Source organism: Nicotiana sylvestris, chromosome 3 (assembly GCF_000393655.2).
Source record: "Nicotiana sylvestris chromosome 3, ASM39365v2, whole genome shotgun sequence".
Taxonomy (NCBI): Eukaryota; Viridiplantae; Streptophyta; class Magnoliopsida; order Solanales; family Solanaceae; genus Nicotiana; species Nicotiana sylvestris.
In genome coordinates, this window is record NC_091059.1 from 118,161,965 (window position 1) to 118,234,053 (window position 72,089).

Below are 72,089 nucleotides of genomic sequence, written 5' to 3' on the forward strand. Positions count from 1 at the left end.
TAAGAATTAGTAGTGTAGTTTTCTTGATATTTCTACATTACTCTTTACTTAACTAACAACACCATAAAATTTAAATAATGGCCCACTTTATGCCATTGTTTCCTATCTTGACAATCTTAATCACAACCATACTTTAATGAAAATTTAGAAAAATTAACCTTGTTACAACACTTATACAGTCTTCAATAAAAGATATTTAATTTACAGTCATTCTATCAACATATACTACTTATTTGATCCAGAAAATAAAACTGAGTTTTTAATTAAAGAACTCATATGAATAAAGATAGTATTACAATTCAATCTTCATTTTATCCGTCATACTGAATCTCTTTCCAACATAGAATTTAAAAGGATATGTACCTGGAAATGGAGGTAGAAGAAGTAAGTTTCAGCAGTTGCAGCAGTAACTAAATCAGCAAAATACCAGTATTCCCACAGATTTAAACAATAATAAGACCCAAAGAACCCAGATGCACAGTGACAGCACTCTTTAGGAAATTTCAGAATTTTTAACTGAACAATGTTATTGAACAAATCCGAACAGACTTACTGAAAAGAAATAATATCAGATTTCAGTTTTCTTTCAGTTTCCTAAAATCTGCCTTAAGCTCTATCTCTCTGTCTGAAAACTGCCCCTAAAACTCTGTTTGCTTCCCCAATTTCACACTCTCTTTTTCTCTTAAAACTCCTTTTTTTGAAAATCCTCTAAGGTCTCTTAAAGTCTGCCCAAAATCTCTTTTTAATCTCTTCAAGTCTGCCCCTTTTAAGCTGTCCAGCTCCTATATTTATACAGGGCTGGTTGCACCTTTGTCATGGTGGCTGGACCCTTTATCCCTTTTAAAAATTAGAAAGTTTCCATTAAAAACTACTTTTTAATACTTTATGTGATCCTAACATGATTTTCAGCAGCCCCATTATCCCTTGTTTCCCATTAGTATCTTAAACTATAGCCACTAACATTACATTATAATACACTAGCATTAACACCCTGTTTTTACTGTTTCATTCCCAGAAATGCCCCTGACCTACTGTAATTACTGAAAAATCAGAACCTACTGCAAAACAGATTCTAAAATCTGTATAAACTTAACTATCTTTCTGATTTACAGCTATAACCAATCCTATTAACCTCCTAACACAATTGTATTTGACCAACTTTTGTAAACTTGAATTCAAACTGGACATTACAGCAATATTACACTGAATTCAGAACTAACATCATAACAACATATTACTGAAATTATCATAACAATTCAGACTGGATTTAATATTGAACCAAAATCAAACACACACAGGATCATTGTCAATACTGACAATGCCCTAAAACTTTAATGTTCAGACAATAACATATATACAACACTTATTTTGACAGATTCATATAAACCAGGATGATTTAGCTGACGAGTATTAGTTAAAAATGATTATCTACAATATCTGTCCATAATTGGTCTAAAACAATAGAAGCAGACTGTTTTTTATTAGCATTATCATAAGTGAGAATTCATAATATAACTAATCGACGAACTTAATCGAGTCGATTACTTACATTATGAACAATCACAACCAACTGAAACAGTTTCATATTTGACCATATAGACGGGCATGAGACAAAGGTGACAGAATTAATCAAATAAAATCATGAAAAATTAACAAGCTATTAAGACAAACAACAACACACGTAGAATACACAAAATAATAGAAAAAATACCTTTGAATCTTCAATTCTAATCCGACTCGAACTCAGCTTGGATTTGGATTTTTGTTTGAAATCAAACAGACCTTAGTCGAAGTGTTTTCCACTGAAAATACTTCGACTAAGGTCGATTGAACCTCAATCTTTACTTAATCTGAACAGAATCCGAAAGTTTGGTATTTTTAGGGTTCTTAAAAATTCGATTTGGGATTTAACCATTTCTGGTCAGATTCGAGAAGAACCAAACATGACACAAGGGTGAGGGTAGCCTAGGGGTCATTTGGTGTCAGCTTAAAACAAATCTGAGCTTGTTCTTGTTTGGTCCGAATCTTCAAAAGAAGATTCGAGAAGCTCGGAACTGATTCGAGCCAAACAAACAACAGATCCATACTCAGGATGACTAGGGGAAGCTATGGTGTTAACTAGGTGCTGATTGGTTTAGATCAGGTTTTCAGGCCAACCTTCGATTTAAGATTCGAAGGGTTGGGGCCTGATTCGAAGGAAACTAAGGTCGGATTCGTGTAGGGGATGTTCAGGAGGTCCTAGGGTGTTAAGTTGGTGACCGGCGGCGTTGATGCCGCCGGGTTTCAGGCGGTGGAATCCTAGGGCGGCTAGGGTTAGGAGTGGGGGTTTGGGGGACGATGATGAACAGTGTAGGAGGGGGGGGTGTTCAGTTAGGGGCCGGGGTAAGGCTTGGGATTTATATAGGGGTGGGGTGGATTGGTATCGTCCGTTGGATCAAGTAGAATGGATGGCTAGGATCAATCCACTTAACCAAACGACATCGTTTGGTTTAAGTTGGGGAAAGGGGTCAACCCGGGGGTGAAATGGATCGGGTCTGGGTGAGTTTTTGAGGCCGTAGGATCAGGATGGATGAACGGTTCAGATTTGATTGCCCTAAACGTCGTCGTTTCTTTTGTGCAGGGGCTGAACTGGACCGTTTGATTGAAATGAATCAACGACCCAGATTAAAAATCCAGAAGCGACGTCGTTTGGTATGGTCTGAATTGGACCGGACAGGGGATGTTGGATTGGGCTGTTGGGGTAATTGGGCCTGGATTTAAATCCAGGTCCGATTTTTTATTCCTTTTTCAACTAATTCATTTTTCTAATTTAAATTTTCAATTTTAATTATAAAACAATTTTAACTTCACAAGAATATATTAATTACTCTATAACAACTATTTAACACATAGTCAAAACATTAATCATACAGTAACATATTTAAAAATAGAACGAATGCATATTTTTTGTGATTTTATTTAAATTATCTTTCAAATGCATAATTAAATCCTATATGCATGCAACATGTATTTTATTTTAATTTTCATTTTATTATGACAAAGTAAACATTTACGGACATAACACAAATATTTAACACCACGCAAATTCAAGAATTACACAGTAAAAGAAATTTATTTTATTTTTTGATTTATTTTGGAGTAGTTTTCGTAAGGCAAAAATCACGTGCTCACAGCTGCCCCTCTTTGTGCGGAAACTCGAAGAGTTTTCGTGCAAAGATAAAGTGAGCGGATACGAGCGATTTTTGCCCGTTCGAATACTCCGTGGGAAGCATTTTTAGAAAGATTTGACCGAACCTCTGCTTCAAAGGTTTCCTACATATCCTTGGCTATAAAGGAATCAGGTCAATGTAGTTCGGGAAGTTTTGGGTAGCTGGGACTACCGTGGGACTGTGATGTTACTGCTGCTTCGTGCTGTTTTTTACTGCTTGCTGACCTCCTTATTACACCTTACTTCCAAGGTAATACAAAAATTAAACTAGATTATGGTACAGGAATTATAAAAATCTTATCTAGATCATGCCCTTGCGTTTCTTGTTGTCTTGATATCTTGGTGAATCTTGGGCATTTGGCTTATTCCGTATTCCTTTTGGAACTCTTGTTGTTTCTTGCTGGGGATTCTGTTGGACTCCTCTGCTTTATTGATTCTAAGTGTGCTCCTTTTCCATATGAGCGGGCTTTTGATTTCAACATTTCAATTTCATTCCCTCGTTCTTCAGGTGGGCGCCTTGACTGTTTCTTTTCTTTCTTCATCCTTATTCTCCAGGTGGACGCCTGACTTCTTCAATTTTTCATCCTCATTCTCCAGGTGGACGCCTGATTTCTTCAATTTCTTTATCCTCATTCTCCAGGTGGACGCCTGACTTCTTTAATTCTTCATCCTCATTCTCCAGGTGGACGCCTGACTTCTTTAATTCTCATCCTCATTCTCCAGGTGGACGCCTGATTTCTTCAATTTCTTCATCCTCATTCTCCAGGTGGACGCCTGATTTCTTTAATTCTTCATCCTCATTATCCAGGTGGACGCCTGACTTCTTCTTTTCTTTATCCTCATTCTCCAGGTGGACGCCTGACTTCTTTAATTTCTTTATCCTCATTCTCCAGGTGGACGCCTGACTTCTTTAATTTCTTTATCCTCATTCTCCAGGTGGACGCCTGACTTCTTCAATTCTTCATCCTCATTCTCCAGGTGGACGCCTGACTTCTTTAATTCTTCATCCTCATTCTCCAGGTGGACGCCTGACTTCTTTAATTCTCATCCTCATTCTCCAGGTGGACGCCTGATTTCTTCAATTTCTTCATCCTCATTCTCCAGGTGGACGCCTGATTTCTTTAATTCTTCATCCTCATTCTCCAGGTGGACGCCTGACTTCTTCTTTCTCTATCCTCATTCTCCAGGTGGACGCCTGACTTCTTCTTTCTTTATCCTCATTCTCCAGGTGGACGCCTGACTTCTTTAATTTCTTCATCCTCATTCTCCAGGTGGACGCCTGACTTCTTCAATTCTTCATCCTCATTCTCCAGGTGGATGCCTGACTTCTTTAATTACTTTATCCTCATTCTCCAGGTGGACGCCTGACTTTTTTAATTCTCTGTCATCATTCTCCAGGTGGACGCCTGACTTCTTCTTTCTTCGTCCTCATTTTCCAGGTGGACGCCTGACTTCTTTAATTCTCTGTCCTCATTCTCCAGGTGGACGCCTGACTTCTCCTTTTTTCATCCTCATTCTCCAGGTGGACGCCTGACTTCTCCTTTTCTCATCCTCATTCTCCAGGTAGACGCCTGACTTCTTTAATTTCTTCATCCTCATTCTCCAGGTGGACGCCTGACTTCTTTTAATTTCTTCATCCTCATTCTCCAGGTGGACGCCTGACTTCTTTAGTTTCTTCATCCTCATTCTCCAGGTGGACGCCTGACTTCTTTAATTTCTTTACCAGGTATTTCCTGTCACAAATATTGTATTTGCCCCTGTTTTAAATCAAAGAAAACTTCGTTAGTTTAAAGCAGGGTGGTTGACTGGGGTAATCTTGCCGATGGTGATGCTTCTCTTCGTTTCTCTTTATTGCCTTAGAATGGTTGAAAAGACTGTTTTGTCTTTGTCATTGATCCTTGACTATAGGATTCCCCTCTGTATGTTTTCCTTCGAACCCTTTTAACTGTAATCATATGTCCCTTCTGACTTTGCTGATCCACTTTTGATTTCACCTTTCTTACACCCATATCCTTTATCTTCCACTTTTTGTGGCCGTATTTTGCATCATGTAACCTTGAATCTTGGTAGTATACCTTGACATTCCTTCTTATTTGTTTGGAATAAAACTTATTTCAAAGCTTTTAGAAAAGTAAGATTATTAGTGACGAAACACGTTGATTTCGACAATTATAGAATAAAAAGAAAATTCCAATTTTGGATGACTGTTGGAGCAAGAATGAAAACTTATCTGATTGGAGTTACTGGAACCAATGATCAGGGTATGCATTTCGGATTAATCAACCCAGTCTTTTAATCAATCTCCTCTCAATTGTCTTATTTTCGTTTTTCCCCAAAATTTCCATAATCCAACTTCATTTTTCATTTCACAGGCCTGCTGGGCTTGTAACGTCTCAAAGAGTTTTCACCGATAAACCTTCCTCATTTGTTCATTTCTCACTTTCTTTTCGCCTTATGGTGCCTACAAAGGTTTTCACCAATAAGACTCTCTCATTTTTACTTTTCTCTCAACTTCTGCCGCTTATGGTGCCCGTTTGGGTTTTCACCTATAAGACTCTCTCGTTTTTACTTTCTTTTCTTGTTTGTACCAGAATGTTATGAACCATCTTCATTTGCTTGACTTAGCCTTTTTCTAAGATTGGTCGAAAGGTCTTTCTGGTATGGGGTTAGAAATGGAAAAACTTAAACAATTTTGGTATGTGTTTAAAATTACAACTCTTGGAATCTTTTCTTATTCCCAATACAATTCTTGCCCCAGTTCCTTGATTGGGGTCGCTTGATGTTTCTTTTTGTGCACATTTTATGCATATTGTGCACCCTATGACCGAGCCGTGAAGCGCCTACGTATCCTTCTTTGAGGAATCAGGTCAAACGTAGTTTACCTCATAATAGTGATTTTTTTTTTTAATTTTAAAATTACTTGATTTTCATTGATTCCAAGAGAGGGTAAGAAAGAAACAAGTATGGCTCAAAGGGGAAGCAAATGGTATAGTGTTTGGATAGCAGAATAAATTGCCTTTGTCATTCCAATCTTGAAATAATGCTAAATACAAACACTCAGAAAGTTATGCATAATATCTCTTTACTGCGTCAGAATTGATTGCCATATCTATGCATTTGCCTTCAATGTCTGTTAAGCATAGTGCACCATTTGATAATACTCTGGTCACAATGAATGGTCCTTGCCAATTCGGGGCAAATTTGCCCTTTGCTTCAACTTGATGTGGAAGAATACGTTTCAGCACATGCTGTCCTACTTCAAATTTCCGAGGACGTACCTTTTTGTTGTATGCTCTTTCTATTCTTCTTTGATATAATTGACCATGGCATACTGCGGTCAATCGTTTTTCATCAATCAAGTTTAACTGTTCTAGACGGGTTTTGACCCATTCATCATCATCAATCTTTGCTTCGGCGATGATCCGAAGGGAAGGAATCTCAACTTCTGCAGGAATTACTGCTTCAGTGCCATATACCAACAAATAAGGAGTTGCTCCTACTGAAGTGCGAACAGTAGTGCGATATCCTAATAACGCAAATGGTAGTTTTTCATGCCATTGTCTTGATCCTTCTACCATTTTCCGAAGTATCTTCTTTATGTTTTTGTTGGCTGCTTCTACTGCTCCATTCGCCTTGGGCCGATATGGGGTAGAGTTGCGATGTGTAATCTTAAACTGTTGACATACTTCCTTCATTAAGTTGCTGTTAAGATTAGCACCGTTATCTGTGATGATCACCTTCGGGATTCCGAATCGACATATGATATTTGAGTGGACAAAATCGACCACAGCTTTCTTGGTCACTGATTTGAATGTCTTGGCCTCAACCCATTTGGTAAAATAATCAATAGCTACCAGAATGAACCTGTGCCCATTGGATGCTGCCGGCTCAATTGGTCCAATCACATCCATGCCCCAGGCAACGAAGGGCCATGGTGCCGACATTGTGTGCAACTCGGATGGTGGAGAATGAATCAAATCTCCGTGTATTTGGCATTGATGACACTTGCGCACAAAACTGATACAATCTCGCTCCATGGTAAGCCAATAGTAACCAGCTCGGAGGATTTTCTTTGCCAACACATATCCACTCATGTGGGGTCCGCAAACTCCTGAATGTACTTCAGACATGACAGCTGTAGCTTGTCTGGCATCTATGCATCTTAATAATCCAAGATCTGGTGTTCTTTTATACAAAACTCCTCCGCTTAAGAAGAATCCATTTGCTAATCGCCTAATGGTCCTCTTTTGATCTCCTGTGGCTTGTGCGGGATATATCCCCATTCTGATATACTCCTTGATGTCGTGGAACCATGGTTCACCATCAAATTCTTCTTCAACCATATTGCAATAAGCGTGTTGATCGTGGACTTGAATATGTATCGGATCTACATAAGCTTTATCCGGATGGTGCAACATTGATGCCAGGGTAGCCAATGCATCGGCCACCTCATTATGGATTCTTGGAATATGTTGGAATTCCACTGATTGAAACCGCTGACAAAGATCATGTAGACATTGTCGGTATGGTATGAGCTTCAAGTCTCGGGTTTCCCATTCTCCTTGAATTTGATGTACCAAAAGATCCGAATCTCCCATGACTAAGATTTCTCGGATACCCATGTCTGCAGCTAGCCTTAACCCCAAAATGCAAGCTTCATATTCAGCCATATTATTGGTGCAATAAAATCGCAATTGAGCCGTAACAGGATAGTGATGCCCTGTTTCAGAAATGATTACAGCTCCTATTCCGACTCCTTTCATGTTGGCGGCTCCATCAAAGAAAAGTTTCCAGCCAGGTTTTTCAATTTGTTCCACCTCGTCGATATGCATTGTTTCTTCATCAGGAAAATAAGTCTTCAACGGCTCATATTCCTCATCGACCGGGTTTTCGGCTAAATGATCGGCCAGTGCTTGAGCCTTCATTGCAGTTCGAGTCACATAGATGATGTCGAATTCCGTGAGCAATATCTGCCACTTTGCAAGTCTTCCCGTTGGCATAGGCTTTTGAAAAATGTATTTCAATGGATCCAACCGAGAAATGAGGTAAGTAGTGTAGGATGACAAATAGTGTTTCAATTTTTGAGCTACCCATGTTAGGGCGCAACATGTCTTTTCCAGATGAGTATACTTAACCTCATAAGCTGTGAACTTCTTGCTAAGGTAGTAGATGGCCTGTTCTTTTCTGCCAGTGAGGTCATGTTGCCCCAATACACAACCAAATGAATTTTCCAAAACCGTTAAGTAAAGAATCAAAGGTCTTCCTGGCTCTGGCGGGACCAACACGGGTGGGTTTGACAAGTACCCTTTTATTTTGTCGAACGCTTCTTGACACTCATCGGTCCATTTGACCGCAGCATCCTTTTTTAACAATTTGAAAATTGGCTCACAGGTTGTCGTGAGCTGAGCAATAAACCTGCTGATATAATTTAACCTCCCCAACAAACTCATTACTTCAGTTTTGTTTTTTGGAGGTGGCAGTTCTTGGATGGCTTTGATCTTTGACGGATCTAGCTCGATGCCTCGTCGACTGACTATGAATCCCAGCAACTTTCCGGATGGAACTCCAAATGCGCATTTGGCAGGGTTAAGCTTGAGGTTGTACCTGCGAAGTCTTAAGAAGAACTTCCTCAAATCCCCAACGTGGTCGGCCTGATGCTTTGATTTTATGATCACATCGTCCACGTATACCTCAATTTCCTTGTGTATCATATCATGAAACACTGTGGTCATTGCTCTCATATAGGTTGCCCCGGCGTTCTTTAAACCGAATGGCATTACCCGATAGCAATAAGTTCCCCATGGTGTGATGAATGCCGTCTTTTCTGCATCTTCTTCATCCATTAGAATTTGATGATACCCGGCATAACAATCCACGAAAGACCCTATATCATGCTTGGCGCAATTGTCGATCAAAATATGGATATTGGGTAATGGGAAATTATCCTTTGGACTTGCTTTGTTGAGATTGCGATAGTCGACGCATACTCTAATTTTGCCGTCTTTCTTTGGCACAGGAACGACATTAGCCAACCAAACAGGATATCTAGTGACTCGAATGACCTTTGCTTCCAATTGTTTGGTGATTTCTTCCTTAATTCTCATACTCATATCAGGCTTGAATTTTCTCAGCCTCTGTTTGACAGGAAGCACCGTTGTATCGGTGGGCAATTTGTGGACCACTAAATCAGTGCTGAAGCCCGGTATGTCGTCATACGACCATGCAAAAACATCTTTGAATTCTATGAGTGCTTTAATTAACTCTTCTCGGATCTTTGGTTCGAGATGGACACTTATTTTAGTTTCCCGGATATTACTCGTGTCCCCTATATTGATGTCCTCGGTATCACTCAAGTTAGGTTTGATTTTTTCCTCAAAGTGAATTAACTCTTTACTAATCTCTTCAAAAACCTCATCTTCATCATATTCTGATTCATAATCACAATATATTTCTTGAATTAATATTTCGGAACCAGATTGATTTTTAAGACTGGGCTGAGGATTCCTCATGCATGCCATATCACTAGAGCCAGCGTAAAAGGAACTGTACAGAAAAGAAGAAAAAGAAAAGAAAGCTATTAGGAATGATAATAAAAAGGAAACTGCTTTTATTGGATGATGAAAGATAACAAGGTTTTGCACACTTCAAACCAACTGTAAGATAAACTTTGGGATTACAACCTTGAAATAACCCAAACAAACTGAAAGAAAATCAAAATAAACTACCAAGACTCCTTTCGAATTGGGAGAGGAGTGGCTTTCCAATTATTGAGCTTTGTTTCTGGCCCAACGAATTGAACTTCTGCGTTGCTACACCCTTCTCCGCTTTCCAACATATTCACATCACTAAACAATTTCTCGAACCTTTCAATTAATTCCTTCTCAGGATTGACCCGGGATTTAGGAATTGTTATCGGGCGATTTTTAGCGCCGGTCTTGACAAAAGACTTTGACAGATGTGGTACTGGTTTTGGAAGAACCCATGCTTGATGTTTCAACTTCCTGGCCCTTATTACGTCGTTGGCGGTGGGTATGAACCCTAAACCGAATGTTCCCCAGTTCTCGGGGAGAGATACTGGTTGTACAATTCCTTGCAGAGATAAACCCAGACCTTTGCCGGGTATAAAGCCATTCTTTAACATTTCATAAGCTATCATGATTGATGCAGAGGATATCCTTGGATTCGGAAGGTATTTCCCTTCTGGAATTTTCTCTATCGACACTGTGTTTGTCACTTGGTATACCCATGGTCCCTGGTCATTTTCTGTTCCCTCGACCGGTACAATAGTACTGCTGTGAGCATTTAAACTTTCTTCTCCATACACGACTACTTCTTGATGATCCCATTCAAACTTGACAGCCTGATGTAGTGTTGACGGGACTGCTTTAGCAGCATGGATCCATGGTCGACCCAATAACAAGTTGTAAGAAACAGATATGTCCAACACTTGGAATTCCATTGTGAATTCAACTGGCCCTATAGTTAGTTCCAACACTATGTCGCCAAATGAATCTCTGCTTCCACCGTCAAATCCTCGTACGCAGATACTATTCTTCTGGATCCTCTCCTCTTTAATTTTTAATTTGTTTAAAGTGGAGAGAGGGCATATGTTTGCACTGGACCCATTGTCAACCAATACCCGGGTTACTACGGAGTTTTCACATTTCACGGTGAGGTAAAGAGCTCTGTTGTGCTCGGTACCTTCCACAGGTAATTCATCATCAGCAAATGTAATTCTGTTTGTCTTCAAAGATTCTGTTGGCTATTTTGCCCAAATGATTTACAGAGATCTTTTCAGGAACATGAGCTTCATTCAGGATTTTCATCAACGCCAGACGGTGTTCCTCTGAATGGATCAGTAATGACAACAATGAAATTTGAGCGGGGGTCTTCTTTAATTGATCCACAACAGAATAATCATGGAGTTTCATTTTTCTTAAAAACTCCTCCGCCTCTTCTTCCGTCACAGCTCTCTTTGTTGGCATTGGATTGTTTTTAGTTTTTCTCAGCTCTTCGGGAGTAAAACATCTTCCCGAACGTGTCAAGCCTTGCACCTCACACACTTCTTCCTTGATTTCTTTGCCCTTGTACATTACAGTCACCCGTTCATAGTTCCATGGGATGGCTTTGTTGTTGATGACCGGCAGCTGGATTACAGGTGCAACAATAACCCGATCTGTACGGGCTCCTTCCACGAATACAATGGGTTTGTTAGCAACCCCTGGTACTATCACTTTCGGCCTTTCTTGTTTTGCGGCAACTTTGCTCGATGATCCCTCATCGACTATCATAGATGGTTCATCACCATTTTTGTTCTGCTTAGACACCGGCTTCTCCTCCATTAACTGCTTATCTGGCTTGGTTTCATGAGACTTGATCATCATGACAGTTTGTGACGGCTTCTTTGTCTTCCCATCAGCTTGTATGATTTCTATCATATTAGCCTCTTGATGGGCTGGCATTGGATTTCTATTGATATTTGGAGCTTCGGGGGTTTGAACCTCGATTTTATTAGTATCAATCAGCTCTTGTATTGCATTTTTCAAATGCCAACATTTCTCCGTATCATGGCCTGGTGCACCGGAGCAATATTCACAGCTAATGGTGTAATCCAGATTCTTTGGTGGAGGATTGGGTAATTTGGATTGTATTGGTCTCAGCATGTCTAACTGTCTCAGCCTGTGGAACAGACTAGTGTAAGACTCTCCCAATGGAGTGTAAGTTTTCTTTTTCTGTTCCCTTTCTCCCCTGAATGCTGGCCTAGGCCTGAAACTTGGTCCGGGATATGCTCGTGGGTAAGTATTTGATGTGACAGGAGCACGCCAATTGGTGTGAACAGGCGGCTGATTGTATGCTTGAGCATGGTTAATGGAAAAATGAGGCTCTGAAGGGTGATAGTAGTTTTGGGATGAATCATGGTGGTAAGCTGATGGGCGAGGTCGTTGTTGATTATAGTAAAGCGGTGAACCTCTAGGTCCCGGCCAAATTCCTGAATCAACTACGGCTGCTTCCTCCCTCTTCTTTCTTCCGATTCCTCCTACCCCGCCTTGAATAGCTTGAGTAGTTGCCTTAATTGCTGAATAGCTCATGATTTTATTTGTCTTGAGGCCTTCTTCCACCATACCTCCCATCTTCACTACTTCGTTGAATGATTTCCCAACCGCTGAAACCAAGTGGGCATAGTAAGTTGGTTCCAAGGCTTGGAGGAAGTAGTCTACCATTTCGCTCTCCTTCATAGGAGGATCCACTCTTGCTGCCTGTTCTCTCCACCGAAAACCATACTCTCTGAAACTTTCATTGTGTTTCTTCTCAAATTTGGTCAAAGATAATCGATCTGGGATGATTTCCAGATTGTATTGGAAATGGTATGCGAATGCCTGTGCCAGGTCATCCCAGGTGTACCATCTTCCATGGTCCTGGCGTGTATACCACTCCAAAGCTGATCCGCTTAGACTTTGACTGAAGTATGCCATTAATAATTCATCCTTTCCCCCAGCTCCTCGCATCTTGCTACAGAAACCCCTTAAGTGGGCTACTGGGTCGCCGTGCCCGCTGTATAGGTCAAATTTGGGCATCTTGAAGCCAACTGGCAATTGTACATTAGGGAATAAGCATAAATCTTTGTATGCTACACTGACTTGCCCACCTAATCCCCGCATGTCTCGGAACGATTGTTCTAGACTTTTGACCTTCCTGAACATCTCTTCTTGTTCAACATTTTTGGCTGGCTTGTCAATTTCGGTTGGGAGATCAAACCGAGGAGCAGCTGAATTGATTTCAGAGGCTTTGAAGGTAGGCTCTGGGGGGTAATATTGGTTGTCCTGGGCCTGGAATGTAGGCTCACTAGGAGATTTGTGAAATGTAGCAGGGGGAGGTGCTACGAAAACAGGAGTCATAGGTGGAGGAAAGTACGGAACTGGTTTTGGAGGTGGAGACTGTGGTGTCTGAGAGGTGGTGCCTCGGTAGTGCTGATAAATGGGGAAACTTGGGGATAATTCGGTGGTGATATTATCCTGAGTTTGGGTCATTGATGGAGCAGGGTTATTTGGGTAAGATGGGGGTAACTGTCCTGTAGACCAAGCTTGGTACATCTCAGCCATTTGCTGCTTGAGCTTAAACATCTCTTCTTTCATTTTCCCGACATCCATCTCTTCTATCTCCATACCTGTGTCAACATCTGGGATAGACATACTTTCGGGTATCGGTCCTTTTGATCTTGTGTGATAGTGATAATATGCCAGTATACTCTTTAGAGAAACTAACTGCTTGAATTCTGGAAATGGACAAACTTGTTAGTTGTGAGAGTTTAACACATATATAATCGCACGTTGAGATGCAATGCTTTTAGACAAATAATCCCTTTCTATTATGCATTTGCTCGGCTGCTTGTGTCGTCCCAGCCTTCTTGAAATTGTTATTCATTTTTATTTATTATATATATCTTTTATCGTGGTGGTCGAATCTGAGAGATTGCCTACGTATCATGCTCTTACATGAATCAGACCTTGCGTAGTTCGGACCAAATGCAATCATTTTTATTCATTACACAAAGATGGAATTACATTTGAAAACTTTAAGAAAATGGCTTGAAAACACACACACTTAAATAAAAGATACAATTCATAACATCTCACAACATGCCCCACTTTCCATTTTTGTTGTCAAATATTGGATTATCTGCTCAATGTGGTGCTTGACCCGGATGGCCTCCCAGCGTACGATACATCCTCTCCAACTCCATTGCTAGATGACGAGCAAAAGTGGGCGCATGCTCAGTAAATCTTTCATAATCCATTCCTTGGCAGTTTACATAACTTTGAGATGTGAAAACTGCCAGGTCGTGGATTTGTGCCCTGAAACCTTGGAGACGTTGGTCTTGGTCTTGCAATTGCTGCTGACGAGTGGTGGCTATATCTCTGACACGGTTCTCACGATCTAGAGCTGATTCTAACAAAGCTCGGAGTCTGGCCTGCTCTAATCTTGCTTGCGCTCTTTCCCTGTCGAGGTCTGCTTGTTGGTGTTCTCTGTTGCATCTTCTTGCCTCTTCTAGTTGTGCACGAAGCTGGTCTTCTGATCGCATCCAATAGTCTTTTTCCTTATTGAATTGTGCCTTGTCTTTTTCGGATTGCCTATCTTGGCGTTCCTTGTTAGATCTGGCTTCTTCGTTTAATTGTTGGATCTTTTCTTTTGCTTTGCTCAATGCCCTTTCATTTTCCGCAAGAATGAAATCATAATCTTGCATTCTTTCAAAGAGATTGGCGATGGTTTTTTGATCCTTCCAGCTCCTCTTTGGCGTTTCAGAAACTCTTTTCATTTTTTGGAATCGAGCATGAAGATTTTCATTCTCACAAGCTAGACTCTTTTTCTCGCCTTCGGCTTCTTGTTCTTGCAAATCTTTCTCCAAACTGAGGCTTCTTAGATTTTCTTTTAGGGCATGGATAGTTGCTTTGTACCCTTTTTCTTTTTCTCCCCAGATCAACCGCTCTTGGATTTTATCATTGAAGTTTTGAACATGGGGTCTTTTTGTTGGCCTTTTCAGCTCAGGTTCTGGTACATCATCCACGCGAGACCGTTTTTCGAACCACCTTGCATATCCAGGATTCATCTCACCCTTTGTAGTGTCTGGGACTTGAGTATCACTTTTCAAGTATCGACATCCATTCCACATCTGCTGAAGTAGAGCTTCGGGAATAGTGGCTTCTGGGTGTAATTCGATTACTTGCATACTCAAATCTTCATCATCAGGAACTATTTGATATCTCCCTAGTTGCCTTAAGACTCTTAGTGGTGCATACGGCTGAATGCTTCTTAATCCCAATAGTAGTAGATAACTATTTGAGGTTGACATATGTATTACTTCCCTCATCGGGAACCATCCCAGAGTCCATTCAATTTGATTTGCCGTTAAAGCCTTTAGATGAGATACCCATGCTTCTATCCCTTCTGGAGCTTGATAATTTTTTGTTCTTTCCTCATAGCTCTCGATGCAATTATCATTTTTTGACCCATATTGTATGATCTTGGGCTGTTGTTGGAGATGCTCCATTACCCACATTTGCAACAAAATTTTGCATCCTTCGAAGACCGTTGCTCCTGATTTACATAAAGTCAGAGCCCGATAAATATCTGATAGAATGATGGGGACAAGGGTGTGATTTTCTTTGGTGGTAAGGATTTGCACAACTTTTGCGGTGCGAATATCAATTGTTCGCTCTTTATTTGGGAAGACCATGACTCCTAGAAAAGCCACCATGAAAGCAAATCGACGGTGAATCTGCCAAGTGTCTTTGTTTTGCTTATTAGTAAGGCCTTTTTCATGAATTTCAAACCCATCTGACTTTCCGAACCTTGAATACAAAAAGTTGAAGGAACAACATCCATTGATGACATTGCTTTTCCTGATTTGACTGCTGATGTTCAAAAGACCGAAGAATCGATGTACCGAAGGAGCCTTTGTGAATATCAAGCTTTGATTTCTTAAACTTCCTTCAAAACCAGTATATCCAGCTATCTCCTCTAATGTAGGAGTAAGCTCGAAGTCAGAGAAACGAAAAACATTGTGAACAGGATCCCAGAAAGTTACTAACGCCGCAATCAGATCATCACGGGGTTTAACTTTCATAATGTCCGTGAGATTTCCCAAATGCTTGACGACCCATTTTTGACCGTCTTCGCCTAAATCATACCACCACATTTGAAGCTGACATAGAAATTCTTCCGTACTTGTGGATGAGGGGCTTTGTGTGATGCTCATTTTGTATCTGAAATTTAATTTTGATAAAGTCAAAATTCATTTTTTTAAAATTTATACTAAAAAAAGTAATTTTCGAAATTTTTTTATTATTATTATTTATTAAATACCTTTATTTCAAGATTTAAAACCTTTTCTCTTTTTTTTTTCGAAATTTAAAACAACCCATTTTATTCCTTTCTTCTTACCATGATTTTATTTAAGCTGGTCAACAAGCATGCTCGAGGCAAATGAATGCACAAGTAACAAGTAGGATGCATCATGATGGTCTTTTTATTTTGGGTTCACCTGTCCTAGACAGACCCAACCCCTGTGTTGAGTCTCCAAGGCCAAATGCATATGATGCAAATATTCGTTCCTACTAGGGATCCGGTACATGGCTGAGTTATTCTAAGTGTAAAACCTTAGGTTGATTGTTCTAAACCTGGCTTACCCAAACGGACAGTTTGAGCCGAAGCGGGGGCAACGTACCGGGAGCACGAAAGTCTGCCCGGCCTAGTTACTTGTCCCAACTCCGTCTTATTTGGTACGACTCTAACAGAAAGGTGGGTCACGCGCACGTGTACACCATAAATTCAGAAGACTCAGAAAGAAGGGGGTTTCGTAGCAGTTGTATATATTCACAATTCAAATAATATTAAAGCGGTAAAAAACAACATTTAGCATATTAGCATATAAACAGTTGAAAATCATATAGTAAATAAAGCCAATTAACACAGATATTTTAAGCTCGAATTCTTTAAACCCTGAACCAATGGTTCTGGGTTACAATAGGACTTTTATTCCCCAGCAGAGTCGCCAGAGCTGTCGCACCTTCTTTTTGCCGCGCCCGCGGGGCGCGTGGGGAGTTTTCTCCAATTAAAGGACAGTCGAAACGGGATTTATTTAATTATTTCAGAGTCGCCACCTGGGAATTTTAAGGCGTCCTAAGTCACCAATTTCAATCCCTGAATCGAGGAGAATATGACTCTGCTTATTATTCTGCGAACCAGAAATCCTGAGTAAGGAATTCTGTTAATCCGGAAGAAGGTGTTAGGCATTTCCGAATTCCGTGGTTCTAGCACGGTCTCTTAACTGTTTTTATTATTGGCTTAATTATCTTGATTTTTATTAAATATATTGATGTTACATGATTTTTGCTACAGCTTATACTTACTGTGTTTGAGGATCCTTCTTTGAATCGAATTACGCGTACGTATATTCGTATTTTAAAAAATGGCGGACTTGTGTCACGCGTACGTGTACACAATAACTTTTGATAATATATTTATTAAGCAATCATTTTTCAAAATTGTGTCGAATCAAGAATATTTTTTTTTCTTGAATAGTGAACCGTACATCTTGGGTTTTTATGAAATTGATTTAACGCCTTTGGAAAAATCCTTTTATTAAATATTCGTTCGAAATTGCGCGTACGCATAATCCGAATTTTTACTTTTAAAAATATAATCAAGGTACGCGAACGTATCCCTAATTGCACAAAATATTTGTAATGGTTTAGGGATTTTCCACAAATTGTTTATATTCATGTATTTCTTTTATGTGAAAATCATGAGAAACTCCTATTTAGAGGCCTATAAATTCTTTGAAAAGAATTCGCAATCTATTAAAGGTTGTTCGTCGATTATGATTTCCGAATATAAGTTATATTCATTCCAACTATTCAAATTCAAAGAACATAATAAAAATATAATTTTTTTTTAACAAATATGTCATATATATATATGCCAAAGAATAAATTGCATATGAAACTGAAAATAAATGATTCATAAAGGAAGGAAATATTTTCCGAGAATTTTTATTATTTACTTAATGCAAATTCTATTTCTAATTATCATTGATGTAAAGTGTGGCAATTTATGCTTGTACATCTCTTCTCATTCTCATATACTCGCTTTTAATCTAATAGGCCTAATTATTTGGTCACTTTGTTTTATGAAGGCAAATAGGCATCGAGTTTATAGGAAAGGAGTTATTATACAAGTTACTTCAATAAAATTACCTTACATACAACCTAACTGTATTTCGTAAACATTCATAATGTTTTAATATCGTAACAAGCTATATCATATCACCTTTCACCAACGCTTATACACACATCTATTATCTTTATAAACATATACCATCAAGACCATCTAAACCTTATTTAACAATAAGAATTAGTAGTGTAGTTTTCTTGATATTTCTACATTACTCTTTACTTAACTAACAACACCATAAAATTTAAATAATGGCCCACTTTATGCCATTGTTTCCTATCTTGACAATCTTAATCACAACCATACTTTAATGAAAATTTAGAAAAATTAACCTTGTTACAACACTTATACAGTCTTCAATAAAAGATATTTAATTTACAATCATTCTATTAACATATACTACTTATTTGATCCAGAAAATAAAACTGAGTTTTTAATTAAAGAACTCATATGAATAAAGATAGTATTACAATTCAATCTTCATTTTATCCGTCATACTGAATCTCTTTCCAACATAGAATTTAAAAGGATATGTACCTGGAAATGGAGGTAGAAGAAGTAAGTTTCAGCAGTTGCAGCAGTAACTAAATCAGCAAAATACCAGTATTCCCACAGATTTAAACAATAATAAGACCCAAAGAACCCAGATGCACAGTGACAGCACTCTTTAGGAAATTTCAGAATTTTTAACTGAACAATGTTATTGAACAAATCCGAACAGACTTACTGAAAAGAAATAATATCAGATTTCAGTTTTCTTTCAGTTTCCTAAAATCTGCCTTAAGCTCTATCTCTCTGTCTGAAAACTGCCCCTAAAAATCTGTTTGCTTCCCCAATTTCACACTCTCTTTTTCTCTTAAAACTCCTTTTTTTGAAAATCCTCTAAGGTCTCTTAAAGTCTGCCCAAAATCTCTTTTTAATCTCTTCAAGTCTGCCCCTTTGCTGTCCAGCTCCTATATTTATACAGGGCTGGTTGCACCTTTGTCATGGTGGCCGGACCCTTTATCCCTTTAAAAATTAGAAAGTTTCCATTAAAAACTACTTTTTAATACTTTATGTGATCCTAACATGATTTTCAGCAGCCCCATTATCCCTTGTTTCCCATTAGTATCTTAAACTATAGCCACTAACATTACATTATAATACACTAGCATTAACACCCTGTTTTTACTGTTTCATTCCCAGAAATGCCCCTGACCTACTGTAATTATTGAAAAATCAGAACCTACTGCAAAACAGATTCTAAAATCTGTATAAACTTAACTATCTTTCTGATTTACAGCTATAACCAATCCTATTAACCTCCTAACACAATTGTATTTGACCAACTTTTGTAAACTTGAATTCAAACTGGACATTACAGCAATATTACACTGAATTCAGAACTAACATCATAACAACATATTACTGAAATTATCATAACAATTCAGACTGGATTTAATATTGAACCAAAATCAAACACACACAGGATCATTGTCAATACTGACAATGCCCTGAAACTTTAATGTTCAGACAATAACATATATACAATACTTATTTTGACAGATTCATATAAACCAGGATGATTTAGCTGACGAGTATTAGTTAAAAATGATTATCTACAATATCTGTCAACAAATTGGTCTAAAACAATAGAAGCAGACTGTTTTTTATTAGCATTATCATAAGTGAGAATTCATAATATAACTAATCGACGAACTTAATCGAGTCGATTACTTACATTATGAACAATCACAACCAACTGAAACAGTTTCATATTTGACCATATAGACGGGCATGAGACAAAGGTGACAGAATTAATCAAATAAAATCATGAAAAATTAACAAGCTATTAAGACAAACAACAACACACGTAGAATACACAAAATAATAGAAAAAATACCTTTGAATCTTCAATTTTAATCCGACTCGAACTCAGCTTGGATTTGGATTTTTGTTTGAAATCAAACAGACCTTAGTCGAAGTATTTTCCACTGAAAATACTTCGACTAAGGTCGATTGAACCTCAATCTTTACTTAATCTGAACAGAATCCGAAAGTTTGGTATTTTTAGGGTTCTTAAAAATTCGATTTGGGATTTAACCATTTCTGGTCAGATTCGAGAAGAACCAAACATGACACAAGGGTGAGGGTAGCCTAGGGGTCATTTGGTGTCAGCTTAAAACAAATCTGAGCTTGTTCTTGTTTGGTCCGAATCTTCAAAAGAAGATTCGAGAAGCTCGGAACTGATTCGAGCCAAACAAACAACAGATCCATACTCAGGATGACTAGGGGAAGCTATGGTGTTAACTAGGTGCTGATTGGTTTAGATCAGGTTTTCAGGCCAACCTTCGATTTAAGATTCGAAGGGTTGGGGCCTGATTCGAAGGAAACTAAGGTCGGATTCGTGTAGGGGATGTTCAGGAGGTCCTAGGGTGTTAAGTTGGTGACCGGCGGCGTTGATGCCGCCGGGTTTCAGGCGGTGGAATCCTAGGGCGGCTAGGGTTAGGAGTGGGGGTTTGGGGGACGATGATGAACAGTGTAGGAGGGGGTGTTCAGTTAGGGGCCGGGGTAAGGCTTGGGATTTATATAGGGGTGGGGTGGATTGGTATCGTCCGTTGGATCAAGTAGAATGGATGGCTAGGATCAATCCACTTAACCAAACGACATCGTTTGGTTTAAGTTGGGGAAAGGGGTCAACCCGGGGGTGAAATGGATCGGGTCTGGGTGAGTTTTTGAGGCCGTAGGATCAGGATGGATGAACGGTTCAGATTTGATTGCCCTAAACGTCGTCGTTTCTTTTGTGCAGGGGCTGAACTGGACCGTTTGATTGAAATGAATCAACGGCCCAGATTAAAAATCCAGAAGCGATGTCGTTTGGTCTGGTCTGAATTGGACCGGACAGGGGATGTTGGATTGGGCTGTTGGGGTAATTGGGCCTGGATTTAAATCCAGGTCCGATTTTTTATTCCTTTTTCAACTAATTCATTTTTCTAATTTAAATTTTCAATTTTAATTATAAAACAATTTTAACTTCACAAGAATATATTAATTACTCTATAACAACTATTTAACACATAGTCAAAACATTAATCATACAGTAACATATTTAAAAATAGAACGAATGCATATTTTTTGTGATTTTATTTAAATTATCTTTTAAATGCATAATTAAATCCTATATGCATGCAATATGTATTTTATTTTATTTTTTCATTTTATTATGACAAAACAAACATTTACGGACATAACACAAATATTTAACACCACACAAATTCAAAAATTACACAGTAAAAAAAAATTATTATATTTTTTGATTTATTTTTGGAGTAGTTTTCGTTAAGGCAAAAATCACGTGCTCACAGCATGTTACCAGAGTCCAGAATGAGTTTGCCGATGCATTGGCTACCCAATCATCCATGATACAACATCCAGATAAGAACTTTATTGATCCCATTCCAGTAAAGATCCAAGATCAGCTAGCTTATTGTGTTCATGTTGAGGAAGAAGCAGATGGAAAACCTTGGTTTCATGACATCAAGGAATACTTGGCGAAAGGAGAATACCCAGAGCTTGCAAATGCTACTCAAAAGCGCACACTTCGGAGGTTATCTAATAATTTCTTCCACAGCGGAGGAATCCTGTATAGGAGGACTCCTGATTTGGGATTGCTAAGGTGTGTCGACATAAAGGAAGCATCCAAGCTACTAGAGGAAATTCATGCTGGGACCTGTGGTCCATATATGAACGGTTTTGTCTTAGCAAAGAAGATACTCCGAGCTGGTTACTTTTGGATGACTATGGAGATGGACTGCATCCAGTATGTCCGGAAATGCCACCGCTGCCAGATACATGCAGACGTGATAAAGGTACCTCCAAATAAGCTTAATGCAACAAGCTCGCCGTGGTCGTTCACCGCATGGAGGATGGATGTTATCGGAGCAATCGAACCTGCTGCATCAAACAGGCACAGGTTTATCCTAGTTGCAATTGATTATTTCACCAAATGGGTTGAAGTAGCATCTTACAGAGTAGTGACCAAGAAAGTCGTGGCAGACTTCGTCCGCGACCGTATCGTGTGTCGGTTCGGAATTTCAGAGTCAATCATTACTGATAATGGCTCCAACCTCAATAGTGATTTGATAAAATCCATGTATGAAACCTTCAAGATCAAACACAAAAATTCTACAGCTTACAAACCTCAGATGAACGCAGCTATAAAGGCTGCCAACAAGAATATCAAGAAGATACTAAGGAAAATGATAGAGAAGCATAAGAAGTGGCACGAGAAGCTCTCATTTGCTTTATTGGGATACCGCCCTACAGTCCGCACGTCAACCAGGGCAAACCCCTATATGCTGGTTTACGGTACAGAGGCTGTTATTCCCACCAAGTTAGAAATTCCTTCCCTAAGGATCATACAGGAAGCTGAACTCGACAATGCATAATGGGTGAAGAGTCATTATGAGAAACTTGCTCTTATAGATGGAAAGAGAATGAATGCAGTTTGTCATGCTCAGCTTTATCAGAACAGAATGTCCAGAGCCTTCAACAAAAGAGTCAAGCCAAGACAATTCACACCAGGGCAACTGGTGCTAAAGAAAATCTTTCCACATCAAGATGAAGCCAAAGGGAATTTTCTCTCCCAACTGGCAGGGTCCGTACATGGTTCATCGAGTTCTGACAGGAGGAGACCTCATACTTGTAGAAATGGACGGAGAAGTCTGGCCAAAGCCAATTAATTCAGACGCAGTCAAGCGATACTATGTGTAACATCTATGATTTCCTTATGTAATTTGAACTACGCCTGACCTGATTCCCGTTTAAGAGGGGATACGTAGGCATCCCTATGGGTTCGGTCACAATTCAATAAAATTTTCATTTCCCCCGCTATTGGAAACTGGGGCAGAATTTTGAGGAGGACCCTCAAAATTCCAAAGTTGATTTCAGCCATTTATCATCAACAGCCGTCAGAAGCAGCAGCCCAGTAAACTGGGGCAGAATTTTGAGGAGGACCCTCAAAATTTTGGAGCAAGAAAAGTTACAATGTCTTGAACCACGTCGCAGTCATCAGTTCATATAAAGAAAACTATTCTTAATTACACATTTATATTATGCTTTTACTAAATCATGCATTTCTATTATCAAAATTGCTTTGTTTAGCAACGCTACCCCAATGATACGAACAGTATCACCAGATCTGAAACGAGCAGGTCAAGCAGAGCCAGCGGGGATACGAACTAACTTTCCCCCTTTTACAAAACTCACGCTTTTTCTTTGGATGCAGACACTTGAGTTGCAAAATCATCAAATATACTATACACTCATGAGACTCACATTGCTCAGAAATACAACTCTCAGAACGGTTGCACTTACTCACAGCTGCTATCCGCACGCAGTATCCCCATCAGTCGCAGTATCATAATCTGCTATCAGCTAAGAAAATTCTATTATCATTTGCCCTTTTACTTCTTGCATAAGGCTACCATTCTACCTTCTAAGACTAAGCTTTGTCTCCATCTACATTTCTGCATTGCATAAGGCTACCATTCTGTCTTCCAAGTCTAAGCTCTGTCTCCATCTACATTTCTTGCATTGCATAAGGCTACCATTCTGCCTTCCGAGACTAAGCTCTGTCTCCATCTGCATTTTCTGCATTGCATAAGGCTACCATTCTGCCTTTCGAGACTAAGCTCTGTCTCCATCTACATTTCCTGCACTGCATAAGGCTACCATTCTGCCTTCCGAGGTTAAGCTCTACCTCCATTGCATAAGGCTACCATTCTGCCTTCCGAGACTAAGCTCTGTCTCCATCTGCATTTCTTGCATTGCATTAGGCTACCATTCTGCCTTCCGAGGTTAAGATCTACCTCCATCTGCATTTCCTGCATTGCATAAGGCTACCATTCTGCCTTTCGAGACTAAGCCCTATCTCCATCTGCATTTTCTGCATTGCATAAGCCTACCATTCTGCCTTCCGAGACTAAACTCTGTCTCCATCTACATTTTCTGCATTGCATAAGGCTACCATTCTGCCTTCCGAGACTAAGCTCTGTCTCCATCTGTATTTCCTGCACTGCATAAGGCTACCATTCTGCCTTTCGAGGTTAAGCTCTACCTCCATTGCATAAGGCTACCATTCTGCCTTCCGAGACTAAGCCCTGTCTCCATCTGCATTTCCTACATTGCATAAGGCTACCATTCTGCCTTCCGAGGTTAAGCTCTACCTCCATCTGCATGGCTGAAATATCGCCGCTTTATCTACATCTACATCTGCATAGCTGAAATATTGCCACTTTATTTACGTCTTGCATCGGCTGAAATATCACCACTTTATTTACGACTTGCATCGGCTGAAATATTGCCACTTTATTTTCACCTTACATCGGCTGAAATATCGCCACATCATTTAAATCCTGCATCGGCTGAAAGATCGCCACCTTATTGTATTTCATGGGCTGAAAGATCGCCACCTTCTGCATCTCATGGGCTGAAAGACCGCCAAATTTTCCAAAGGCATCATTGTTCAGAGGCACCATTTTCATAGCCCGAGAACACCATGCCATGGCTTGAGCCCCCTTTTCATCTTTTGCATATCATTATTCAAAGGCATCATGGTTCAGAGGCATCATTCTCATAGCCCGAGAACATCATTTTATAGCCTACAAATCCCTTATTATACGCTGCATGGCCCAAGATGTCATGGTCTGAGGACGTCATCCTAAGCGTCCAAATACAACATTCATGGTCCGATGGGAAATTGCATCATGTTTAGTTTTTCGCACAATATACACATGTATTGCTTATTTGCAGGTAAACCGGCTAGCAACAGCTGTCTCAGCAGGAGCGATCCCGCTCCAGTTCCCACGGCCCTACTAGACTTTGACCATCCATCCCAACCCGAATATCTCGTCCGTTCTTGAAAAAATCTCCATCGGCATATTCTGCCGACGAATCCTGAACTACATATGGCCTGATTCCTGTAAGACCAGGGATATGTAGGCAGCTCAGAAACTAGAGCACGGTCACCTCTTCAAACCATTTCGTTCGGTCAAATTGGCCATCATATCTTTACCCGACAACTCTTTCATCCTTCCCGGGTAAAGAGGGGCAGCTGTTGATACCCAATTTTTCCTATATATTTTATATATTCAAATACTTTCAAAATAGCATATATATGCATATATAAGTATACCCAAGTATTTTAGTATTTTCCTAATTTTTAAAGATTTTTAAATCAATTTATTGCCCTATTTTAACAGTACAAAAACCAATAATTGTTCCTCAAATTGTCATTTTGGTGGTTAATGTATTTTATTCTCATATTTATACCAAAATATAGCTAATGTAATTTTTTGCACATTTTTACAAATTTATTTATTATTTTTAAGTCTAAATTGCATATAATTGCAATTTTAGCCTGTTTTAAGATTTAATTGCATTTTATACTTATGAAATTGGTTCCAGTATTTTTATTCAATATTTATATATTATTAATTAAGTTAGTACCTTTAATTTATTTTCAGAAATCATTTTACTATTTTTCAAAAAATAAAAGGGAGAAAATGGTTATTTAAATGCTAGCCCTATTTCATTTCAATTATAGCCTGAATCAACCCCCCAATTAACCCAATTTCAAATCCCAAATTGACCGGCCCAATTTCAATTTAACCCGCCCCTGACCCAACTAATCTAACCCGCCCGACCTCCCCTTTTGATCCAGGCCATTGATCATTTTGATCAACGGCCACAATCATTCCTTTCCTTTTTTAATTCACATACACCCAACCCTAAAATCATTTTCCCCTAACCCGCTACCTCTGAAATCCTCTCCTCTCTCAGACTCTCTCGAGCATTCCTTAACCCTAGCCCCTCTCACCGTCTTCAAACCTTGAAACCACCGGAATCCATGGCCTCTCAGGCCATGGGAGTCTTAAAATCACCTCCCTTTGCTCTTATACTTGAAGATTCGAGGTCTGACCTCAAAGGTTTTCACTCAGATCTCCGCCGATTCAAGGTTCTACGGCCATCACCGGCCTTGCTCCGGCTTACAATGGTGTTTCGAGCCTGGTTCTGACTTCTTCGACTCAGATCAGACCTTTTCCCAAGCCTTTCTCATTTCTAGGTCTCATCTGAAACCCTAACTCTTTGAGGTTTTCTCCGATTGTTTTAGATCTGTTATGTACTACTTGAGTTTTCAAACGATTTTCCCAACTTTTCTTTCAAAAATTACATTCAAAATCACTTCTTTCCCATTTAGGGTTTTCTGAAAATGCTTAAAGTGTTTCTCTGACTTTTTCTTTTCCTTTTCCTTTGTGTATGTGTGTCTCTACTGTGTTCTTATGTTCTTCTTTTACCACACATGTTCTTCTACTGTGTTTCTACACTATGTGCCTGTATGTTTTTCACTATGCTCTGCTATTTTCTTCCACTATGATCTGATATGCTTCGCTTATTGCTTCCTTCTACCATGTTCTTAAGTGTTCTTACTATTTCCCTACTCACTACAAATGAATACACCACAAGATCGAACTGCACTCATAGTTTTACCTTGTTTAAGTTTTTCTAAAAATTTGCTTAAGCATGTTTTGCTTCTACTGTTTCTTCTACTATCAGTTGTTCTTTCATTATGCCTCAAATTAGTCTCTTCACTCTGTTTGCTTGGACTTTTTTACTTGTTCGCATGTTTTCTCATGAGTTTCTGAAAGAAACCTCTGAGCATGCTTCGACTACTTGCCTCCTCATCTCTGTATCTGATTCAAGGTGGAAACCCTAGAATTTGAGGATTCCGCCGAGGTTTGATTATGTGAACTAGCGTTTTTATTTTTTAGAACTCTTAACTCTTTCAGACTGATTTTTGAATCTCTGAACTGAGTTTGGACGCCTTTGTTTTCATACAATGTTGAACCTTTTTGCTAAACTCTTCTATACTGGATTCTTTCTATTGATTTTGCAAGGGCATGACAAATTTCTTTCATGTTTAAACATGTCTGTATGCTTTTTATATATGTTGATTCAAAGAGGTTTTCAAACTAGTGATTGATTCAGAATCCCTTTTTAATAGCTCTAATCGATTGCTACTGATTTTCCTTAAGCAAAAACCATTTCCACCTTTCTGACTTGGTTCATTCATACCAAAGCTGTGATCTCTGATTTCCTGGCTGTTAACTGATTCCCTTGCCTTATTTGCACAAACCGTGTACTGTTAAGACCCTGTCCTTAAATAACCTTTATGTATTTGCCTCTAATTTACTACTTTGCACAAAGTATTTGACTACTTTCTTTCCTTAATTAGTTTTACCCGTTTGAATCTGAATCCCTTAATTAAGGGAAACCTTGTGTAATTGATTGACAATCAGTCTTCAAACTATTTTCTTACCTTATTTTTGCTTGCTTTCTACACTATAAAAGGCACGACCCCTTTTCACCATTACATACTTCAGACTTCACAAGCTCACAACCTCTTCTAAATTCATACTTAGAGTGTTCTTGCTTCTTGTCTGCACTTTGGCTTTTACAAGACTACTGCTTTCTTCTTTACTTATCCCTTTGAAACTGGTATGTCCTGACTTAATTTTCAGCATCACCCCAATGTGTTTACTTACAGTCTTTGTATCCATGTCTACTTTATTGTTTTCTGTAAAGTTTAGCATCTAACTTAATATGCCTATGTGCTAGTGCTTGCCTCTTTCTGTGAACACTTGCTCCCTATCCCATTACCCCTATGTGTTTGTAAGTCGAGACTTAGGGCATGGCAATAAGGATTGTTTTCTATGAACTGAGTTTTGAACCCCTGAGGTCTTAACCTCTAAGTAGGCTGGAGGGTGTGCTAGTATGTCTCATTGCTGGGTATGCCCCTTTGCTTGCTCTTCCTGCAAATTCCCCACTCCCCTATACCCTTATGTGCACTAGTTTTAAGTTACTTCCTTCTCCTTTCCCCCTCTCAGAACTCTGCACTTGCACTCACTCTTAGCTTCTAAGTTCTGCCCCCCTCATGTGAGCCTTGCCTTGGGACCTTGAGTTCCCTCGGAACTTGGACACTTGAGGGCTGGCCCTTACACACTGCACAATGACTTAATCCTGCAATGTATTTGGATGTGAGCACTTCCCGGAGTCCATATGAGGCTCTTAAGGAACTCTAACACATCCAAATGAGAGAAAGGCTTTGGGTCCTGATCTTGGGAGTTGGTTTACTTCATACTTCAGAAAGGAAGTCTGAATCAGGCTCTCCTTGGTTGTAATTTTCAATTTTCTGATGTATTTTCTCTATTTTATTTTTGGATTGTAATAACTTTGTAATAAACTTTTGGGGTGATTAGTGAAAAGGGAGGGGTAACCATGGATGCAAAGGGTAGACGTCCTGCTCATAGGGTTTTCTACACTTCTGCATTTATATAGATACCCTGCCTATAGTTTCTGCACTTCTGCATTCATGTAGATGTCCTGCTCATAGGGTTTTCTGCACTTCTGCATTTATATAGATACCTTGCCTATAGTTTCTGCACTTCTGCATTCATGTAGATATCCTGCTCATAGAAATTTCTGATTTTTGCATTCACATAGATAACTTGCCTACAAGCTTATTAATTTCTGCATTCACATAGATAACTTGTCTATAGGATTTTTTGCATTTCTACATTCATGAAGATAACTTGTCTTTATGAATTTCTGCATTCATGTAGATAAATTGACTATAAGAACTTCTGCATTCGCATTTAGATACCATGACTATAAGAATCTCTGCATTCGTATATAGCTACCATGTCTATAGGATGCACATGCATGTAGATAATATGCCTATAAGTCCTTTCTAGTTCTTGCATACTCGCCTCTCATTAGGCAAACATATTATAGGTTTTAACAACCAGTGAAATTAGATATCGCGTTCGTAATAAAATGCAGCACCTAGATAACATGTTTTAAGTTAACAAACACATAGAAAGCATGCCTATAGGGGTTCTAATCAAATCTGAATCGCTTCACTCGTTTGTAAGTTTAAACTATCAGTAGTAACGCATTATCGATTGCAGAACTTGTATTATTCTATTAAAACTGGTAACCTATCTGTAATCCGTTTACCTCTTCATTTCTGAAATTAGTAGATAGCATGCCTATAGGTCTTCGTCTAACACTTAGGCGAGCCATAAGGTAAACTTGTTAGATTTTTATTAACTACAACCAGCAGGCAGGCCTGATTCGGATTTCTTATCTGAAATATGTAATAAATCAGTCTGCCTCAACTTTTTAAGTTTTAATCAGACCCTAAGCAGTACGTGCAAGACATGCTAAACTATGTGCTTTTCTTTCATTTTAAGGAGGTCTGTTGAGCCTTATTTGTTTATGTGTTTTCTCCCCAAACTTGCTACATGTGTTTTTTTGTTTGTCGCCTTAGAATTTTGTCTTTGAAACCACAAATAAGCCAACTTTCCCGCCCTTTTAGGATTAGTAGTCCCAAGTACCTCCAGGGCTGATAGGATTGGGGCGGGTAATAGCATGCAATAAGTATACAAGACTATTCCGCGCTTTAATACCTTAACGGGGTGGGAAAGGGTAGATATGGACATGATGACCACACGATAACATCTTGTGTAGCCCCTCATTGAGGAGTGATTACCGGATGTCGTGTGGGGTGATCCATATTATTTGTATACCTTGGACTCCCTTTCCTTTAGTTGTTTATTTCATTGTTTACTTTCAAATTTCAAACTATTCTCTCAAAATTCGGCTTTTCTTTTGTTTTCTTTTAATTTCACCTATTTGTAACCCTTATGTGCAAATCCCATCTTATTTGAAGTCTTACTTGCCTTCATGTTATTTGTACTTAAAGTCACAACCATAGCCTGGCCGGGAACCACACTAGTGGATCCTGAGGGGTACCTAACACCTTCCTCTAGGGATAATTTCAAGCCCTTACCCAATCTTTAGTTTCCTAAATCAAATTCTTCTTAGTGTCCTGATGCACTCAAATCATTAGGTGACGACTCTTTAATCCAAACCCAATTCCCAAAAGGGAACGAGTTGTCCTCCCAAATGTCATGAACCCGCTTCCGCGAGGAAAAAGGGGGTGCGACAACAACTCGAGCCAATGCTCTAAGGTTTCGATTCTCACTTATACTTTCACAATTCGTTATACAACCTTAGCCAACGCTCCTCAATGTTCATAGATCACAACTCTTTCCACAACTTTACACAACAAATAGAGGTCTTCATCAAGGCATGAATAACAAAACGAGATCATGAAAATCACAAGATAAGACTTACGGTCATTCTTGACACCAATGCATAGATACTCGTCACCATGCCTATACGTCGTACTCAACAAGAAACAAATAGCAAATAGGACACAACTCCTAATCTCTCAAGCTAAGGTTAGACCAAACACTTACCTCAATGCCTCGAACACAACTCAAGCTTAAATTATAGCTTTACCCCTCGATTCCTCCGCTAAATTGCTCGTATCTAGTCACAAAATACTTAATTACATCAATAAATGCTAAACGAGTCAATTTGAATGCATGAAAATGAGTTTTCCAAAGTTTTACCCAAAAAATCAAAAATCGCCTCCGGGACCACATGGTCAAAACCCGAGGTTCGAACCAAAACCCGATTACCCATTCCCCCACAAACCCAAATATGTAATTTGCTTTGAAATCAAACCGCAAATCGAGGTCCAAATCCCCAATTTTTTGAAAAACCTAGGTTCTACCCAAATCACCCAATTTCCCCCATGAAAATCATTGATTTGAAGTTGAAATCATGTTAAAAGATGTTAATGATTGAAGAAAACTAGTTAAAAATGACTTACAATTGATTTGGAGAAGAAAGGTTGTTTGAAAAATCGCCTCTTATGTTTTTGGGGTTTTGAAAAATAAAAAATGGCTGAAAATCCCGTCTATTTATACCCCTCTTAGACCCCCTATGCGGACCGCACAAAATGGATCGCGGCCGCACAGGCCTTCCTGAAGTGCTGCGGTCCAGTACCCTGTACGGACCGCACGAAATGGTCTGCGGTCGCACAGGTCTCCACCGCGCTTCGCACGCAACCGACCGCGGACCGCAGTGCAGCGCCCTATGCGAACCGCATAAAGCCTACCACGGCCGCACAACCTTCACCGCGCACCGCACAAGGTCAACCGCAGACCGTACTGGTGGGGTTCAGAGACCTGCAATTTTTCTGGTTTTAAGCCTAAAACACCCTGAAGCCTACCCGAAACTCACCCGAGCCCTCAGAACTCCAAACCAAGCACACGTACTAACTCTACAACATCATACGAACTTATCTGTGTGATCAAATCGCCAAAATAACCTCAATAACAATGAATAAAACCTCAAAATCAAGAACTTTTATCAAACTTCATCAAGTATCAAATTTAGCAATTTAGGTCCGAATCACGTCAAATGACGTCCGTTTTCAACCAAACTTTGCAGAAATGACTTAAACCATATATAAGACCTGTACCAGACGCCAGAACCAAAATACGGGTTTGATACCATCATGTTCTAATCAAATTTCATTTATAATTTCTTTAAACAATTTTCTTTGAAAATTCATTTCTCGGTCTCGGGACTTCGGAATTCGATTCCAGGCATACACCTAAGTCCCATATTTTACTACGGACCCTCCGGGACTGTCGAATCACGGGTCCGGGTCCATTTACCCAAAATGTTGGCCGAAGTCAAATTAGCTCATTCTATAATCAAAACTTATCGTTTTTCACAAATTATCATATTTAAGCTTTCCGGCTACGCGCCCGGACTGCGCATGCAAATCGAGGTCACTCTAAATGAGGTTTTCAAGGCCTCGGAACACGGAGTTTCGTTTTAAAACAAGTGATGACCTTTTGGGAAAAGGTCATCACAACGAGCATCTTCATCACCAAGACTATCAAATTTCACTAGCATCTCAATCCTATCAAGCTTGTTGTTGATTTCTTCCAGCTCCCTGTCGTACTTGTCTATGAGCTCATCCAGTTTCAGCTCAAAAGCCTCTATAATGTCTTGTTTAATTTCGTCAACTATTTGCCTTATTACAACATCCATTTTTCCCCATTTTGTATTTTATCTGCTAAAATATATGTGTTTGAGTGAATAAACTCACAAGGCATAGCGTGCTTATATAGGTGAAAAAAATTTCTACATGGTATATGAAAAGGCAAAGAGGAATTTTAAACGTTGTCTAGTGAAAAACGTGCATGAATGTGATAGGAATGTAATTATTACACTAACACATACCCCCAACGAAATATAATTACTACTTTAATTGTGTTTGTTACGTTTACTCCTGTATACTATGCAATTAATGCTGAAACATGCTGAAGTTTATTTAATTCATTTCGTAAACTACAACCCAATGTGCTGAAGTTATTTAGTTCATTTCTAAAACTTCAGCTCTTAATAAGCTGAAGTTTTTGTCATTCGATTCATTAATCTTTTCATACAAATTTTTCAAAAAAAAACTTCAGCCAATATGCTGAAGTTATTTAATTTATTTCTAAAAACTTCAGCACTTAATAAGCTGAAGTTTTCTGTGCAGGATTCATTAATTTTGTCATGTATCTTTTTTCAAAAAACTTCAGCAGAAGATGCTTAAGTGATTTAGTTCATTTGTAAGAACTTCAGGACAAACAACCTAAAAGTTTTACTCCTGCACTATGTAATTTTCTCCTGTATGCTGAAGTTAAATTTAGTTTATGCTCAAGTCTTGTCCTACATTAATCACCTTCTTCATGAGCTTTTTTTCGAAAACTTCACTATAAACAAGCTAAAAATGTTCTAGTATATTTGCTCAACTTCAGCTTCAATATGCTTAGATTTTTTATGAACTTCAAAATTAAATTCTTCTGTTCACTTTCCTAATACTTGCCACTAAACATGCTTCTGCAGGATGAGTTCGATTTGCGTTGTTATTACTTTCAATGGGAGGTGGACTCTTGATTTCAAATACTTGGATCATGATACAAAAGTTGTTCTACTTAATAAGCAAATATCATTCAATACTTTCCTGAAGAAAATTAGTGAAGTTACAACTATTGGTTCAAGAAGATATTCACTAAAAGTATGGTTTGATATCAAACTAAATACAAGCAAAGGAATGCTTGTAACTTCAGATGAAGAACTCAGTACCTGTATACATTTGCTTACAACTGATTCAGCCTATAAGAATTGCCATTTCGTCATCGAAAAAATACAATATTCAGAATCTGTACCATTCAAACAATCTCTTGCATATGCAATAGATTCAGAACCTTTTGCTGATTATTAACATGAAGTAGGACAACCAATAATACAAGTAGACAACGAGCAACAACCTTCTAACATTACAGTTGCTTCAGAATATATAATGCTGCAATAATTACCCACTCCTCCAATAAATTCATACTAGTTTGTCGATGACCAAGAAGAAGAAGGACAAATATAATGCAAATTAACAACCAATAAACAATCCAACAAAGTTTTCTGTTATCTTCTGCAATGATAAGCAACAACAATGATAACCATCAGCTTGAAGTTTAAATGTTCCTATTTGAAAAACTTCACACCTTATGATTTGTTTTTTTGTGTTTCACTGTACAGATTTGCTTACATGTTCTTTGCTCTTACAGCATCAATAGCTGGTTGGTCCTACTGTAGACCCGTTATTGCAGTAGATGCAATGTTTTTCAAGTCAAAATATCGTGGTGTTCTATTTGTTGCTGTATCAAAGGATACAAACAATCAAATCTTTGTCACGACCCTAACCCCGAACTCGGTCGTGATCGCACCTCTCGTGAAGATAAGGCCAGCAAGACCAAAATAGAACACCTCATTTAAACAGTTAAATACCATAAATAGTTCTAAAACATGATATAATAACCATAATTTGCGGAAATAACGATAACAGCAGTAGAAACATCCCGACACAGCCCAAACCGGGGTGTCACAAGTCATGAGAAACTAATAAATCCGGATACCAGTCTACTAGATACGAAATCCGATACAGAAGTTCAAGAACATGAAAACAGTATGATAAGGGAGACATGGGGGCTGCGGACGCCAACAACTACCTCGTGGTCTCTGAAAACACTACCTGGACTGGGAAGATCAACACTCAGGAGCGGACTCTGCGATGCTTGAATCTGCACACACGGTGCAGGGAGTAATGTGACGTACTCCGACCCAGTGAGTAATGAATAAAAATAATGGCTGAAAGCAAGAAAACACGTAAAGGCATAAAACAATTCTATATCAAGTAGTACAATCACTTAAAGCAATAAATCCATGAAGAAGTCAAATGAAATTCCTTTAAACCATGTAAAATAGGTAATTTAGCAGGTAAATAACAAATAGAAATCCGCCCCTTGGGCACAGTAACAATCACTTAGAACAGTATCAGCCCCTAGGGCTCACTCTTAGTACAATATCAGCCCCTCGGGCTCACTCTCAGTACAGTATTAGCCCATCGGGCTGACTCTCAAATTATGATGGGTACCCGCGCTCACTGTGGGGGTGCAGACTCCGGAGGGGCCCCTTACGGCCCAAACGATATATCAAGCCACCTCGTGGCGTATAAAAATATCTCAGGCCCTCGGCCTCATATCACTCAGCATATCCTCACATATGGCCCTCGGCCTCACTCAGTCCAAAAATCATCACAAGTCCCTTGGGCATTAGTAAAACAGTGGTTCTCAGCCCAAAACATCATTTGGAAATATCATTTAAGTCTCAAAAGTGAGTAAAAGTGGCTGAGTTATAAAACAGTAGGAAACAACAGGATTGAGTTCAAGTAATAATCAATACAGTGTGGAAATAGTGATAAAAATCCCCGGAGGGTTCAAATAGTTGGCATGAAGCCCAAATATGGCAATCAGCCCAAAACATGATGATAACAAAGAAGTTTCAGTCAAATACGCGGTAAAATCATCAATCGGGATGGACCAAGTCACAATTCTCAATAGTAAACCACTCCATGCCCATCATCAGCGCGTGTCTCACCTCAATATAGCATTACGATGTGTAATCCGGGGTTTCATACCCTCAGGACATCATTTACAATCATTACTCACCTCGAGCCAGCTATAACACTAGCTCGCGACGCCTTTTCCCCTCGAATCAGCCTCCACACGCATCGAATCTATCCAAAATCAGAACGAATACGTCACAATATGCTAAAGGAACAAAGCCCAAGCGAAAACATTCGAAAAATATCAAAAATCCCGAAGTTAGCAAAACCTGAGCCCCGAGCCCACTTCTCGAAACTCAAAACTTTTCACATCATTAGATTCCTTGTCTCCCCACGAGTTCATACATATCAAAAACACAATAATCGGAGTTCAATTGACCCCTCAAATCCTTAATTTAAACCCTCTTAAACTCAAGCCCTAAACCTCCATTTTTAGTCCTTTAATCGCTTAAATTTCAGTCCCAATCCATGAAATATTACCATAGAAGTGTGTTTTAGGTCCAAAATCCTTACCTTATCAAAGTTCTCTTGAAATCTCTCTTCAGAATCGCCCAAAAAACACTAAGTCCGAAGTTGAAATAAATAAACCCTTCAAACATCGCGAAGAAGAAACATATATACCTTCTGACCAGACATAACCGCATCTGCGGTCCAATAGCCGCTTCTGCGGTCATTTCTCCGCATCTACGGAATTTCACTTAAGGATCTACACCGCATTTGCGGTCCACTCGCCGCATCTACGGTGTCGCAGGTGCGGTCCCTTTTCCGCATTTGCGATACCAGGCCTCCCTCAGCCTTCCGCTTCTGCGATCTACGAGACCGCACCTGCGGTCCCCAAACCGCAGGTGCGAAAACACCAAAAGCAACAGAAAATCTGCAATCACTCAAGTTCCAAAACTTCCCGTTAGCCATCCGAAATCACCTCAAGGCCCTTGGGACCTCAACCAAAAGCACCGACATGACCCAATACCTTATTCGAACTTGTTCCAATTATCAAAACACCTCAAACAACATCAAATTACCCAAAACTCATCGAATTCAAGCCTAAGTTTTGAGAAATCTTCCGAAATACGTTTTTGATCCAAAACCCGACCAAACCACGTCCGAATGGCCTAAAATTTTGCACACACAATCCAAATGACATAACGAAGCTACTACAACTCTCGAAATTCCATCCCGACCCTTATATCAAAATCTCACCTATAAACCGGAAATCGCCAAAATATCAATTTTACCAATTCAAGCCTAATTCTACTCCGAACCTCCAAAACCAATTCCGATCATGCTCCTAAGCCATAAATAACCTCCCGAAGCTAACCAAACCGTCGGAACTCACATCCAAACTCTCTAACACATAAGTCAACATCCGGTTGATTTTTCTAACTTAAGCCTTCTTAAAAGAGACTAAGTGTCTCATTTCTTACCAAATCCACTTCGAATGCAAACTACTCAACTCGATCACTTAAAATACGGATAACGAAGCATAATGAAGCAGAAATGGGGAAAACGGAGAGGTAACTCATGAGACGACTGGCCGGGTCATCACATCCTCCCCAACTTAAACAAACGCTCGTCCTCGAACGAGTGAAGAAACATACCTGAAGCCTCGAATAGGTGAGGATATCTGCTCCGCATATCCCGCTCGGTCTCCCAGGTAGCCTCCTCCACGGGCCGACCTTTCCTCTGCACTTTCACTGAAACTATATCCTTTGACCTCAACTTCCGAACTTGACGACCCAAAATAGTTGCTGGCTCCACATCATAGGTCAAATCATCATCCAACTGAACCGTGCTAAAGTCTAAAACATGACACGGGTCCCCAATGTACTTCCGGAGCATAGAAACATGAAATACCAGATGCACGCTATACAAGCTGGGTGGCAAGGCAAGCTCATAATCCCCAATCCTCCGAAGCACCTCAAAAGGCCCAATGAACCGCGGACTTAACTTTCCTTTCTTCTCAAATCTCATGACACCCTTAATGGCGAAACCTTCAGCAAAACCTTCTCACCAACCATGTAGGACACACCTCGAACCTTCCGGTCCGCATAACTCTTCTGTCGTGATTGCGCTGTACGAAGCCTCTCCTGAATTACCTTCACCTTCTCTAAGGCATTCTGAACCAAATCTGTCCCCAATAGCCTAGCCTCGCCGGGCTCAAACCAACCAACTAGAGATCTACACCGCCTCCCATAAAGCCTCATATAGAGCCATCTGAATACTCGACTGGTAGCTGTTGTTGTAAGCAAACTCTGCAAGCGGTAGGAACTTATCCCATGAACCTCCGAAATCAATAACACAAGCACACAACATGTCCTCCAATATCTGAATAGTACGCTCGGACTGCCCGTCCGTCTGAGGATGAAAAACTATGCTCAACTCCACCTGAGTACCCAACTCTCGCTGAACAGACTTCCAAAACTAGGAAGTAAACTGAGTACCCCGATCTGAAATGATGGAAACTGGAACACCATGCAGCCGAACAATCTCTCGAATGTATAACTCTGCTAACCGCTCTGAAAAATAGGTAGTACACACAGGAATGAAGTGCGCGGACTTGGTCAGCCGATCCACAATCACCCAAATAGCATTGAACCTCTTCAAAGTCCATGGAAGTCCAACAACAAAGTCCATAGTGATCCTTTCCCACTTCCACTCAGGAATAACCATCTGCTGAAGCAAGCCACCTGGTCTCTGATGCTCATATTTCACCTGCTGACAATTGAGACACCGAGCTACAAATCCCACGATATCTTTCTTCATTCTCCTCCACCAATAGTGCTGCCTCAAATCATGATACATCTTTGCGGCACCCGGATAAATGGAATACCGCGAGCTATGGGCCTCGTCCAGAATCAACTCCTTAAGCCCATCCACATTGGGCACACAAATCCGGCCATGCATCCTCAACACCCTATCATCATCGATGGTCACATCTCTAGCATCATCATGTTGCACTCTATCCTTAAGGACAAACAAATGAGGATCATCATATTGGCGCTCTCTGATGCGATCATATAAGGAAGACCGAGAAACCACACATGCCAACACCCGACTAGGCACCGAGATATCCAACCTCACAAACCGATTGGCCAAGGCCTGAACATCAACTGCAATAGGTCTCTCCTCAACTGGAATATATGCCAAACTCCCCATACTCACTGCCTTTCAGCTCAAAGCATCGGCCACCACATTGGCCTTTCCCGGATGGTACAATATAATGATATCATAATCCTTAAGCAACTCCAACCATCTCCGTTGCCTCAAATTAAGATCCTTTTGCTTGAACAACTGCTGAAGACTGCGATGATTGGTGAATACCTCACAAGATACACCATACAAATAATGCCTCCAAATCTTCAATGCATGAACTATGGCAGCCAACTCCAAATCATGAACGGGTAGTTCTTCTCATGGGGCTTTAACTGACGAGAAGCATACGCAATAAATCTACCCTCCTGTATCAATACACAACCAACCACAACTCTCGAAGCATCATAATACACGGTATATGAACTTGAAGCTGATGGCAAAACCAATACTAGAGTTGTGGTCAAAGCTGTCTTGAGCTTCTAAAAGCTCTCCTCATACTCGTCTGACCATACAAATGAAACACCCTTCTGAGTCAACTTGGTCAAGGGCGATGCGATAGATGAGAATCCCTGAACAAACCGACGATAATAGCCTGCCAGCCCAAGAAAGCTACGAATCTCTGTGGCTGAGGACGGTCTGGGCCAACTCTGAACGGCCTCTATCTTTTTCGGATCAACCTGAATACCCTTGTTGGACACCACATGCTCCAAGAAAGCCACTGAACTGAGCCAAAACTCACACTTGGAGAATTTTGCATAAAGCTTCTCCTCCCGCAATCTCTGCAACACAACTCTCAAATGCTCCGCGTGCTCCTCCTGACTATGCGAGTACACCAGAATATCATCAATAAATACAATAACAAACGAATCTAGATAAGGCCGAAATACACTGTTCATCAAATGCATGAATGCTACTGGGGCATTGGTTAGCCCGAAAGACATCACAAGGAACTCATAATGACCATATCTAGTCCTGAAAGCAGTCTTAAGAATATCTGAATCCCTGATCTTCAACTGGTGATAACCCGAACAGAGATCAATCTTGGAGAACACTCTTGTTCCCTGAAGCTGATCAAATAAATCATTAATGCGAGACAAAGGATACTTGTTCTTAATTGTTACTTTGTTCAATTGCCTATAATCAATGCACATTCTCATGGTGCCATCCTTTATTCTTCACAAACAGAACGAGCGCACCCCAAGGTGACACACTTGGCCGAATGAACCCCTTATCTAGGAGTTCCTGAAGTTGTTTTTTCAATTCCTTCAACTCCGATGGTGCCATATGATATGGCAGAATAGAAATGGGACTGAGTGCCCGGTACCAGGTTAATACCAAAATCAATATCCCTGTCCAGTGGCATGCCCGGCAGGTCTGTAGGAAACACATCGGGAAAATCCCTCACAACTGGAAAGAATCAATACTGGGAGTCTCAGCTCCAACATCCCTCACAATCGCTAGATATGAAAGGCAACCCTTCCCAACCATACGTTGGGCCATCAAGAAAGAGTTCACTCTACTAGGAACATGATCAGTCACGCCACACCACTCGATCCGCGGTACACCCAACATAGCCAAAGTGACTGTCTTAGCATGACAGTCTAGAATAGCACGACACTGATATAACCAATGCATGCCCAAAATGACATTAAAATCCACCAAGCTCAATATCAATAGATCTACTCGGGTCTCCAACCCCCTAATAGTCACCACACATGACCAGTACACACGGTTTACAACAACAGTATCGCCCACCGAGGTAGATACATGAACAGGTAAAGCAAGAAACTCATAGGGCGTACCCAAATAACGAGCAAAATATGATGACACATAAGAAAATGTGGAATCTGGATCAAATAACACAGAGGCATCTCTGTGGCAAACTAAAACAATACCTGTAATGACAACGTCTGAAGTATGGCGTCTGGCCTACCTGGAAGTGCATAGAAATGGGCTTGACCGCCCCCAGATCGACCTCCCCCTCTGGGACGACCCCTGGCTGCCTGACCTCCACCCCTAGTTGGCTGGGCGGGTGGTGAAGTAACTAGAGAAGAAGTCGAGGGCTGACCCTTCTACTGGGACGAACTAGCAACACGACGAGGACACTACCTCCACAAATGCCCAAACTCTCCACCTCAAAACAACTCCCAGGTGCTGGAGAAGGGGACTAAAGGGAACCCCTCGCACCAAAGTGACTAGCTGATTCACTCGGCATAGAAGAACCCTGAGCTGACGGAGCATGGGATGAACTCTGAGCTGGATGGGCACTAAGTGATGACTGGCCCTGTTGAGTACCATGATAACCATGACCCGAAGATGCCCCATGATAACCTGGGCGAGCTGGCTGAGCAGACTTGAATGAACGGCCTCTACCATGCTGAAACTGGCCCCTCAAAGGAGCACCACTATAACTGCCCGATCATCGAGGCCTCTTGGTCTCCCTCTCCTCTCGATCCTGACGGCGAACCGTCTTAATCTCGTGAGCGATATCAACCACCTCCTCTAACGCAGCACCCAACACTCTCTCTATGGTCATAAGAATACAGAGGTGATAGTTAAGGCCATCAACAAATCTCCTGATCCTCTCACAATCTGTCGGAACCATACAAACGGCATGACGAGCCAACTCAGAAAACCTCGACTCATACTGTAACACAGTCATATCCCCCTATCGCAACCCCTCAAACAATTTATGCAGCTTCTCTCTGCGAGACTGCTGCACATACTTCTCCAGGAAGAGAACGGAGAACTCATGCCAAGTGAGGGGCGTTGCTTCCACAAGACTACGCCTCTCATATGCCTCCTACCAAGTGAAGGCAGCCCCAGAAAAATAAAAAGGTAGTAAATGCCACACCACTAGACTCAAGAATCCCTATTGTGCGGAGCATCCGCTGACACTTATCTAGAAAACCCTGGGCATCCTCGCCCTCAGCACCACTGAATGACGGAGGCTGGAGTCTACCAAACCTCTCAAGACGACGTTGCTCATCATCTGGCATAACTAGCACAACAAACGCTTGAGCTGGTGCAACCGGCTGGGCTGGAGGTGCCCCCGGTGTCTGAAGTTCCTGCACTACCTGCTCAGGGGTGCGAGCAGCGGGGGTCTGATTGCCTCCCCTGGCCTGTGAAGTAGCTACTGCTGTAGTGGCTGAAACTGCCTGAGTCAGGCCAGTGCAAACTAATAAGGTATGTGCCAAGGCCTCCTGAAGACCCGAAATCACAATGGGCACAACTGGTGCCTGAACTGGTGCTGCTAGAGCATCCATAACTTGAGCCTGATCCGGAGCTAGGGCAGCTGGTAGATCTACAGGTGCTGCCCTCGCTACTCTGTCTCTGCCACGACCACGACTGCATCCACGGCCTATGGTGGTCTCAGCTGGTGGCACTGGTTGTCGTCCATCTTATCCGATAGCTCGCGTCCTCACCATCTGTGAGAGAATGGAATATCAGAAGTTTAGTACTCGGACCAACAAGTTTGCACGACAAGAATTTCAAGAATATGAAGTTTTTCCTAAAGGTTCTGCAGCCTCTCGAGGATAAATACAGATGTCTCCGTACCGATCCGCGAGACTCTAGTACACCTGATCATGACTCGTGAGACCTATGTAACCTAGGCACTGATACCAACGTGTCCGACCCTAACCCCGAAACCCGATCGTGATGACGCCTCTCGTGAAGACAAGGCCAGTCAGACCAAAATAAAACACCTCATTTAAACAGTTAAATACCATAAATAGTTTTAAAACATGATATAATAACCATAATTTGCAGAAATAACGATAACAGTAGTAGAAATCATCCCGACACAACCCAAACCGGGGTGTCACAAGTCATAAGCAACTAATATATCCAGATACCAGTCTACTAGATACGAAATCCGATACAGAAGTTCAAGAACATGACAACAGTATGATAAGGGAGGCACGGGATTTGCGGACGCCAACAACTACCTCGTGGTCTCCGAAAATACTGCCTGGACTGGGAAGATCAACACTCAGGAGCGGGCTCTATGATGCCTGAATCTGCACATACTGTGCAGGGAGTAATGTGAGTACTTCGACCTAGTGAGTAATAAATATAATTAATGGCTGAAAGCAAGAAAACACCTAAAGGCACAAAGCAATTCTATATCAAGAAGTAAAATTACTTAAAGCAATAAATCCATGAAGAAGTCAAATGAAATTCCATTAAACCAAGTAAAACAGGTAATTTAGCAGGTAAATAACAAGTAGAAATCCGCCCATCGGGCACAGTAACAATCACTCAGAATAATATTAGCCCCTCGGGCTCACTCTTAGTATAATATTAGCCCCTCGGGCTCACTCTCAGCACAGTATCAGCCCCTCGGGCTCACTCTCAAATCATGATGGGTACCCACGCTCACTATGGGGGTGCAGACTCCGAAGGGGCCCCTTACGCCCCAAGCGCTATATCAAGCCACCTCGTGGCGTATAAAAATATTTCAGGCCCTCAGCCTCATATCACTCAGCATATCCTCACATATGGCCCTCGGCCTAACTCAGTCCAAAAATCATCACAAGCCCCTCGGGCATTAGTAAAACAGTGGTTCTCAGCCCAAAACATCATTTAGAAATATCATTTAAGTCTCAAAACTAAGTAAAAGTGGCTGAGTTATAAAACAGTAGGAAACAACAGGACTGGGTTCAAGTAATAATCAATACAGTGAGGAAATAGTGATAAAAATCCCCGGAGGGTTCAAATAGTTGGCACGAAGCCCAAATATGGCAATCAGCCCAAAACATGATGATAACAAAGAAGTTTCAGTCAAATACGCATTAAAATCATCAATCGGGACGGACCAAGTCACACTCCCCAATAGTAAACGATTCCACGCTCATCATCAATGCGTGTCGCACCTCAATATAGCATTATGATGTGCAATCCGGGGTTTCATACCCTCAGGACATCATTTACAATCATTACTCACCTCGAGCTGGCTACAACTCTAGCTCGCGACACCTTTTCCCCTCGAATCGGCCTCCACGCACGTCGAATCTATCCAAAATCACAACGAATACGTCATAATATGCTAAGAGAACAAAACCCAAATGAAAACATTCGAAAAATATCAAAAATCCCAAAGTTAGCAAAACCCGAGCACCGGGCCCACTTCTCGAAACTCAAAACTTTTCATATCATTAGATTCCTCGTCTCCCTACGAGTTCATACATATCAAAAACCCAAGAATCGGAGTTCAACTGACCCCTCAATTCCTTAATTTAAGGCCTCTTAAACGCAAGCCCTAAACCTCCATTTTTAGTCCTTTAATTTCTTAAATTTTAGTCCCAATCCATGAAATATTACCATAGAAATGTGTTTTAGGTCCAAAATCCTTGCCTTATCGAAGTTCTCTGGAAATCTCTCTTCACAATCGCCCAAAAACTCTAAGTCCGAAGTTGAAATGAATAAACCCTTCAAAAATCGCGAAAAAGAAACATATATACCTTCTGCCCAGACATAACCGCATCTGCGGTCCAATAGCCGCTTCTGCGGTCATTTCTCCGCATCTACGGAATTTTACTTACGGATCCACACCGCATCTGCGGTCCACTTGCCGCATCTGCGGCTTCGCAGGTGCGGTCCCTTTTCTGCATCTGCGATACCAGGCCTCCCTTAGCCTTCCGCTTCTGCGACCCAAACAACGTATCAGCGAGACCGCACCTGCGGTCCCCAAATCGCAAGTGCGAAAACACCAAAAGCAGCAGAAAATCTGCAATCACTCAAGTTCCAAAACTTCCCGTTAGCCATCCGAAATCACCCCAAGGCCCCCGGGACCTCAACCAAAAGCACCGACATGACCCAATACTTTATTCGAACTTGTTCCAATCATCAAAACACCTCAAACAACATCAAATTACCCAAAACTCATCGAATTCAAGCCTAATATTTGAGAAATCTTCCGAAATATATTTTCGATCAAAAACCCGACCAAACCACGTCTGAATGGCCTGAAATTTTGCACACACATCCCAAATAACATAACGAAGCTACTGCAACTCTCGAAATTCCATTCCGACCCTTATTTCAAAATGTCACCTATCAACCGGATATCGCCAAAATATGAATTTCGCCAATTCAAGCCTAATTCTACTCCGAACCTCCAAAACTAATTCCGACTCACGCTCCTAAGCCATAAATCACCTCCCGAAGCTAACCGAACCGTCGGAACTCACATCCGAACTCTCTAACACATAAGTCAATATCCGGTTGATTTTTCCAACTTAAGTCTTCTTAAAAGAGACTAAGTGTCTCATTTCTTACTAAATCCACTCTGAACGCAAACTACTCAACTCGATCATATAAAACACGGATAACAAAGCATAATGAAGCAGAAATGGGAAAAACAGAGCGGTAACTCATGAGACAACTGGCCGGGTCGTCACAATCTTTCCTCTATCTTTTAGTTTAGCAAATTCAGAAAACAATGAGGCATACATTTGGTTATTCAGGGAAATGAGAAAAGCAATTCAAGTCCGTCATGAACTGGTTTTCTTGTCAGATAGAAACCAATTGATCGAAAATGGGATTAGAAAAGTTTATCCTGAAGCTCACCATGGTATCTGCCTCTATCACTTTGAGAAAAATTTAAAGCAAAGACATGCAAAAGCCATGATAATAAATCTTTTTCAAAGTGCTGCAAGGTCATACAAACGTGAAGATTTTAATCAGTTAATGTCCCAACTCAAAAGTGTTGACAAGAAAACATAAAATTACATAATGGAAGAGCCTCCAGAGAGATGGGCTCGATCATGGTTCCCACAGCGATGTTATGATATGCTAATAACAAACATGGTAGAATCAATAAATTCCGTTTTACTAAAAGGGAGAGATATGGCTATTTTAAGAATGTTAGATTTCATCCAAGAAAAGTTGGGAGAGTGGTTTTACGAATGGAGAAAAAAGGCAAATGAAACTTTTCATAGAGTATCAATATGGGCAGAAGAAGAGATGACTAAGTAGATGGACTTGACTTGCAAAATGTTTGTGAGTATATTTATTAACTTCAGCTTTTTATATCTGTTGTAGTGATTTACTGCTTACATTTTAAAAACTTTATACTTTTTCTTTTTGAAGCAACAATACAATAATGTAGTTTATCTTAATTTTTTATTCCTTGTTAGGTGTTCAACCTTGATTCAATGTTGTTTAGAATAAATAGTGAAGGAATCGAATTCATTGTGGACTTAAAGAAGAGAACGTGTGACTGCTTGGAATTCCAACTTGATGAATTGCCTTGTCCACATGCAATTGCTGCTATTAATAAGAGATATTTGCAGAAATTTGATTACTGTTCAAATTGGTATTCAAAGGAAACATGGTTGAAAATATATGAAGAACATGTGAATACCGTGGGAGATCAAAAATCATGTGATATACCACAAAATGTAGAATCTGAGATCACAAAACCTCCCGATGTAGAGATTTTACAAGGAAGAAGACAAAAGAAGAGGCATATCCCTGCGACTAAATCAGTACAATTGAAGTCTACCAAATACAGTTGATGTAAACAAGTTGGGCATAACAGAACACACTGAAAAATACTCCAACCTTCAATAATCCTTGGTCTGAATTTAGACTTTCATTATTGTATGACATATTTGAAATGTGATTTTTTTCATAGGAATAAAAAAATAAGCTCTTGGACTATTTTATATACTGCTAAAGTACAAATCACTCATTTTTGTTGTGCAGACTTACAGGTTTGGTTGCATTTTGAAAAAGTACGCAATGACTTCAGCGAGAAAAAACTTCAGGTTACAGTATGTGAAATACATATCCTTAACAAACACACACACGCATACGCGTACAACATACAAAAGAAATGCATGTACAAACAAAAGCTTCAGCATCTCAAGGCTGAAGTTATAGAAAATGAACTTAATAACTTCAGCATATTCTCTAATGAATATGCTGAAGTAAACAAAAAAGCACATCATAAAAATATAAAAAAGGATTACAAAAACTAAACATAAATATCAACTAATTGTATTAACTCAGAACTGACTAGAAGTACAAATCAAATACCAACAATAACAAGGATAATGCAACAGAAAGCTAATAAGAAAGATGATGAGAATTACATTGATACAGAAAGAGATGAGGACAACACACAAAGTACAAACAAAAACTTCAGCGCCTCTGAGCTGAAGTTGTAGAAAATGAACTTAATAATTTCAGCATATTCTCTAATAATTTGCTGAAGTAAACAAAAAGCACAGCATTAAAACATAAAAAAAGTATTACAAACACTAAGCATCATCATAACAGTACTCCTCAATTTCTCCAAATATCTCATCATCATCAGTATCGGAGATAACTATAGGGTACTTAGGCAAAAGACCATAGAGTCCAACGAGATCATTCTTCAACTTGTTGAATTCAACACGCAGTTGACTTTGTTCAACGATTACTCTGTCCATAAGAAAAAGAAGAGTCTTCAGGTTGTTTTGCAACTTGGAATAGTCGTCCCCGATAGGAAACTTAAAACAATCAAACTGCTGCACAACCTTGTCAAACGAGGTTGAATAATATCCACAACTATGTTCCAGGTTAAGCCTATTCTGGAATGATTCATTGGCAAAAAATTGTGGTCTGATTCTCTCCCAATCAGCCATTATTTGATCCCACAAAAGCATAAGATTAGACATCGGTTTGTTATTGTACCACTCACTCTTCAAACTTTCCCACTTCTGCATAATTTCATCCATATTAGGCTTCCTACTTCCGCTTGCACCAGGCATTCTTTCTTTAACAAAAGTTAAAAGACTAAGGATGAATATAAATTTAAAGAAATATGATGGAAGTCTATGAATGACTATGAAATTTTCAAGTGAAGAGATTGTTAATATAGACAAAGAGTGCACCTAATCAATTTAATATCTATACATGTAAAAGTAAATTTTCAGGTGTTTTTACTGTTTTACATTCAGAGGAATTGAATGAAACAAGATAAGTAGGTGGAAAACAAGTAGGTGGTAAATGAAAAAAGAAATGTAACTTCAGCCCTAATCAGCCCACAGTTTTTCTATAGTAAAAAAAATAACTTCAGCCTGAAATTTTTTCACATAATCAATGTAAGTGCAAAAGTAACTTTTCGGGTCATTTACTATATGGTCAAACAAATTTAAATGAAAGATGAAGTAGGTGATAAAAGACAAAAAGTAGCTAGTAAATGCAAAAAAGATAAGTATCAAGTTAAAAAAATACCAAAACATGCTGAAGTTTTTGTCATAAGCTTTTTCAAAAACTTCAGCAGAAACTACTGAAGTTATTTAGTTCATTTCTAAGCACTTCAGCACATAATAAGCTGAAATTTTTTGTCGTGGATTCAATAGTTTTGTCGTAAAGCTTTTTCAAAAACTTCCGCCCAATGTGCTGAAGTTATTTAGTTCATTTCTAAAAACTTCAGTACTTGATAAGCTGAAGTTTTTGTCATGGATTCGATAGTTTTTGTCGTAAAGTTTTTTCAAAAAATTTCAGCAGTTTCTGTTGAAGTTATTTAGTGGATTTCTAAAAACTTCAGCACTTTATGAGCTACAGTTTTTGTCCTACAGTCGACACTTTTGTTATGACTTTTAACCAAAACTTCAGCTTAAAAAGAAGAAGTTATTTACTTCATACTGAAGTTTAGAATGCTGAATTTCAACAAAAATATACTTAAAATTCATGAAAAAAGACACAAACATATTTGATTCAATCCAAGTCAACTAAAAAACTAATTAATGCGAATAGAACAAAAATTTAAAAGACATCACATAATTCACACAAAATAAAGTATATTCACAAAATTCATTTTTGTTTTCACTTACATCCTTGAAAAAAGAAAAAATTAGTTTTTTGTTTACAAGTTATTCTCTATTCAAAAAATTCATAGAGTGTCTTCATATTCTCCATAGTCATGTCCTAGTTGCTCTTCTGGGGTTTCTTAACTGCTATCTTATTACCACTTTCTATGAGTCCAAAGATTTGCAGCCAATTCTCTGTTGAATACCAATGCATGCCTTTGGTTATAGAACTCTAAAATTCGCTTGCAACTGAACTTTACTACTATAAATTTTTTAGCAACTCCCGTCTTCTTTCATAACAACTTTACTACTATGATTTCATGCTTACAGATGAGACCTAGACACTAGCAAATTTCAGTGTCAAACTTAAGAGATATGTCCATGCTAAAGAGCTCCTGGCATAATAACTTTGCACCATATACACATTAACCTTCACTATGTCTTCAACTGATTCACAGAAGCGGCAATACGGGCCCCTTACTTTACCAACTTGTACGGACCTCTGAATTACATTTTCCACATTCTTGCATTTCCCACATATGTGCATCTGGGAGGAGTTGCTAAGTGTGAAAAGGCGTTCATGCAAATTCGCTGCAGCATCATGAGCTATAAGACAGTCACGCTCTATTTCACCAAATTTAATTCCACCGAAGCATTTTCTGTCAGCCACAGGTTAGTGATGTTTACTACTATGATTTTTTTAGGAACTCCCGTCTTCTTTCATAAGAAAAAAACAAGAAAATATTGGCAAAGACATGCTTACTGGTGTGCAGTTGGGAATTCGTAGGAAGCAAAGATAATGAAGAAGAAGTCCAAAATACTTCATATGTGATGGAGAGTGGCCACATCAAAAACTCGAGCTCCAGGAAATTTGCTCTTTTTACTAAAAGTTGGATTTATCAACTAGTACAAAGAGAAAATTGTCCTGGAGCTCGAGTTTTTGATCTGGATACTCTCCTTCACATATGAAGTATTTTGACTTTTCCTTCATTATTTTTGATTCCCATGAACTCCCTGCTACACCCAATAAGCATGTCTTTGCCAATATTTTCTTATTTTTCTTTGAATATAAATTTAAAGAAATATGATAGAAGTCTATGGATGACTATGAAATTTTCAGGTGAAGAGATTGTTAATATAGCCAAAGAGTGCGCCTAATCAATTTAATATCTATAAATGTAAAAGATATCAATTTAATATCTATAAATGCTAAAGAGATTGTTAACTATTTTATGTTCAGAGAAATTGAATGTAACAAGATAAGTAGGTGGTAAAACAAATAAGTGGTAAATACTAGTAGTTGGTAAATGCAATAAAAATAGTAAAAAATAAGGCCATAGTTTTTCTATAGTAAAAAAATAACTTCATTTACTACATGGTCAGAGAAATTTAAATGAAAGATGAAGTAAGTGATATGTGATAAATGACAAAAAGTAGCGAGTAAATGCAAAAAAGATAAGTATCAAGTTAAAAAAAATACCAAAACATATTGAAGTTTTTGTCGTAAAGCTTTTTCAAAAAACTTCAGTAGAAATTGCTGAAGTTATTTAGTGGATTTCTAAAAACTTCAGCACTTGATAAGCTGAACTTTTTGTCCTGGACTCAATAGTTTTTGTCGTAAAGCTTTTTCAAAAAACTTCAGCAGTTTCTACTGAAGTTATTTAGTGGATTTCTAAAACTTCAGCACTTGATAAGGTAAAGTTTTTGTCCTACAGTTGACACTTTTGTTATGACTTTTAACCAAAACATCAGCTTAAAAAGCAGAAGTCATTTACTTTATGCTGAAGTTTTTTCAACAAAAATTTACTTAAAATTCATGATAAAAGACACAAAACATATCTGATTGAACACAAGTCAACTAAAAAACTAATTAATGTATATTAACAAAATCCAAATGTTGTGCAGCCAATTCTCTAATCAAAAAATTCACACAGAGTCTCTTCAAAATCTCCATAATCATGTCCTAGTCGCTCTTCTGGATTTTCATAACCGCTATCTTGTTTCCACTTTCCATGAGCCCAAAGATTAGCAGCCAATTCTCTTCTAAATGTCAATGCCTGACTTTGATCGAACTTGAAGACACTTTCTTTCTTCAACCGCATATCAATGAACTTAAGAGCAAATACACCACAATCAACACTACAAAAAGAACATGGAAAAGAAATTGAAGAATAGTTAACACAAGGGCAAAAAATAATAAATATAAGATGCATGGTAAAACATATGCGAAACACGTACTTGTTACCATGCAGCTGTGTGTTCATCCATTTAATTTGAAATTTTCCACAGGACCTTTCCCATAACTTTTATTGTTTGTACCAAAGTCCAAGCATTTGAGACAATGTGGGATCAACCGGGCATAATTTCTGACATGTTCAAGCACACGCTCATATGTTACATCGCCCTTGGAATCATACACATATATAGTTTTATCTTTAAAGTCCATAATTCCAAAAAATTAGTGCGTAGATTTCTGGCCCGACAGTGGCTTAAGTCGAAATGGAAAGAATACTTTTTCAGCAGATGCCCATGTGATACCACAGGAAAGGTCAAGGCCTTTTACGTAGTTGGCCACCTTTTCATTCGTTGATTCTTGAAAAAATCAACTAAAGTCGGTAAGTGCCTCAATAACTGCTTCTTCTTCTTCTTCTTCTTCTTCTTCATAATCCTCATTTCCCTGTTTTTTGGATGTCCTCTTTCTCTTTGATTTTCTCTTTTTTTTATCCTCCATTCTCTTTTCCTTCCTTTTTCTAATTTTCTCCTTCTGTTCTTCTGAAGGATGAATACTAGCCAACTTGGTCGTATACTGCTCAAACTCTAAATCGGTTACTGCACATCTTGATTTTGAATAACTTGGAAGGTGATAACAATATTTTTTGCTCAAGAAATATATGCCCACTTCCATATGCTGCAAATGAACAACAACAAATGAAAACATGTCAAATAAAAAATTTAGCATGCATAAGCATGAAGTTTAGAGAAAACACATTACAAAACTACAAACAACATGACAAAAACTTAAGTATATTCAGTTTGAAGTGTTAGGAAATAATCTAAAAAACTTAGCATGTTTGATTTAAAAGTTTACAAAAAACTACAGAATGCATGTCAAAAACTTCAGCAAGGTTATGCTGAAGTTGTAGCAAATAAGCTAAAAAACTTCAACAGTTTACTATGAATAAAGCTGAAGTTTGCCAAATTATAGTACAAAGCTGATGTTTTGGGAAATACAGTTGAAAACCAATTCAAAAAACAAACTTAATTCATCCGAAAGATCAGAGGTAGGATCCACAAGCTTGGTAAAGAATGATTTTGGAATATCAATTCCAGCTAATCTGAATGGATTGGAATTATATTCACCGGCATCCGTCTCCAACCACTCTATAAATCGTTACATCAATCCACTGTCTTGATTAACATAATGAAAGGGACACCCTCGTGTAGTCTTTCCTACTTTCCAATCTTGCCCCCTTCGCTTTAGTTTAAAAATGATGTAAGGAGATCTCAACCAAATACTCTCCGCACGAATCCTTTTTCCTTTTTTATCTGGTTTTCTTTTTGCTTGCTCTTCCTGCTGTTCCGTCACAGCTAACTGTTGTTGTTCAGCAGTAGGTGGGAAAACCACAGCCATCGTGGCAGATACTTGACAAATTCCCCGCTATTCACGATGTTCTTGTCTCTCTTCACCAACAACAGCAGCAGAATTACCTTCTGAACCAGTCTCTTATGTACAAACCAATGAAAATGAACATAAATTGAAGTTGGGGATATCACTGGTGTCACACATAGGAGAACTGGAAATCTTTCTTCTCTTAGGATTTGGAAGAAGTTGCGATGCATCAGATGAGATCTGCAAAAGCAAGAAAAATATAAACATAAATACAACTGATACAAAACATATTAGGCAAAAAAATAACTTGTAATCGAATTGTAGAAAATAACTACCTGGTCTAAGTGTTGAGACACAGATGGTGTTTGCATTTCAACATATCCACTTCCTTTACCTTCAGATACACCTATATCTTCATGCAAAAAAAAACTAAATAATACTGACTAAATTTTATAAAATAATACAAACACACTTCACACCTGTCTGTGAGCCAACATGTGTGAATAGATGTATTTTTCCTTTTTGATATAGCTGAACAAGCTCACCAAATTCTTTTTGAGCTGCATTGAGTCTTTCTGAATAATCATTCAAAAACATAAAAAAGAAAATAAAGTATGTAAAATTTCAAACTGTAAAAAATATACTTAGATCAAATGTAATAAATTTATGATCTATAGAATACCTTGACGTTTGTCTTCCGCTGTGGTTTCCCCAGGCTGCATGCCTTTGTCGATATCAGCAGTTCCGGCTTCATTCAATTGTGCACCAATGTCGAGTAGCATTGGAGTATTCTCTGGAAGGATATTTCTCAACTCTATCTTCATTCAATTCAGCATCATCAGAGAGTTTTTGAGTTGTGTCAATTGAAGCACAACTAGTTTCAACTTCCACTGCATATTCATAAAGAGGGGGAATAGATCAATGACCTATATATATAATATAGAAAAAATTTATACCTGTAGTGAAAATATATATAATTTATACCTATAGTGAAAATTTCCTGTGTATCTTCACCTACAAGTTCCTTGCAAATAGCTAGTGTTTCTGCATACCGATTGTCTTTTCCAATAATGCTAGACACGCCACTCGATGTCAGTTCTAAAGTACCTACAGGTGCTTGATCTCCATCACCAAACAAATTGCTTTTTGCAATATCACTTCCCAAAGCACAACTCGGTGCATGTTTTTCAGTATCAACAACTTGATTATCTACACCTTTCTCAGTTGTTAACTCTTCATCATTTCCATCTTTACTCAGTCTATAAACACTAGATTGTTCCTCTCCAACTTGTTATTGAACATGTTCATCGCCTTCAACAGCCGCTTCCTCACGTGTAGCATTATCATCTGCGACTTTATGTGATGCATCATGAGTAACATGTTCTTCAGTATCAACAACTTAATTATCTGCACCTTGCTTGCTTCTAACATTCTCAATTGATAACTGTTCATCATTTTCATCTCTGCTCAGTCTATCAACACTGGAAAGTTCCTCTTCAACTTGTTCTTGAACATGTTGATCGCCTTCAAAAGTCGTTTCCTCACGTGTAGCATTTACATCTGCGACTTTATGTGATGCATCATCAACAACATTAATATCCTATAGATGTTCGTAACAGTCGTTCATCCTATCATATTGTCGATGGTTACTCAAATCAAAATTGCCATCATCCATTCCATTTGATTTGTCGACAATCTTAAACAACTGTTCAAACTTCTCATCGAAATATTCCTAGAAAAAAATTACTAACAATGATTAATCTGAATAACATTAGCAGAAATAAAAAGACTTCTCTATAAATTAGCTTACCTTCACTTTTTCAAAAACCGCATCCATAATAGCAGATTACTCATCCTGTTTAAACTTATCGAAAACTTCTTTCACGGTCGTGCTTCTTACTTTTTCTACATGCCTTTGAACCTCCATCGTTACCCTCTAGTGTAGAGACACACAACAAAAATTCAGATATAAAAGAATGCTGAAGTTCAGCAAATACAGAACACAACTTCAGCCATTATGATGCTGAAGTTCATCATAAATAGAAAAAAACTTCAGCTCAAAAACATGTTGTAGTTTTACAAAAACACAACCAAAAAACTTTAGATCAAAACTTACAGAACATATTGTGTCGAGTAATTCATTCTCATCAAACTCCATTGTAGAACGGTTAGAACGACTCTGGGTACGAGATGATTCTCCAATAACAGGAGTTCGATTCGTTTCTTTTGATCGACTCCGACTACGTGGTGATTCACCAATAACAGGAGTTCAATTCGCTTCTTTTGATCGACTCAGACTACGTGGTGATTCACCAGTTGAATGATCGCATTAAGTACCTTTGAACGAATCCGACTGCATGGTAATTGTCCTATTAAAGGCATTGAATTCAATTCATCTTCTGTAGGAATTATATATAATAACCTAAAGTTGTGATATCTCTGTTTAAAACAAAAAAGTATATTATGAGGGGAAAAAACTAATATGTTAACATATTAACACAAAGAAAAAATATTAACTTACATCATCACTACTGAAAAAATCAAAAAGTTCGTTATATTTAGGCTCTCCCACACATACATAACGTAACATCCTGGGAACCTGAGGGGTATCAAGGTACTCATCCTCTCTTATATAGTTCTCCCGAATATCTGGGAAGCGCTCATAGAACCAAGCACATAACGAATATGGAAATCTACCAACTTTATACTCAGTTGAATGAAATGTGTTCTACTTGTCCAATGCATGTTTCAGTGAGTAAATAAGCTTCTCATAACACACATTACCCCAAGGATATTCAACACAAACCTTATCATCTTCAACAACAGCTGCATACTCCTCCAGCACAGATGATTAAACCTTTTTCCCCAACAAAATAAATGCCACAACAAGAATTTCCATAAGCTTCACAACATCATCATCACTCTCGCATACGTGACTATTATTCACAACATTCTTTGAAATTTCATTCCGAGTCATAAAATCTCGAATACCCTTCAAGGTTATACCCTTGGACTTACCAAAATAGCGCTTCAGAATATTGCTCTCTCGATTAATTAGGTTTTCAACATTATGTGTTGTGATCCGCAAATCGCACATAATGTGAAAGTCTTCAAGGGTGAAGGAAACATCATGGCCAAAAATCTTGAAACTAATGGAGTCTCGATCAATGGTGAATATTTGAGAAAGACACAAATAATGAACCAACTTCATGCTGCATTTCAAATTCTCCATAGCCATAATATATCGAAATGTACCATTATTAAGCTTATCCCGTTGTGTAGGAGTCAAGAAACTTGTAATTAAACTCTTCAAATCGTGGTTCCCCTTCCAGTAACCCTTACAGTTAAACCAATCTCGAAACTCAAAATATCTTTGCCTTGGTCTTGTAGGTGGAGCAGCATGGACATAAGGACCTAGGGGTATTATAGGTTGTTTAGGTGCTTTAGATGCATTAGCTGCTTTACGTGCTTTAGCTACATTAGGATCTTTAGGTACTTTAGGTGCCATCTATTCAAAAAAAAGTAAAACATACAAAAAATAACATCAGGACATTATCAAAGAATCAGTTAAAACTTCAACTCTAAGAAGGCTAAAGTTCGCCAGTTACAAACAAAAACTTCAGCTCTAGAGCTGAAGTTCGCCAGTTACAAAACAAAAACTTCAGCTCTAGAGCTGAAGTTTGCCAATTACAAAACAAAATCTTCAGCTCTAGAGCTGAAGTTCACCAGTTACAAAAAAAAAAGGCACGACCCGGATTTTCCACCTTCGGGAGTCGTGATGGCGCCTACTAGTGAAAGTTAGGCAAGCCAACCATTTGAACAATTTACCTTTTTCCCCATTTTAAATTTCTTTAACAAGTGTGAATCAACAGTTATAAACAGCAGAAATTTAAAGCAAACGGAAGAAAACGATAAAACATTTGAATAAATATCCAATACAACATCTTAAGTAAAATCTACCCAGAATTGGTGTCACGCTTCACAGACAGTTTAGAATTTACTACAAACAAGGTCTGAAAGATAGCTAATGCACTGTTTCAGAAATAGTATATGAAACAGGATGAAGGAATAGAGGGAGACACCAGGGCCTGAGGACGCCTGCAGGACTACATCGGAATCTCCAACTAGACTGAAGGCAGCCACCCAAGCTAAGGTCTGAATGCTGCTACTCCGGGATCTGCACGTAGTGTAGAGTGTAGGATCTGCCCATGTGCTGATAAGTGCCTAGCCTAACCTCGGCGAAGTAGTGACGAGGCTAGGACCAGACTACCAAATAAACATGTGCAGTTAAATCATATACATCAGAAAAGAAGAACAGTAATGTACAGTTAAGTATGGGAGGGGGTAACATGCTGCCGGGACATCGACTAATAATGGAAGAACAACAAATAAATACGAGGATCACCGCAGTTCAATTGAAAATATCAAGGGGGAATCATGATGCGGGGTACAACAAGTGTCAACAGGAAACCATCAATTAAAGGTAGAGAAACTGTAACTCAGTTATCAATAAAAATCAGGAAATCAAAGACAAGTGCACGGCATCACCCTTCGTGCTTTAACACTCTCTCACCAAAACAATACACGGCATCATACTTCGTGCTTTAACACTCTCTCACCAAAACAATACACGGTATCATCCTTCGTGCTTTAACACTCTCTCACCAAAATAATACACGACATCACCCTTCGTGTTTTACACTCTTCCTCACCCATGCAACAATCACAGAGCAAATAGGGTAAAGGAATCTATAACATCAAAATAAAATCAAGTAAAAACAGAAAATCAGTCAATAAACGTAAAGGACAACATAACTCAATTATTAGAAGGAATCACGAAAATCAAGGACAAGTGCACGGCATCACCCTTCGTGCTTTTACACTCGTCCTCACCATAAGAACCAATATAATTTGCACGGCATTACCCGTCGTACTTTTACTCTCGTCCTCACTATAAATCAATGTAATCGGCACGGAATTGTACATTGTGCGGAACGGCATCACCCTTCGTGCTTTAATACTCTTCCTTACCCAAACAACAATCACAAGAAATAAGGGCAAGGAAATGAATGAAATCACAATAAAATCTCGGCAAGGGAACAATAGTACAACAATCAAATCCCGACAAGGGAAACAATATCAAAACAATAACATCCCGGAAGGGAGATAACATTAAAACAATAACATCCGGCAAGGGGGACCATATCATAATCCTTTCTCTTCTTTCTTCTTTCACATTTACTTCACAACTCAATTCACAACTTGAGCCAATGCTCAATAATGTTCAACAATTCAATTTTTAACTTGAGCCAATGCTCTACAATATTCAACGATTCAATTCTCAACTTGAGTCAATGCTCTACCATGTTCAATTAACAATAATACTTACACAAGTCATATTCCTCAATAGAAATTATCATATAGAGCATGAACAATACGAAACGGAGTCACATTAATCATAGTATAAGACTCACGCGCATGCTTGACACCAACGTATAGATACTCATTACCATGCCTATACGTCGTACTCAACAAATGACACATAGCAAATATGACACAACTTCTAATCCCTCAAGCTAAGGTTAGACCAAACACTTACCTCGATGACACAAATACAATTCAAGTCTCAACTATCGCTTTACCTCTTGATTCCACCACCAATTCGCTTGTATCTAGCCGCAAGTTACTTAATTACATCAATAAATGCTAAATGAATCAATTCTAATGCATGAAAATAAGTTTTCTAAAGTTTTTCCCAAAAAGTCAAAAATCGCCCCCGAGCTCACATGGTCAAAACCCGAGGTTCGAACCAAAACCCGATTACCCATTCCCCTACGAACCCAAATATATAATTTGTTTTGAAATCGGACCTCAAATAGAGGTCCAAATCCCCAAAATTTGAAAAACCTAGGTTCTACCTAAAACACCTAATTTTCCCCATGAAAATTATTGATTCTAAGATGAAATTTTGTAAAACGAAGTTAAGGAGTAAAGAAAATGAGTTAGAAATCACTTACTAATGTTTTGAAGAAGAAAGGTTGTTTGAAAAATTGTCTCTTATGTTTTTGGGATTTTGAAAAATAAAAAATAAATGAAAATCCCGTTTAAATATACCCCTCTCAAACCTTCTGTGCGGACCGCACAAAAAGGAGTGCGGCCGCGGAGCTCACAATGTTGACTGCAGTGACATGCTTTAGTATTTTGACCATAAATTTCTCTACAGATGTCCAAATTTGTGATTTCTTTACCTTTCTAGAAACTAGACATGAAGGGTTACACCTTTCATTTTTGAATCATCTTAAAATTCCTCGTAGATCAAAGGATATAGGCTTCCGAAGTCAAACCAATGAACATGCGGATTCTTCCTCATCGCGGACCGCACAAAATCGAATGCGGCCGCAAAGCCCCCCACTACGGTCAGCACAAAATCCTTTGTGGCTGCAAAGGCCCCTCTGCGGCAGCACAAAATCATTGCGGACCGCACTGGCGGGTTCAGAGATCTGCAACTTCTCTAAACTTGCAACAGCTATGTTTTTAAGCCTAAAACATCCCGGAACCTACTCGAAACTCACCCGAGCCCTCGGGACTTCAAACCAAACGTGCATACTAACTCAAAAACATCATATGGACCTACTTGTGCGATCACATCATCAAAATAACATGTAAAACCAAGAATTAAACCTCAAAACTCAACATTTTCATCAAGAACACTCAAAGTTCATAACTCTTCAACTGGAAGTCCGACTCACGTCAAATAAACCCCGTTTTCCACCAAATTTCACAGTTATCTTTTAAATACTATAACAAGTTTGTACCAGGTTCCGGAACCAAAATACGGGCCCGATACCAATGGTTTCAAACATTAATTCTTTTCTTCATTTCTTAGATAATTCAGTAAAATAATTTCTTTCAAAAATTGATTTCTAAGGATTGGGACCTCGGAATTCATTTTTGGGCATACGCCCAAGTCCCATATTTTACTGTGGACCTCCCGGGATCGTCGGAATATGGATCCGGGTTCGTTTGCTCAAAATGTTGACCAAAGTCAACCATAATCAAATTTTAACTCTAGAAATTTTCTATTTCTCATATTTTCACATAGAAGATTTTCCGGATATAGGTCCGAACCACACACGCAAGTCGAGGTGAGACAGAAAGAGGTTTTTTTAAGGTCTCGGGACACATAGTTTATTTCTAAAATAGGTGATGACCTTTTGGGTTATCACATTCTCCACCTCTAAAATAACCGTTCGTCCTCGAATGGACATAAGAAGAAAGTACCTGAGTCGGGGAAAAGATGAGGATAAAGGCTCCGCATATCGGACTCGGACTCCCAGGTCGATGCCTCAACAGGCTGACCTCTCCACTAAACACGAACAGAAGGGAAACTCTTCGATCTCAACTGACGAACCTGCCGGTCTAGAATAGCTACCGGCTCCTCCTCTATGACAAGTCCTTGTCCAACTGGACAGTGCTAAAGTCTAACACGTCGGATGGATCGCCGTGATACTTCCGAAGAATGAACACATGGAACACTAGATGCACGGCTGATAAACTTGGCGGCAATGCAAGTCTGTAAGCCACCTCCCCCACTCGATCAAGAATCTCAAATGGGCCAATGAACCTAGGGCTAACCTTGCCCCTCTTCACAAATCTCATCACGCCCTTCATAGGCGACACCCAAAGCAATACCCGCTCACTGACCATGAATGCTAAATCACGAACCTTAAGGTCGGTATAACTCTTTTGCCTGGACTGAGCTGTACGAAGCCTATCCTGAATGATCCTGACCTTGTCCAAGGCATCCTATATTGGACCTGTACCCAATAACCGAGCCTCTCCCGGCTCAAACCATCCAACCGGCAACCGACACTGCCTAACATACAAAGCCTTACAAGGAGCCATCTGGATACTCGACTGGTAGCTATTGTTTTAGGCAAACTCTGATAAAGGTAAAAACTGATCCCACTAGCCTCCAAAGTCAATGACACAAGCTCAGAGCATATCCTCCAAAATTTGGATAGTACACTCAGACTGCCCATCCGTCTGAGGATGAAATGATGTGCTCAACTCAACCTGTGTGCCCAACTCTTGCTAAGTTGCCCTCCAGAAACGTGAGGTAAACTGTGTATCTCGATCCAAAATGATAGACACGGGCACACCATGAAGACAAACAATCTCCCAGATATAGATCTTAGCTAACCTCTCGGAAGAATCGGAGACTGCCACAGCAATAAAATGCGCTGACTTGGTCAGCCTATCAACAATAACCCATACTGCATCGAACTTCCTCCGAGTTTGTAGGAGTCCAACAACGAAATCCATAGTGATCTGCTCCCACTTCCACCCGGGAAGCTCAATCGTCTGAAACAAACCACCAGGCCTCTGATGCTCGTACTTAACCTGCTGATAATTCAAACACCGAACTACATATGCAATGATATCCTTCTTCATCCTCCTCCACCAATAATGCTTCCGCAAATACTGATACATCTTCGCAGCGCCCGAATGAATAGAGTACCGGAAACTATGGGCCTCCTCTAAAATCAACTCCCGGAGCCCATCCACATTAGGCACACAAACTCGAACCTGCAATCTCAAAACTCCATCATCTCCTAAGGTAACCTTCTTGGCACCTCCATGTTGCACCGTGTCCCTAAGGACACACAAATGAGGATCATCATACTGCCGATCTCGGATACACTCCAACAATGAAGAACGAGCGACTGTAGCTAACACACGGCTAGGCTCAGAAACATCCAACCTCACGAACTGATTGGCCAACGCCTGAACATCCAAAGTAAGTGGCCTCTCACCGACTGGAATATAAGCAAGACTGCCCATACTGGCTGACTTCCTACTCAAAGCATCAGCCACCACATTGGCCTTTCCCAGATGATATAAGATGGTGATATCATAGTCCTTTAATAGCTCCAACCACCTTCTCTGCCTCAAATGTAGCTCCTTTTGCTTGAACAAATACTGCAGACTCTTGTGATCCGTGAACACCTCACATGCCACACCATACAGATAATGCCTCCAAATCTTTAACGCATGAACAATGGCTGCTAACTCCAAATCATGAACTGGATAATTCTTCTCATGAATCTTCAACTGCCGCAAAGCATAGGCAATGACCTTGCCATCCCGCATCAACACCGCATCAAGTCCAATACGAGATGCTTCACAATAACCCGTATAAGACCCTGAACCTGTAGGCAAAACAAATACTGGTGTCGTAGTCAAAGCTGTCTTGAGCTTCTGAAATCTCACCTCACACTCGTCTGACCACCTGAACTAGGCACTCTTCTGGGTCAACCTAGTCATCGGGCTATGATAGATAAAAACCCCTCCACAAATCGATGATAATAGCTTGCCAACCCCAAGAAACTCTGAATCTTTATAGCTGATGCGGGTCTAGGCTAGTCCTTGACTGCCTCTATCTTCTTTGGATCTACCCGAATACCCTCTGCTGAAACAACATGACCCAAGAAAGCAACTGACCTCAACCAGAACTCTCACTTCGAAAACTTAGCATACAACTGACTATCTCTCAAAGTCTAAAGAACCACTCTCAGATGTTGCTCGTGCTCCTCCCGGCTGCCGGAATAGATCAAAATATCGTCAATGAAGACTATCACGAACGAATCCAAGTAAGGCCTGAATACTCGGTTCATTAAATCCATGAAAGCTGCTGGGCCATTTGTCAATCCGAATGACATCACCAAGAATTCATAATGCCCATACCGAGTGCATAAAGATGTCTTAGGGACATCAGATGCCCTAATCCTCAACTGATGGTAGCCAGATCTCAAGTCGATCTTAGAAAACACTTGGTCATCCTGAAGCTGGTCAAGTGAATCATCGATCCTCGGTAATGGATACTTATTCTTGACTGTAACCTTGTTCAACTGTCGGTAGTCTATACACATTCGCATCGATCCGTCCTTCTTCTTGACAAACAACACCGGCGCACCCCAAGGTGAGACACTAGGCCTAATGAAGCCCTTATCAAGCAAGTCTTGCAATTGCTCCTTCAACTCTTTAACTCAGGCAGGGCCATACGATACAGCGGGGGTAGAAATGGGCCGAGTGCCCGGAGCCAAATCAATGCAGAAGTCAATATAACTATCGGGTGGCATACCTGGCAGTTATGGAGGAGATACCGCAGGAAACTCACGAACAACAGGCACAGAATCAATAGAAGGAACCTTGACACTAGAATCACGAACATATGCCAAATAGGCCAAACACCCCTTCTCGACCATACGTTGAGCCCTCATATATGAGATAACACTACAGATAGGATGACCAGGAGTCCTTCTCCACTCTAAACGGGGTAAACCCGGCAAGGCTAAGGTCACAGTCTTGGCATGACAGTCCAAGATAGCATGGTAAGGTGATATCCAGTCCATCCCTAATATGACATCCAAATCAACCATGTCTAGAATTAACAAATCTACACGAGTTTCAAGGGCCCCAATCACAACTATACATGAACGATGGACACGATATACCATAATAGAATCACCCACAAGTGTAGACACATAAACAAGAGCACTCAAAGAATCACTAGGCATGACCAGATAGAGTGCAAAATAAGATGATACATAGGAGTATGTAGATCCTGGATCAAATAAAACCAAAGCACCTCTACTACAAACTAGAACAGTACTTGTACCTCCACCTCTAATACCTCTACCTCCACCTCTAGCACCTCTACCTCCACCTCTAATACCTCTACCTCCACCTCTAGCTGACTGAGCGGGCTGAACGAGTCCCTCATTGAACCTCCTTACTTTCTCTCTCAGGGGGAAGTATAAGAAGAGCATGATGGGTCAAATCATTAAACCTGATCTCATACTGAGTAACAATCATAGAACTCTGTTGAAGACGCTCAAACTGCCTCGGGTAGATCTTTCTCTGAGTGACAGGAAGAAACTTCTACAGAAATAGCTGAGAAAACTGATCCTAAGTCAAAGTTGATGACCCAACTGGTCTAGCCAAATAATAATCTCTCCAACAAGTCTTGGCGGATCCAGACAAGCAAAAAGTAGTAAAGTCGACCCCATTGGTCTCCACTGTCCCCATATTCTTGGGAACCTCATGACAGCTGCCTAATTAATCCTGGGGATCCTCAGAAGATGCACCGCTGAAAGTGGTAGTGAAAAGCTTGGTGAAGCTTATCCAACCTCCATAAAGCCTTCGAAGGCATAGCTGATCTATCACCGGTTTGTGCTGTTGCTCGGCTATAGAAGCGGTACGTGACTTCGCCATTCGTGAAAGGACAAGAGTAGAGGTTTCAATTTAGTAGTGAGAGAACAAAATCGCACGATAGAGAAGAATAGAACTGGAACTTTTCTTAACTATGTAGCCTCTGGGGGATAAATACAGACGTCTCTGTACCGATCCCTCAGACTCTACAAAGCTTGTCTATGAATTGTGAGACCTAAGTGTAAGCACGTGATTTTTGACCCTCCCCGGGAGTTTTTACGTTCTTAAGCTTAAATATTTAATTTAGGACTAATATAGCTATTTTGACTATTTTTACTTTATTTTTCTCGCAAAAGAAAAAATTACAAAAATATATATATAAATTTTAGTTTATGTATCCCTCATAAACTTGAAAAAATCAAAAATTGCACTTTATTTTTGTACTTTATATAATTTCGAAAATTACAAAAAAAATATAATTCTATTAAGGTTTTGTAGTCATTTTAATTTGGAAAAAATGCAAAAATATTACTTTATATTTTATCTTTATATAAAAACGAAAATTACAAAAAAAAATAGTTTTATTAATATTTTGTAGCTATTTTAAATCTTGAAAAATATTTAAAAAAAAGATATAGTTTTGTTTAAATACTAGTCTTATTTTTGGTAGTTATTTTGCTTACATAGGACTAGTTAAGCGACGTGTTCCTATTTCTCGGGTCCGGGCAAAAGAATAATATTCGGGTTCAAACTACCCGGTTTTAGGCCTAATTTTCGGACCTAGCCCATAATAAACCGAGTCCAGGACACATGGGGAACCCCACCACGCGTGGGGGACATAAACCTTGAACCCCACCACGCGTGGGGCTCATTTTTCTTGGCAAAACATTACAAAACACGGACAAAGGCCAAAGCATAGGGAGGACTTTGAAAGATTTTTGGAAAAGAAATACTGTTCATCTTCTTATTTGAGAAGAAGGAGCAGAAACCCTAAACCATCGTGAAAAACCACCCAAACCACCCCGTCACCTTCCCCCAGCTAACGACCCCGCGTCCAAACCCACCGGCAACCACCCTCCTCCTCCTGTCCAAACAGCCCCCCTCCCTCACCCAAAAAACGGACCACCCTCCTCCTCCCAGCTCCACCATCATCACTACCCAGCCCGACGAGTAGCAGCAGCGTCGTCACCTCCACGTCCAAACACCATCGCCCAAACACCATAACCAACACCCAAACACCATCACCCTCATCCCCAGCTGTTCGTCGAAGCTGCATCTGCGTCCTCACCTTCCCGTCGTAACCCACCAAACCAGCCGCAACCCACTCCCTCGCATTTAAACGACCACAAGCAGTCCCCCATTGCTGCTTCATTCTTCTCCAGTCGTGACACTCCCCTCACGTCCGAACGACATCGCCATCTTCCTCCGTGAACCCACTATTGCTGCCTCCACCAGCTCCCTCCATTGAAACCAGCTCCACACGCATCTCGTTCACCACCCAAATCGTCTCGACCTTAACCCAAAACCACCAGTCCGTCAACCACCCCAAACCCACCATCAACGAACCCAAAACCATTGTCGTCCCAGCTCCCTCTCCGCCTCTCGACCCTACTGTCGAATGCTTGCCCCGACGACACCAGCCCCCTCATCATCATTTTCCGGTCGACAACCACCCAACTCAGCTCCTTACTCGCATCCAAACGACCCCTTTCTGTGGCATGTCCTCGAGCTAGCCTGCTGCGTCGCAAAATCCAGCAGTAGCAACAGTTTTGGTCCAAGCTCTCTATTTCCATCGAGGTCGTCTTTGGTTCGTCGAGGTCCGGTACGTTGAGCTTGACGTCGAAGTTCCGTCGTTCCGTTATTGGAGAGGTGTCCGACAGTTGTCGGTCCAGTTGGTTGTTGTTCTTGCTTCAAACAGGTGCATGCGCATTTTTAAACTTGTTATATTTGCTTAATTGGAATGAAATGATATGGATTTCCTACGCACTGTTTGTGTATCAGATTTGTTGAATATCGGATTTCCTATTCTGAAAGGTGTTAATTACTTAGTTTGTCTTAATAGTTGTTTATACATGTGGTAGTAATGTTAAAATTTTAGTAGCAATTTTAATTCCGCAGAAAAAAAACGCTTCATCAAATGAGTTCAATTTATAACCCATGATCTAGTGAAGTAGCGAAAAACGTAGTTGTTTTAGTCTTGTCCTTTTCCTAAAAGAAAAAAAAAAGAGAAAAATAAATAAATAAATAGAAAACGAGACTAGCTTCGCCAAATAAAATATACAGATTGTGAAGCCCTCACAAAAGATATGTATGAAATATTTAGATTCCGGGACGGGTCGTTTAGCGAATCTCACGGCCCTACCCCAAAAATAATAATGCGCTAGTTGCTTTAGGCGCGCCTTTATGATGTTATCTCCCTAAACTCGGGTGCACATTTATGTGACCCAAATCCAAATCTCAACGAAATCGAAATGTGTCGCTAATCACGGGTACATTGACTGTGACGTGGTCTGAGATGCATTTCCATGACGTTGCAAATTCATTTTTAAATAATAAATGGGACGAGCCTCGACAAACAAAAAAGGCAAATTGCGGGGCCCTCAGTAAATACTTGTTTTAAATTTACTTAGAATTCAGGAGGGCCGCTTAGCGAATTTCGTGGCCTTCCCAAAATAATAACACGATAGTCTCTTTAGGCGCGTGTTTAATAATCTACTTTCTTAAACTTGGGTGTGCATTTCATGCGACCCAAATCCAAATCCCAAAACGTCAAAAAATATGTTCCGAATTGTGGGTGCATTTCATGCGACGCAGTCCAGAGACATGTTTTAAGCGATGTTCACATTCCTAAAAATAATGATAATAAAGCGGTAAAAGATAAAATTTGCACATGGTTCATAATTGTATTTAAAAATCAGATAAATAAGCCGAATATAACAGTTGAGCGACCGTGCTAGAACCACGGAACTCGGGAATGCCTAACACCTTCTACCGGGTTAACAGAATTCCTTATCCGGATTTCTGGTACGCAGACTGTAATATAGAGTCATTCATTTCCTCGATTCGGGATTAAAATTGGTGACTTGGGACACCCTAAATCTCCCAAGTGGCGACTCTGAAATAAATAAACCAATCCCGTTTCGATTGTCCTTTAATTGGAAAAAACTCCCCTTGCGCCCCTCGGGTGCGGAAAAAGGAGGTGTGACAGCTCTGGCGACTCTGCTAGGGATACGACCCAGAACCAGTGGTTCAGGGTTAGAAATTCGAGCTCATATAAATTGTTATATTTGGTTTTATCTGATTTTTACATGTTTGAGCCTAATGTGCTAAATGCTGCTTTTACCGCTTTGATATTACGTGAACTGTGTATAAACTGTGCCGAAACCCATCTCCTCTCTGAGTCTTCTAAATCATGAAGAAGGGTGTACTTCGTACGACTTCTTTTCTGTATAGTGTCAAATCCCAATTTAGAACGAGGTTCGGACAAGTTGCTAAGCCGGTGAAGCTTCTGTATTCCCGGTACGCTGCCCCCCCCTCGGCTCGAGCTGTCCGCTCGGGTAAGCCAGGTCTAGAACAAACACCCAGGTTCTGAACCTAGTATAACAAAGCCACATGCCGGATCCCTAGTAGGAGCGTTTATTTGCATCATGTGCATTTGACTTAGGGGACTCAACACAGGGGTTGGGTCCGTCTAGGACAAGCAACCTGAAAATAATAGACCATCTTTTGGCATCCTATGTGCTACATGTTGTATTTATTCAAGGGCGAATGGGTCATTGGGTCATTTCCAGCTTGAGGTTATTTTAATCAAAGCATGGGGAACATTTGCGGAATCCAAGAAGCCTTGGTATTCCTTATGTCCCCCACACTTCATTTTGGGAAAAGCATATGGGGAACATTTGCGGAATCCAAGAAGTCTTGGAATTCCCTATGTCCCCCATGTTTCACATGTTGGGAAAAATGCATGGGGAACAGTTGCAGAATCCAAAGATGTCTTGGAAATCCTTATGTTTCCCATGCCACATTTTTTTTGAAAAATAATAATAAATATAAAAATGAAAATAAAAATAAAAATACATATAAAAAAAAGCATGAAAATTCAAAAGATTTTGTATGTTGTCATCATTTTCCACATATTAGAAAACAGTGAAAAAGAGGAGAAAATAACAGCGTAGAGAAAAGTTCGAGTAGAGTCGAAGCTCTGCCGAAGTTTTGAGAAAATGAAAAAAAATGTGTCTTATTAAGTTTGTTTTATTAGCAAGTCTTGTTTTAAAAAATGTCAAAAAGTCCAAAAAGTCCAATAAGTTTTATTATGTTATAAAAAAAAAAAGGGGAGTCGGGCGTTGAAAGCGGTTTTATTATTGCAAATATATATATATAAAAAATGCAAAAGTTTTTCTTTATTTCCAAAAAATGTATATATATCTTTATCTGTTGCAAGAACAATTGTCTTGCCAAAAGTTTTTAGAATCCCAATTTTCAAAACAAATGTTCCAAAAATATTTTCCATTATTGACTTCTTTAGAAAGTCTTTCTAATTGTTTTTCTAAATAAATAAATAAATATATATATATATATATATATATAAAAAAAAACAAATCCGAAAATATTTTGATTCTTCTTTCAAAAATTGAAAAGAAAATTCAAAATTCAAAAAAAACATTTTAGAAGCATTTCTTTTATTAAAGGTAAAATTCCAAAAAATATTTTCTTCTTCTTCTTTAGAATAAAAAAAAGCAAATGAAATTCAAAAATATATCTTAGAAGTATTTCTTTCAAAAAAGATCAATCAAAAATCCAAAAAAAATATACTTCATTTCTTCTTTTAAAGTAGTTCTTTCACAAATTCACAAAAAAAAAAAAGTTAGTTCATCTACTTATTCCTGATTGCCCGAACTACGCGGGTTTGATTCTCACCGGATGTGAGATACGTAAGCAACCCTCATCGGGTCCAACCCCACCTTTTGCTAAAAAAGCCAAAAAACAAATAATAATAATAATAAAAAAAGTACATGTCAAATTTTAATTTTTGTCATAAAGAAGTCGGGTGACGCTGTTTTATCAGACATAGCCGAATGTTCCCGAAAGGGACGCCGGAAGGCTGACTTTGCATAAACAGCCACCTTTGGGTCATTTTTTAAGACTTGGTCCAGTTGACCCTCACAGCCTAAAAATCTTCGTCCCTGAGACGTTGAAAGGCCGTGTTTGCAATATTGACTTTTCCAATTTGAAAAACGATAAAAAGAGTTATAAATAAGTCAGGTGATGCTGTTTTGTCATAAATAGCCGAATGTTCCCGAAAGGGACGCCGGAAGGTTGACTTGGCATAAACAGCCACCTTTGGGTCGTTTTGAGATATGGACCCACACAGCCTTAAAAATCTTCGTTCCCGAGGCGCTGAAGGGCCGTGTTTGCAACACCAGGTTTTTATTACAATTTGAAAAAAAAACCAAGAGTTGGCGGTCAGGTGAATATCGTCCAAATTTTGTCATAATAAGTCGAGCCAGCTTCGGCCGCATCTTAAACCGTTCTTGCCGAAATAGCCTTAGAGTATCTTTCAGTTGTCGAAAGGTTATTTTCGTAAAAGAATGGACAAGTTGGTAAAGTGTCATAAAATAATCCTCCCCGGCCTCAAAATTCATGTGAAATTCGGAAGGGGCCACATTTGCAAAAATAACCATTTGGTTGCATTTGTCGAATAGAGAAAGGGAGTTAGCCTTTTGTTTTTGAGTTTATAAATCTCTTGATTAAAATATATGGGTTATTTGATTTTCGAGTTTGTAGGTCATCTTCAAACCTTTGAAACCCAGTTTGTTTTAATATGAAAATTGAAAAATTGTTTGTTATTGTTTATCTCTTATTAGTCCGAACTACGCAAGGTCTGATTCATGCGGGGACATGATACGTAGGCAATCTCCATAAGATTCGACCACCACTAAAATGAAAAAAAATAAAAAAAAATAAAAGAATATATATAATAATAAATAAATAAAAGAGAGTGTGGAAAATTTTCAGGGGGCACAATTGTCTAACTGCTTAGGTACATTGTATCTCTGATATATGATTGTATGTCCAATGCCCTAACGCTAACGTTGATGGCTTCCCTTTGCTTTGTTCATATATAGAAAAGTGGTTGGTTGTGGTAACTCCTCCCTGCAAAGCAAAATCAAAGGACAATGGCTCAGAACCGCAGAACCGAGTGGGTCGGTACTGATGACCGACAACAATTGATCGAACGGAACAGCGGGTTGGTAGAAGAAGTGAGAATGCTGAGACAGCATGTGGCAGACATGTATCAGGCATGGATAACGGGAAAAGCACCACCCCCTCCACCGCCAAGTCTCTTGAGCTCGGTCATTTCCCAAGCACCCAACACCATAATGGAAGATCCCCCATACTCTCCATCCCAACCCACTTATGGCAGCTTTCCCAGCTATCCGAGTAGCTCCATCACTCCTCAATGCTTCTCCGCTCCCCAACACCATTTCTTTCCCCGTGACCTCAAAAGCCATACCTCACTTCCCAGGGACCCGACTCCACGAAATGCTTACCCACCTACACAAGCCTACCAAAAGCCACCTGGATCAGGTTTCCGGCCCTGTCAACATGCAAGAATGAAGAGGTTGCTGAAACGAGGAAAGGCTCTCACCCCCATCGGGGTATCTTATGCCAGTCTGTTTGAAAGGCTAAGGCATGCTGGTTCGATTGAGCCACTCCCCGCATGCACTATAAATCCACTTGCAAGAAGTTTTGATTCGGCAGCGTAATGCGCCTACCACTCCAATGTCATAGGGCACAACATTGAGAGTTGTCATAGTTGGAGAAGGGAAGTAGAGAAAATGATCCGAGAAGGGCGGGTTGCGATTAATAACAGTGATATGGAGCACTCGAACCTCCTCGAGAATTTGCCGACGGAGGTTGATGAGGTTGAAGCTGGTAATGGTCTCGGCAGTATTGATGCAAAGCTTAGTGGCTAAAATGCCAATTTTGATAAAGTGGGGGGACGTTTTGTTCCTTGGTCAGCAAGAGAGAAGCTTGTGGTGGCTCATTTTGCTGTCATTTCTGTTGTTCGGATTATTAGGGTTATGAGTCGGATGTTGTCTTGTCCAGTTTGTTTTTAGGATTTTGTTCTGGATCGTTTTGTTTGTTTTGTTATTTAAACCATTTCACCGGTAGTCTAATACAAAGTCCGGTCTTTTATTATTTCCAGTCATCCTTTTGTTTAGTCCTTTTACCATTTTTGTTCGATGCCGATTCTAGGGACATGACATGCGCACCCAGTTTGGGCCTAATCTTAAAAGTTAATCATAAAACCCCGAAAAGGTGATCAGACCATTTAAAGGAAATAAGGACGGTTGAGATTATTCAGAGCTCGAGTCATATGGAACTGGGGCAAGTAAAATATGAAGAAAAACCGTTAAAAGCAAGATTCGCCAAATTGGCATGAGGGGCGTTCATGATAATGAGAGTATCGCCCAACGGTGCTTTAGAAAGGACCAATGAAAAAGCAAATGTTGAATATAATTGTCAAGTCCAGCACCCTCAAAAGAGAGTACAAATTTAAATTGTGTTGTTTGCACTTGGCATGTTTGGAAGACTGGAATAACGAAGGCATTTTGTTCTGCTACCCAAACACTTTATCCTTCGTTACCCCTTTTGAGCCTTATTTATTTTCTTTCATACCCCTCGATCGGAATTAGCAGCAACGAATAAAATACGCAAGCATGGCGGGTAATAGAAAAGAAAGAAAAGAAAACAACAAAATGGAAAAAGAAGAATAAAAGAAAAAGAGAGAAAGAAAAAACGACAAAAAGAAAGGAGAAATGAGAAAAGAAAAGAGAAAAGAAAAGCAAAGTGATTCAAAAAAAAAGAAAAAAGAAAAAAGAAAGTCAAATGGAGAAGAGGAATTGGGAACTACGTTTGACCTGATTCCTCAAAGAGGATACGTAGGCGCTTCACGGCTCGGTCATAGTTTTGAAAAATGAAAAATTCAATTAAGATATCCCCAAGCAAGAAACTGGGGCAGAGGTTGTGTTCGTTGTAAATAAATCTGGTTCCGAAAGTTGTAATTAATAACCTAGAATCGATACACTTTTGAGCCTTTAATACCTTTTCTTTCTAGCCCTATCCAAAACCCACATTACGGTCCAAAGAAAGACCTTCCGATCAGTCTTCAAAAGATGCCAAGTCAGACCAATGAAGAGTCTTACCGGCAAACCTAACATTCTGTTCCACAGCAGAAAAGACTCTAATCTCCAGCAGAGGGAGTCATACCGGCAACACTCCAAATCCCCAACTAGAAAGTGATACAAATGAGAGAGTCTTATTGGTGAAAACATTCACAGGCACCGTAAGGCGATGAAAGCTGAGAGAAAACCAAAATGAGAGAGACTTGATAGTGAAAACCCTTCGGGCACTACAAGTCGAATAAGATTAAGAATCCAATGGGGAATCGCCAATTGAAGATCTTGAAAGACGATTGACGGTAGAGGATAGGCCACATACGCATGTCATGGCCATTAGAGTCGGTATCTGCGTTTGATAGGTTTTTTATTTATAGTTTCTTTTGTATCTTTTATCTTTCTCCTTTCATAAAAAATTTCCCCAATAGAGTTTGTTCGGTCAGAACAAGTATGAAATGACTTCAAAATATGCCATCAGCTTTTCAAGATGAGATCTGACTAGTACATCCAAATGGTATAGTCAGCAAGGAACAAGCGCGAGGCCAGTGTCAATAAAGATATCCCCAGCAAAATTGACAAAAGGATTGACGAGTGTCAAGAGGGATACCCTTGCCAAAACCAAGGTTATAAACCTCAAAGCCAAGGCCCATGAACAAAGCAAGAAAAGCAGTGAGCATGATTTGGCGAAATCCATACTAGACTAAAAGGTCGGGGAAATACCAGTTTCCGAGCTATGTCACAAAAGAAGAGGGATACCCCCAGCAGGAAGGGATTATCCCCAGCACATAATATCATCCCCAACAAGTCGTGGAGCACAGCGCAATGAAGGAGAAAGGGAAAGCAATCCCAGTAGGAGTATCACAACCAACCACCACGTTTTAAACTAACAGATTTTGTTTGATTTGAAACAGGTGAAGGAAATGGCATTGATGCAGAAACGCATGCCACAAGGGATATTATCAAACTGGGGCAGAAAATTTTCCTTCACCCCCAGCTGATAACATTTTACCCCCCAACAGGTAAGTAAATAATCCCCACCAAGTTTTCTAGATAAGACATTTTCAAGTCTTAAGGATATGTCGGGTTCATCCGCCCTCAAATAGGATATGTCGGGTTCGTCCGCCCTCAAATAGGATATGTCGGGTTCATCCGCCCTCAAATAGGATCTGTCGGGTTCATCCGCCCTCAAACAGGATATGTCGGGTTCGTCCGCCCTCAAATAGGATATGTTGGGTTCATCCGCCCTCAAATAGGATATGTCGGGTTCATCCGCCCTCAAATAGGATATGTTGGGTTCATCCGCCCTCAAATAGGATATGTCGGGTTC

The 72,089-nt window shown here is 39.6% G+C and overlaps 3 protein-coding genes across 3 annotated transcripts; 2 read left to right on the forward strand and 1 right to left on the reverse strand.

The window, feature by feature from the left end:
• The first annotated feature begins 22,068 nt into the window (after positions 1-22,068).
• LOC138887912 (uncharacterized) lies at positions 22,069-22,541 on the forward strand. The gene is made up of 2 exons (XM_070169704.1): positions 22,069-22,310; positions 22,403-22,541. The coding sequence occupies exons 1-2, from the start codon at positions 22,069-22,071 to the stop codon at positions 22,539-22,541; spliced, it is 381 nt and encodes a 126-aa protein (XP_070025805.1).
• Positions 22,542-44,687: 22,146 nt separating this feature from the next.
• LOC138887913 (uncharacterized) lies at positions 44,688-45,472 on the forward strand. The gene is made up of 2 exons (XM_070169705.1): positions 44,688-44,873; positions 45,092-45,472. Exons 1-2 carry the CDS (start codon positions 44,688-44,690, stop codon positions 45,470-45,472), a joined length of 567 nt encoding a protein of 188 aa, XP_070025806.1.
• A 4,885-nt stretch (positions 45,473-50,357) lies between these two features.
• Positions 50,358-51,386, reverse strand: LOC138887914 (FK506-binding protein 3-like). The gene is made up of 3 exons (XM_070169706.1): positions 51,272-51,386; positions 50,997-51,136; positions 50,358-50,663 (listed from the first exon to the last, which is right to left on the reverse strand). The coding sequence occupies exons 1-3, from the start codon at positions 51,384-51,386 to the stop codon at positions 50,358-50,360; spliced, it is 561 nt and encodes a 186-aa protein (XP_070025807.1).
• Between the last annotated feature and the right edge of the window lie 20,703 nt (positions 51,387-72,089).

Bases quoted from the DNA above. Each gene is read 5' to 3' on its own strand.
- LOC138887912 (XM_070169704.1), top strand. From the start codon at position 22,069: ATGTATGAAACCTTCAAGATCAAACACAAAAATTCTACAGCTTACAAA. The intron at 22,311-22,402 runs GTTAGAAATTCC...TTGCTCTTATAG, and splicing joins GAGGCTGTTATTCCCACCAA to ATGGAAAGAGAATGAATGCA.
- LOC138887913 (XM_070169705.1), top strand. From the start codon at position 44,688: ATGGAAGAGCCTCCAGAGAGATGGGCTCGATCATGGTTCCCACAGCGA. The intron at 44,874-45,091 runs GCAAATGAAACT...ATTCCTTGTTAG, and splicing joins TTTACGAATGGAGAAAAAAG to GTGTTCAACCTTGATTCAAT.
- LOC138887914 (XM_070169706.1), bottom strand. From the start codon at position 51,386: ATGGCTGTGGTTTTCCCACCTACTGCTGAACAACAACAGTTAGCTGTG. The intron at 51,137-51,271 runs GTATTTGGTTGA...AACGATTTATAG, and splicing joins AAAAAGGATTCGTGCGGAGA to AGTGGTTGGAGACGGATGCC. The intron at 50,664-50,996 runs GTTTTCAACTGT...GTTCATTTGCAG, and splicing joins TAAGTTTGTTTTTTGAATTG to CATATGGAAGTGGGCATATA.